Raw genomic sequence first — 72089 nt, forward strand, 5'->3', positions numbered from 1 at the left:
ATAGATAGAGGAACCAGGATGGAGCCTGTCTAAAACTTTCCACTTCAGTTTTCTTATTATATTTCTGATTAATAAATCTGCTTTATATTACTTCATCTGCTTAGTATTACGCTTCAATACAATATATCAAAATATTTCTATCATATTATTATGGAAGTTTCAGTCTACTAGATGACTGACTAACAGCCGAAACACGGCATCCATTTTAAAGAGCAAGTTTGGAGTTTGCAGCAAGTATAACTACATGAGCTCAAATTAAACTTTGAATCTGGTTTTTTTTGGAACACATTTGCTTAATTCTCATTGTTACATCAAAATCACAACTGAATCACTCATTCAAGAACGATAGATTTGTCATTGCATTTTATAGTAAATAATTGTCAAACGGGAAAAAAAGACTGAGGATTTTGGGTTTTAATTTGCAAGGCATGAGCCGAGGCAGCACAATCTCTGAGCCATTAGCCACAGACCTTGAACACTTTCATTTCGCCAGTGCAATGCCTCTCCTTTCACCCAACATTTGCAGACACCTGTGTGAAGCTCTCTTCTTAGAACTTATAAAACTTGGTTATGCTTAAAGGTTGACTTGCAACAAAATTCACATTACAGTTATTTGGTATCGAAAGATTCACCATGTCTTACTTTGCTGTGTTGTAGGTGCAAAATATGTGGAAATGTAATTACAACCTTTTAAAAGCTCAAAAACGAACAGTTAATTGTCACCATCACGAAACTGTCGTAGATTAGAATCTCTTTCCATAACGGCTCAAATAGGACGTAGTTGAACAAGATGGCTTCTGTTTACACTTTCACGCAACCTCATTCGTCGAAATATTTTCACAAATATACTTCAAGCATTCAATAAAACCATGTCTATTGTTCTTACGCGTCTGTTTTATTGTCATTGTAATGCTGTCACTTTTAGCAATGATATCTTATAACTTGCCGTAAAAATTCGTTTAATTTTTTAATCTTAGCTCGAAGGAGTACATATCCTTGTCTGATAATCATGACGAGCCTGTTGGTCACCTGTGATAATCGGTAAGTGCTGCAGAAGTTATTTGCGAAGTATTGGGTCTTATGATCAGATTGCGACTTGCCGATTAGACCGAGCCGAAACAAAACTGTAAAGTAGCGAGCATCTATATTTGATACGGGGTCTTTGGTAAAATCCGAAGTGTTTGTCATAAACTAGTGCTACGAGAAGTTTTGTATTGAACTTTTTATTGGCCTTTTAATTCATATGAGAACATCACGTGTCAAAACAATAACCAAATGGATTTACTATACCAGAGAAATAAACTGATTCCAATCTATGACGGTTTCGTGATGGCGGTGATTAACTGTTTGTTTTTGAGCTTTTAAGAGCTTGTAATCACATCTCCACACATTTTGCACCTACAGCACAGCAGAGTATGGTATGGTGAATGTAATGTGAATTTTGTTGCAAGTCAACTTTTAACAGCTACAAAGCAGCTTTCTAAAAGCACATCTATATTTTAGATAGTTCAACAAGCAGTGAGTACTTCCGTGAAAAATCACAATTCAATACAAAACAGCAGTTTCAAGTAAATATTTAACTGAATTTAGCAGAAGACTCCAAATTTAGCTGTCTGATATCATAGTTTAAACTTGTCGCACACTATTTCAAGTTTGAGTGCCTGCGGTGCCAGAGTGCCAGCATCCAAACAATCACAGCTTTGATCTGGTCCCAGCACAAAAAAGATCTCGTTCACACTGGTGTAAAATTTGCAAAAGATTCATTGTGAAGCCTGTTTCAAAATAGTATTAAATTTGAAACATTTTTTTAATGTTCCTAAAAAGCAAATACTATGATGTCCAAAATAGTATAGCATAATGTAGCATATCGTAGTGTAGCGTACTATAGCGTAGTATAGTGAACTATAGCGTAGCATAGCATAGACAATATATCATCTTTTAGGTTTCGATTGTTCCAAATTTTTTAAAAACACAATAGTAAGGCATAGTGAGCTTGTTTATGCTGAATGATATTAAGTCTATTTTACTAATATCGTAATTTTCAACTCTGCAGTTCATTACATTGTGAACTTTTTAAATGTTTTACACTACAAAAGATTTTCCCTAAACTATCAAAAAACTTGCAAACAAAAAATTTTGATTAATATTTTTTGTCACCAACCTTTTCCACGTGGTGAATAGATGATGCTTGAAAAATGTAAAAGTTTATATTATTTTTTACTGAGCTGATTTAATGAGCTGAAATAGACATCATAGCTTACTTAGGCAGTCCACCAAAGCAACATTTTAGTTTGGTCGTGTTTTTGATATTTTCATTAGTTAAATTTCATTTACCAAAAATGTAATGTTGTAGACATTGGTGTAGCAAAACAGCTTTTTTTTGGTTATTCCAAACCAATTTTAGAACAAGTCATAAAAACTAGTATCTTGGCAGTCTCAAATGCTGTGAGAAATTATCAGGTGTGATAACTTAATACATACGATTATTTCAATACCTGATAAGGTGGCCGATCGGCACAAGTGTTAGGGTGTTGGCCCACAAAGCTGAACTCTGTGAGTTCTAATCTTGCATGATGCAATCTTTTTTTCAACCTTCGACTGGAAAAAATTTAGACATGGTTTTTACTATAGTATAGATTGGTTTCTAAACATTGATGAAATAATATTCAAAAGATTAACACCGGAACCATTCAAATGATTGAGCAGGGAAACTTTTGTCCTAAACTCATAGTTTCTTGTGTATTTCAAGGTAAATTTTTTCACCGCGCTGTATATCAATATTTTAAACTTAGAAAAATCTTTCTACAATGACTATAACACTTTTTTCTGTCAGGCAACTAAAAACTGCTTACAATTTTCGTCTGCTCGTTCAGATGCAAAGTGCAATATTTGTCAATCAGCTAGTTGAAAATATTAGTTAGATAACTTATGTCTGCCAAGAACTTTCTAATTATGCTGCAGTAACGATACTAATCTAGAAATTTATGCATCGGAAATAGGCATTTAAAAATATTAAAAAAGCGTCAAATGAAAATTTAGCTAAACCACCTGAGATCAATTGATAGAGTTAAAACTTTTATAAAATTAAAAAATACAGAAGACTACTGTGAGACTGTTTAGATTATGCAAAAATAATAAAAAATTATTTGCTGACATATTTAAGGCTAATTAATCAATAATCAGAGTGCATAAAAAATACCTTGTGCACCCTTCTTTGGAGTTATGCTCTCTAGAGATTTCCTTTAGAACTAATTTATCGTGTAATTAAATATGGGCACTTGCAACTGTTGTTACCTTAAAATCTTTTTAAGCTGCTTGACTTTTAAAAACTTAAGGCTACAACATCCTGAGTGCGGTAATGAAAAAGTGTAGACCAAAAAATTTGCGCACTGAAAGTTACTGACCTACACCTAAACCTACATCTACACCTACATTTATTCCTACATTTACACCCAAAGATAAAAATGTTCCTAACACTAGTGATACACTTGCCGCTACCCAAACACTTACACTTTTATTTACACTCACATCTACACTCACACCTATGCTTATACCTACACTCAAACTTACACTCAAATCTGCATTTATACTCACACTTACACTTACACGTAGCAACAAAAAACTAATTGACTTGAGCTCGTTGATTTGGCTGCATGAATGAGAACTGCTGCAGCCTACGATAAAAATAACTTTTCAATTTTTCTAAGTATTTTTTGTGATTTGAATAACTTTTTACATCATAAACTATTTATTTTTTATACCTGTTTTGTAAGCTGACTTTAGAAATAAGTGCTCAAAAATTAAATGAAGCTGCAATGGAGGATTGCAATTTCATTGAAACTGCTTTAATGTCACAACCAGTCTCACAAAACAAATTCATGTTAGATGCCTCGTAAAACCCTTGCATAGTAACATTTCAAACGATTAATAAAAACTGTTGATTATACAGGCTGATAGCACAAATTCTCAATCAACACGTGTGTTGATAACACATTTGAAATTTTAATTCATTTATAGAAAGATTTCATGCTTTCAAATTTTAATGAAATAAGACGCGAATGAAATTACAGGGAGTCAAATCCTACATTCTATGTTCAAAGTTTAGATGGTGCAAGATTGCTGCCTTAATGAGAAATGCTATTTTGACCTTCTGCAAAGGGCGGTCACATATTATATAGTTAATTATTGTCATCCAATGGGAGAGGTCTGGGAATATTGTTGAGCGTACTTTCATTTAGGACTTGCAACTGAGGCCATCTTTGCAGAAATGTTGAGCCCTAGAATATACCGGTTATACTTGACCAAATTACTTGAATAGTTATAACGGTTTCTGATGTAGACAATTCAATAACTCAATTTAGTCTAATAATGCATTAAAGTAGAGTATTTACTCAATTAAAAACTTAAACAAAATACTAAAGTGGAGTAGCTAGTAAATTGAACAAATGAAAGGCATAAAATTGGAGAAGCTAGTAACCTGCAGATATAGATAAAGTACCGAAGTGGAGTAGCTAGTACACTAAACAACCAAAAAGTGCCAAAGTGGAGTAGCTATTAAACTCAACAAATAACAAAGTGCTAAAGTGAAGTAACTAATAAACTAAACAACTAATAAAGTGCCAAAGTGGAGTAGCTAGTGAATTAAACGCATGGTAAAAAGCTCTTGATGTATGACGACTCCAAGCATAAAACATACTTTGACAGTGTCTGCCATCTCATTTGTTTACAACTTGTTTAACACATGTTTACCAAGTACCTCAATTTGAACAATCAAGAACAACCTAAGAACAAAGTATCTTTATCTACAGTGGGTGCTGCTAAGGGAGCACAGGCTAAGAATAAGTGTTGACTTTGGAAAGTGGTTTATTTTTGCTCTTAAGCAAGGATGTAATTAACTCATCCTGCTAGAGTCAGCAGTCTACGGAGTATAATTCTGTTTAATGACTGCTACAGATCTTTCAAAGCATTTGTTTTGAAGTTTTAATAGTTCTAAGGCACTAATAGGTTTTACAAACACCCACCTGAAGGCTGTCGGATTGAAAATTAAAAAAATTTCAGGCATTACTGGCCTCAATGCTAGTGTTTTCTAAACTTTAGGCCAACTTTCAATCTATAATATTTACAAAGTTGTAGATGCTATATAGCCAGTCAGAACAACAATGGCTGCTTAGCAACATTTCTACAGTTGGCATCGCTTGTAATAAAACACTTTTAAATATTATGAAATCTATGGGCTATTTATCTAAAAGATATTTATTGACAACAAACGTATAAAATTTTTTTAGAATATGTTAGCTGCATTTAGAGTGGTTGTTAGGCATATAACCAAGCGGGTGGTGAATTATAAAAGGCTTATACACAATGTTTTTTGTTATAGAATAACTCAAAATCTGCTACAGTTCTTGATGCTTTGCATATATTTTCCAGTGCGTTCCTGCTATCATATATCATCATTATATCTTGTTATACATTGTTATATTACCATTATTCATCTACAGAAAAACCAACTATGAGCAAAAATCGTATCTCTTATACAAAACAATTTGCAGTAATGCAAATTGTAATGTAAATTTGCACAATGTAAATAACTGTTTCTGAGAATTTTTGCATTATGAGGATTTTGCGTTATGCGAGCAGTAAAATACATGTAATTGCCTTAATCTCTGTTCCAATACTTTTCTAAACTCTATACTTTAGTTTTTCAAAATAATAAAACTAAACTTGATTTTCTAATTTTATTGTATTTCTTCATAACCTTTTATAGGCATTGGTATTCATCCAAAAAACGATGTTTTTGTTACATTCTAAAACTAAAATGACAGTTCAGTAACTGCGGTAATATTGATTTGTATCGACAGCTTTTTATTGCTTACACTTGGTTTAAGGTTCGTGATTACAGTAAATTTTAATTGATTTCATTAACTTTTTTATTCACAGCAAGGTTTACACCGCAACAAAAAAATTAAAAATATTGCATATGTGTAAAATAATTTTAAAAGACTTGCTATAACAAGAGCTGTGTTCGCTTGTACTTAGTCACAATTGGATATTAGAAAAAGAAGTTGCTTTCTGCAAGATCTGTACCCACAGCATTCAGCTTAGTAAACTGAAACCTTCACACCTGCACTGAACAACAACCTATTTTAAGAATGACTAGTACACTGGCAGTTGTGTGCGACATAAAAGATCGTCATGAGTAATAACGATTAAAATTATTAGTCATCAATTACAATAACGATGAGTTCAATTATTTATCTGTGTGGAAAGATGGTAGCAGATGGTAGCATTCTCGGTTGGGAATCGAGATATCTGGGTTCAATTTTTGTGTAGCACACTCTTTTTTAATGCTCTTACTACTGCATTGGCCAGATGGACAGACAGACACTGCTCTTATTATAGTAAAGATACTCAGACACTGTGCAGATAGTTATTATCTGTGCTGTATTGCCATATCTGACTATTTCTCGCGGCACACTAGACTGTTAAAGTTCTAGTGTATATAATATATACTTCAGTTAGCGTTATACGCCATTTTTACGTCAAATTGAGGCCAAAAACAAAAAATATTTTAAAGTTTAACCATTAAACTCGCGTTATTCAAATCGAAAATGAAAACTTGCATCAATTTGACATTTTACATATAAAGAATTTTTCACATAATGGAAGGCTTACGTTATAGGGGCATTTACTGTATGGTTAGATAATGAAAAAAACATACTGACTTCAACTGAAGTAATCAAAAAATTATAAGTTTTAACTTGATTGAAATTTTGTTTAAAATTCTTGTTAAAATAGTAAATGTTATATTTAAAAGATTTATACGATTAATTTCCATCTTTATTAAGAATTTATCAGATGAAAGTTTTAGGTTTTTAGCAGTTTGAAGAAAATATGACTTTTTTCTCAAATTTTTGTCAAATAAGGGGAGCTCATTGAAAATTGCTGTTTAATTTTTCTCCTTTTTTATAAATTTGTCCCCAGTTGATGTTTGCTATATTGCATCTCTTTTCAAGTTTGCACTGCTGAAAATATTCTCTGCCTCTGCTTTGTTATCTGTCTTCATTGTTGATAGAAAACGCTTCGCTTAGCGGATTAACTCGTGATTACTGATTTGACATGCATCTTCTATTCAACACATCCCACCTGCTTGACCTGTCAACTTTTGACACTTGCACTACAGTCAACTACTCACTCGCTAAAGATGAAAGAATGTAGTAATCCATGCTCATTGAAGCGTAACACTTGGGTTGAGGCCTTCGCTGTAAAGCGTTATTGATTCTCAACGGCGCGGATATCAAGAGCCTCTTCAGTTTTGGTTATTAATGGGCTCTTGATTGGAACTATTGACTGTAACAGATACACGAGTAAGCGGTGTTTCAATATCACATTGTTAGTGCTCCGGTATTGACTAATTAGACAGATACGGACAGTTGAAGAACACACAAGTGCTAGTATACTAAGAGAGGAAAGGCGGCTAAAGTTAGAAAACCAACGAATCAACAGACAGATCAAAAGTGGGCAAGTATGTTATAAGTTCAATATAATTTAATTAGAAAAACTTGCTTCATCAAGCAAAAATTTTTTTAAATTAAGCGCTTGGTATGTTTCTAAAAATATTTTTTAAACAGGAAGTTTGCTTAGTTTTTATAATTTGAATGGAAGCCAAAACAAACACTGGATGCTGCTATTTTGGTGACTATGCAGTCTGTTCAATAACATCCTGTATTTATCTTATAGCCATAGCTTTTACCCGTACTTCTGGTGCCATTACCACAACAAAATATAACTCTCCACACGTAACTGTTCGCTGGTCTGTATGATGCCGGCAGCGGATGTGCATCAGGGCAGCAAAAATTTCTGTCTCTCACATATTTGGCAACAGATATCTGGTTACTTCTGCATGCCATCAAAACAGAAATTTGACACCATTAAGACCGGCATGACAAAACGTTCTGATGATCAGGTGTTTATGTTACAGAGAGGGGTGTGCACTGACTTGAAAGAATGCATATCATCACCATTATCATCGCTTTTCTTACAGTCTTGGAAACTTCCATGGGTAAGTTAGCTTCACGCTGCTGGCAGCTGTAAACTCAGCAACAAAAATATTTCCGATGTTTTAATGCTTTTTGTATTCTAAGGCCAAAAGTTCGGCAAAAACATCCAGGTGCTAAAAGTAAAACTGCTCAAGGATGTGCAGATTGTCAGGCAGCAAAAAATCGCTATAAGGCACTTTACAAGTAGATGGAAGACTAAAATAGCTTATTTTACGCTGTGGGAACATGAGTGACAAAATATTCACCTTCCTGACCTGCCTATATATGTGTACATGTACACACAGCAGTTTGAAAATGATAACAGTAGGATGAAGGTAGTATTGTATAAACATTACGATTGCGTAAAGCCTTTCCTCTATATGAAGAAAAGAAGGTTTCCCTGTGATCACGTTTTGCAGATTTCAATCCTTAAACATCACTGCAGTCAGATCGCGTAAAACAATCAACATCATCTCAAATGATGAAAACTATCTATAGTTTTAACACACTCTTTTAAAATTCTACGTGAATGGCCCTTTACCTGTGTCACATTGACTTAACGTGTCACTATATGAATGTCTTTAGCTGCATTAAAATGGCTTTTACATTTTTGTTATGTTTACTGAAGGAATTCTTATAAATCTTGGAAACAAATCTATTTTCATCTATGTATAACTTTTTTATTGACATGGGAAATTATCAAGAAAAAGAATGTTTTTTTATTTGGTTCTAAAAACTAAAATTAAAAACATAAATCAGGAATTATTGAGTTAATTGAACAAAAGTGTTTTTAAAAGTTGATAATCTAATAGTATTGTGGAGGCGTCAAGATAGTGAATAAAGGGTTGTAGTAGAAAAACTTCATAAAATGAAACATATTATGGTATAGATGTAGTATGTTGGTGTCACAGAGAATAATAGTTTTATAAATTTTGTCTTATCTGTCTTACTTCTATTTAAGTAAAATTCTTACTTAGCTTGCAAAACTGACAACAAATGAAACAACTTTCGTAATGAAGTCTCAACAACTGGTTTGACAAAAGATGATTTCATGTAGTTATGAAAGTTAGTTTAATTTATATTAGGACTTGATAAACGCTTCTAAACTTCCATGAACAAATTTGTGTATAGAATTGAAATGCAATCGCTCTCAAGTATTTAGTGTGGGTGTAATCTAGGGTAAATATAAATGAGATGAAGGATATATCATGCTTACAGAGGTGACTAATAGCTAGTAAGCTTAAAATCTTTAAATTAGATAAGCTCGTTTAAAAAATTTTAATTATAAGATTTGAAACTATAAGCCACTAAAAGTTTCAATTGATAAATCACAGATCTTCTTTTATGTACCAAAATAATGTGATCTTAATTCAATGTTACAGTTTTTATTGTTTTAATTTAGTTTAAGAAAGCTATAGTACTATATCAAAACCATTTATCTTCAGAGTTGAAGTTTTGGTTTTGCAGAAATAGTCACAGTAAGTTGATAGGGAGCTAAATTCAAGGTTATATTTGGGCTGATTCTATATCATTCCTGATACACCTTTTATAGCAATCCCAAATAAACTCACACCTATTTTCCCAACAGAGTTATTGAAAAAAGTTGTTCCCATTGCTCCATGTTAACTATTCTGCTGTAAATTTTTGTGCAAGAAACTGACAATAGAACCAACATTCTAAACATTCATTCATATTGATTTCAATAAAATTGTGAGCAGCTTCTGAAACCACCTGTCTGTGTGTGTCCCCTTGAGTAGGCAGCTGCTTAGAGATACGATTTTATTGCTGACACGAGAAGCATGTGCTTGTTATCTGCCAGCAACTTTGAGCTCAGCTGCCTCTGTTAGTACAATACCACAACAAAAGCCCTACGCATTCTGCCTGGTTTAATCCTTGATATAATGTCATGTTAGCTGTCTTCAATTGAACACGGCTAACTATCTTTAATGAGCTTAATTAGAATGGCACACTTTGGCACGCTTCCCTACTGTTAGCCCATGAACTTTACTTGTTCGAGCCTGCGTTATTGGGGAGAGCATAAGACAGCCCAGCGTTCTCACTCATCGCCGCACCAGCTAAGATGGCACCCGCAACATAATAAGCCCTTGCAATGAAGCCTTCGATATCGGCTTGATTTGTTAAGATATTATTGGATTACAAAGTGCTTCAGCTCTCCTAATAGCTTTAATGGCAGCGCCAAGTGGAAATGCTGCCTGCATTTCCGGCAATTGTTTGTTGGCTTGCAAGGAGTGATTTTGTAGAAAGATTTCCTAGTTATGTTGTAACTAGATAACTAAGGGATGTTCTACTCATGCAAAGCGTAGACAAAGAATGAGCGCTTGGTGAATGTATGGGTTTTCTCTTTTGCAAAACCATTATTAGTGTCTATTAGCATTTTTAATGCTTTAAAATGCTTAAAATTTGTTATTTAATTTGCAAAGGCTACTTTTTCTACAATACATATTGCTTGAAGAGGATGAGTCATTTAGAGCCCGGCGGAAAATGTGAACGTACCTCAAAGATCACAATGACTCAAGGGATTTCCTTGATGTTAGTTTGCTGTAATACAAAATTAGTTTAAAGGAGTTTTAATTTAATTTGGGATCAATTCAAAAAGAGCCAATGAATAAAGACGCTGAAAAATTAAATATCTTTGGTTCAACTACTTCACATCAGTTAACTTTTCCCACTTTTCATGGCCAAGATGCTTGCTAAGTTTAGCATTTAGCAATCTTTGTTTTGTTGTTTCCTTCTCAAAACACATGAGGTTTTTGACGGATTTTGTTTAGACAGGTTGTACTTTGAATATTTCTAGCCAATAATCATTTAAAAACATATTTTGATCTCTTAACCAAAACAATACTCAATATATTCTCATGTTTATAGCTTCAAAGATGAAGACAGCATCCCATTGCAATCACGAAACATTCATATACCTACGTTGCCCGACTGACTCTCTGATCAGAATATACAATGTAACATATGGGAGATCGGACAACAATGCGTGCTTCTTCAATCAGGGAGATTGTTCACTGACAGAACCGACAAGCCTCGGGTAGGTACTACCGCTGCCTAATTACCTATTCATGTACATTATTAGTGGCAGCTGACCACATCAAATGCTGTTGCTAACTTCATGCGGCTGTACCCTTTTGTTTACACAATACGTTAGCTAACGGTGCCAAGAGGGCTAAAGAAATCGGGCATGATGAAGAAGTAATGGCGTTATATCTGAAGAAATCAAAGGATTATTCATGTTTGTAAAATGTTTAACAGCTGCGCTATGGTTAAGGGGATCATCTCCTCATTATTGTGATTAATTCATTTTTAAAGAAGCTTATCGCTTACATATGTTCATAGCCTTAGAGTTATGCAAAGTCCGAGTTTAGTCAAGGGCTAGCTAAAGTTTTTTGATGAAAAATTTTACTGCGCACACCTGAGGCGGTTTTTGTTTTCACACTTTCTATGTCAGCATCTTTGATTTTGCATTTTTATTTATTGTTATGGGAGATTTACTGTCTTTATTGGGTGCAAATTGTTATAAACAACATTAATAGAGGAATTCACGCCATAAGCTATACACCGCATCGGTATAACCTTAGATTGACAGTGATACTGACCAGGTTAAAATATAAGATCGCATATCTTCCATTGTTGTTCTCATAGGATAACTTACAGTCGTATTGAAAACAAAACATCTGGCCAGCCTATTTGAAAGCCTTGAATCAGATATGCTCTAGCAGTAAGCGTTAAAATATCGAAGAGTAGTTAATTGCATCATGTTAAAAGCAGATAACTTTGAAAAGCTTTTCAATTAAATTATTCTAGAGGCTTACTAATAGATTACCAAAGCTAAGTTGAATGATGCAACATCTAGGAACTATTTTTAGAAGGTGAATGAAATCAAAACTTACTGTAGAGCCTATTTAGAACAAAAACTGACCGATTTTCCAATTTTATGAGCTGAACGAACTCATGCTTCTGCATATAAGTCACTATTTTTTAAAAACATTTTCTCAGTTTTCTCTACAAACGAAGTTTGTTTTCAATTATTTTGAGAAAATAGTAAGATATTATATACTACATACTACAATGCATATTTTAATAACAGGAGGACCATTTCGCACACTTTGAAAAGGTCGAAATTGCAGCACTCAATTTCAACAGAATTAGTCAATGAGAGTAATGCAAGCATTTTAATAGAAGCAACAGCACCTTGGACTTGTTTCCTACGCTGCTGTTTCCTTTACTGTTTCCTTTGCTCCTTCCTTTCCTGTTTCCTATGCTTTTTTCTAAATCATCAGAACCTGCATTGTAAAAAAATTGATAAACGCCCTTCTCCTCCAAGCTTATGTATGCACAAGGACTTTGAGTCAAACACACCATTTTTTATAATAGTTTATCACAGGAGATAAGATTGGCCAATATATCTTCCTGCTTTCTATTAATAGTGTGGTTGGCTCTCATGCTATCAAATACATCATACATACACCATATAGGCTCCACTGTGGTGTTTTTATATCTGATCAGATATTATTATATAATCTTTTACAGGAAAACCAACTATGAGCAACAATCTCATTTCTTACAAAAAAAAGTTATGTTGAAATGGAGAAAAAACTTCAGTTCATTAAATTATAATTCATGACTCTTTTAAAATTGTAATTGACAGAACTTTTGTTGGCATATACCATCATCCAACTTATTTAGGAAATTTACTTAAAAATAATAAATTATGAACATTTGAAGCTCAGAAGTAAATGGTTAAACACCATAAAGGTGCCATTACAATAGGAAACTTTATCGGAGTTGCTTCCACGCCAACAAAGTGTGTTCGGGGTAAAATGAAAACTGGTTGTGAAAATTCTTTTGTTCCAGTCATCGACACACAATCGTTGAAATGCTGCATACATACTATGTTCGTCCATTTTGTGGCAGTCATTGACGGAGTACAAGATAGGTCAGAACAATCATATCTCTCAGAGTTAACAGCGCCAAAAGTACAAGCAAATGGAATGATTATCGATGTTGTACTTCATTTACTATAAAAATTGACCCCTTTTGTATTGTTAGTGTTTAAGTTGGACCGGTTTAAATCTTTGCTAAAACGTATTTGAAATCGTAATAGACCAGAAACTTCTCCAATATCAACTCTCTCAGTGGAAGCACAACTTCTACAAATTGTGCTGATGTAAACAAACCTTAAAGGATAAGCTTACGCAAAATTTTAGGGTATTTTATCAGAAAGTATCAGTATTTTTATCATTTGTGATTGTTTTTGATGTTTGATGTGATTTGACTGCAAGATGTTTCAGAATTAAAATTGATAAAAGTTCATTGCGATTAAATTCATTGATTGAATTGATTCGATGCAATTAATGCGATTAATTCGATTGATACGATTAAATTCATTGATTGATTAAATTTATTCATTTATTGCTGCCTGTCTCTTCCGTGTTTGATATTGACTATCTTGTTGAAGTTGCAGCGTTATGTGCTTCTATTACGTCAGTCCCTTTGTGACTATAGACGCCATGATGACACTTTTGCTTGAATATAAGTCAGATCAGACAGACAGATCACATCAAACACCAAAAACAATACCAAATGATTGAAAAATACCAATACTTTCTGATAACATTAAAATTATGAAGAAGTTCATCTTTAAGACTTTCCTTGTAGTTAGCAATGTGGTAAAGTTTTTCCCGTCTGAATGCACTTCTGTAAGCCAACTTCAATGTTGGCAAGCCGTTATGTGATGACCTTGTCATTTTATTACCTCACACCAAATGAGGAAAATTAACGAACAGCTGGGCTGGCTAATAGGGAGTAATGAAGGCTTAGAGCTGATCAACTCTAATAAAACTCACATATTAGAAGTTTGTGGTTTGAATGCCCCTCAAGAATTTGTCGCAAAGCTTGTTTGCTTATTTGGCTAGTCACTTGAAGTGCTCAACAGAAAGACTGAGACAATCATGTTTTATTCTCAAACTTGAAAATGATCTCGTGCAAAGCTTTGTCATCAGACGAAAGTAAAGATCATTGCTTATCTCGCACCAGAATTGAGCTTTAAAATCCCGAAATACTTGAGAATCCATTTAAAATAAGATAAGTGTTTTTTATTGTTTGCAAACAGCAATTTTAACCTCTAGTTGCGAAATTTTTGGTGCTGTTGAAACGAACATATTAACAGTCTTATGAAAACATAGCATAGTGGAATCGGTATTTGGCAAACAGCCAACTTTTGTTGGTCTAATGTCAAAGCTTGATCAATATGAACCTGTAAAAGGAATCAAGTGAATCAATGAATCAAGAATCAGTGAATCAAGGATCAACGACTATGGTATTTGAAAACATTTGCCCGTGTCTAAAAGCCCTAACAAAACAAATACCTCGAAACCTTTATTTGATCACCATAGTGCTCTATTTTTCAACCTTTCCCTTAGAGTGGTGCTTAATTAGAGGCAGCGCTCAAATAAAGGTGTGTTCAAATGCAGGCTTTTTGATACGTTTACAGATGCAATGGACGCAGTAGCTGCGATATATCAATACGAGGAGATACACGATATTATATAACTCTGCCCAAATGTGGAGTCACCGGGAACTATATTGAAATAAAGTACGAGTGTGTCAAAGGTAAGTTGAATATTTTCTGTTGAGCGTTGTTAGTACGGATACTAGATGCCGACCACTTAAAAGTACGTCGAACCATTTCTGTTCAACGCTGTCTGTAACGGTACTAGATGATAGTCATCTGTTTGTCATAAAAAGTTTAGTGACAAACACCTTCACAATACCTGCAGTGCTAGATAGTGGCAGAGAGGTGAAACAGAAAAGAAAGCAATAAATTTATAAAATGTTCTGCATAACTATTAAACCTAGGAAAAGCAAAGCTTTTCGCAATAGGAATAATCATTTTCAAAAGGGGATTTGCTTGCTAAAACAGTTATGAGAATGATTCATCTGTGAGAAACAGGAACTGAGCTTAGGGAGTGATTCTCTTCTCGAAATAACTAAAAGTGATTCGTATGTCGGAAAGAGACCTCAAAGAATTTGAATCACAATTTTTAAAATTTTATTTTTTTACAGCGTAAAAATCTGTCATATTGTTTGATTTGACTCTATTTAGAAATAATTCTTAAAAATTTATTTAGTAGACCATATAAGTTCTGATAATTATTCATATATTTGATTCTTTTAACATTTCATCTTAGTCGAGCCTTGACATTGTAGTAACATAAGATGGCTGTTTGCCAAACACCTGCTCAAAATAGTAGTTGGAAGACAGTATGTTTCATAAAACTTTTAAATACACTCATTTAGCAGATTTCACAACTGGAAGTTAAAATTATTATTTGCAAGCAACGAGAAAAACACTTTTTTATCTTAAATTGGATGAAACCTCAAGTATTTTAAACTTTTGAAGTTCAACTTTGGTATGAAATGCAATGCTCTTTGCTTCAGTCTGCAAAAGATTATTTGAACCAGATTTTTTTTTCAGGTTTTGAGAATCGAAAACCTGAAAAATTTTTGGTGGGTGAATTTACAATTACAGTCAAACCTTTACTTGCAACTACAGTCAAACCTTTCCTTACAAATACAGTCAAATCTTTACTTACAACTACAGTCAAACCTCCATTTACAAATGCAGTCAAACTTCTATTTACAAATACAGCCAAACCTCTATTTACAATTACAGTCAAACCTTTCCTTACAACTACAGTCAAACCTCTACATAAAACTATAGTCAACCCTCCATTTGCAAATACAGTCAAACTTTTATTTACGAATACAGTCAAACCTTTATTTACAATTACAATCAAACCTCTACAAAAACTATGCATAAACAAACAATTATAGCATTCTTTGTAAGTATGGTGAAATCGGAGACTGATTCATGTGACTAACAAACAGATCACTATAAAATCATTATTTTGTTTAAACCTCCCTCAAAACAGTTTTCTACAGAGTAAGCTTGTTAGTCATGGCGGCTGCCTCTTAACACCAAGCGAGCTGCACAATATTAATTTGACATTGTCTAGCTACTCATTCTATTTGCAACATAAATTATTACCCTTCAAATGGTAATGAGCATCTCAAGACACTGTCAAACCCTTATATGTGAATTTAGTTAGTTCTGGGAACAAGTTTGTCTGCCAAAACAATCAGATATTGTCTCAAGTATCATTCTATGTTTTTCTCTCATATACTATATAAAGTGGATGCAAACAAAATAAATTAACAAAATCATAATTAATTCAAAAAGTTTTAAAATATAACCCTATGTTTAATCCTAGGCACTGCCCACATTGGCAGGTAGCAATAGTGATGCCTAAGATGGCCAGCAGAATAGAGAGAGGCAGCATAACTGAACCTTATTTAGTTGATCATGATATAAACTCTTGTTCGTACATTACTTTGTATGTTGCATCGGTGGATTTGATTGTTTTAGAAGTCATTTTAATTAGTTTGTTTGCTTCAAAAAATTCAACACTTTGTACTCTAAATTATATTTTGTATTTGTAGTTTTACGTTAAAAATTCATACATAATCATTACATTTATTTTTTTATTGAAAAGCTGCATAATATTACTGTTGTGCCCTAATAGCACAGTTGAAATAATAAATTAATATTAATTTAATAATAAAATAATAGCCTATTATAGAAATAAATAATAACAAATAGTATAATAACTAGATAGTAATTTAAGAGAAGTAAACAAAATGCGGTCTAGACATAACTTTCCGCTTATCAATACGGTAACTAAATGGTGTTCTAGCTCGAGGCTTTTATCATCTCAAACAGATATAAAACATACCAACACCTTGGCGCTTAGTCTTGTATCTACAATCAAGTCCCCTGATCCTAGATTGTATTAACAACTTTCAAATGACTGTGAAAGTACTTAAAACAGCACAATTCCATTAGAACTAAAGATCATTTCGAAGCTACAAACTTGTAAACCCAATGAAAAAACAGTAATCAAATACACAAAAAGGGTTTTTTTCTACACTCTTTCAAAGAAGTGATGTTTTAGAGATAGCAGAAGAAACATAATGGTTGCAGTACACTGAGTCTGAAAGAGTCTGTATATTTCTTATTAATAGAAAAACAAGTTTTAGTGTAAAGATTTTGGTGCTGAGGAGAAGAACTTCCTAGCTTTGTCTACTTTTGAGCCTTGATTACCAAGAATTTAAATTAGTGTGTCATTAAAACCTTATATTTTGTCAGCAGCCATTTTTCATTTCTCACTTCAGTAAGAAGTGCCTACGGTATTCTGGTGACGGCTCAAAAACAAATTGTTTATTTGACTTGAGACTTCGGAATCAAGCTAAGAACATGTTGCGCACAAACTTCCTATTTTTACACTTAAAAGAGACACAAAAAATGATCCTACAGATGATCATAATCAGACTGAAAAACAGCTGTCTAAGTTATCTCAAGCCTGGGGTTCTAAGTGTTAAACGTTTTTTTTTTGTGTTCAACTAGTAATGACAGCTCAAAAGGACTTTTTAAAGAAGCAAAAAAGTTGTTCTTTTCTGTTCCCTCTGGTAGTTAATAGTCAAAGAGGAGTAAAACCAGGCACACTTCTACACGTGTTATACCTCTTCCTCAGCCAATAGGAGTCCAGCTACAATAAGATAAGAACCACCCATATATGAGTAGCAGCTGTCTTCTTAAGATAACAATACTCGTCAGAGATTTCAAAATTCAGTACAATTATCAAGGCATTTGTAATGAATGAGTGCATTTGCATATTCATATGAAGGCAATATTGTTTAAATATGCGGCACACGCTGCTGCGGGATGATGATAAAAATCCTTGAGTTACGGCAGAATGCTGCTGAAGTTATCGAGCATGTGTTAAACTAATTAATAAGTTGCTTCAGAGGTGATTAAAATTGCTTTGCTAATCAGGAATTATGGAAATCTACAAGGAATTGGAGTCTAGCCTGATTTGAATGCTAGCAATAAAGCGGTATTCAGTTTGTCAAGGAGATCATTCATAGCTAATTGTAAACCTCAAATTGCATTCTGCTCTACATTACCAGAGAGACAAGTTGCTAACACTAGTGGTGTCAGCTTACAATATACTATATAATACATTACATAGGTTATAAATATTATATAATATATTATATATCTAATATATTGTTTGTGTATTATATTTTAAATGATATATTATAGATTAATAACATATTATAGACTTTATATCATATATTGTATAATATATACCTTGTAGTAGTATATGTATATTATATATATTATGTATTACATTGTTATATAAATTTTCATTGCAAAACTGCAAATACATAACACAATCATGAATAGAATATTAGAAACGAAAAGCTACAAAAGACATATTTAAATGACTTATAACAGAATAACTTCAATAATGCATCTTTTTTTTCTTGAATGATAAATTTTCCCACATGTGATTTATGTTTGCATTTTCTATCTGCTCGGACATGGTTTTTATAGCTTTTTGAATAAGGTTAACTAAAATTATATGAAATATAAATAATAACACTGATATATATAATATATAAATATATATGATAAATCTTTACTTAAACTGACAAAACATGAGATAGTTAGTTTAGTCCCACATTTTTTCATCTGAATTAGCATTATTTTCATGCCCAACCCCTAAAAAATAATTTAGCCCTTGTTTTTGAAAACAAATCAACGTTTCATGTCTCTTCTTCCTTACAACTAAAACACAATAAAAAACCTATTGTAGACTTTGACCAAATCGCTTTTATTTCTTTTAGTGGATGAGATCGCAGACATATGCGCTGAAGAACGTAATGATAGGTCATCATTGAGAGGGTACGCAGCCATACCGACTATATCTACTGGGGAATATTCGGCGAACCTTGATTGTCAGTACCGAATAGTTGGCACCAACATTCGAATGCAGTTGATCACCGTGAATCTGACAGACTCAAATGATTGCATACAAATTCATAACATGCTCAGGTAAACCAGAGAATAGCTCTCATTCAATCATTGATTTTTCTCATCGTCTCGCTCGCAAGAGCAATGTTTAAAATGGCTTAGCACCGTGAATAGCCAAACTTTTCCCAAAGGTATCACATTTTCATGAAACACTTCATTGTGGCTGCAGAGTTAATCACATTGCGTTGGCTAGCCTTCGATCGGTCTAGTTTTGTGAAAAGACTCTTTGCCATACTGTTTTATTAAAATTTTTTGTATTAGAAAGATTTCAATCGTTAAAAAAGTTACTAGCTTTACTAATCTGTATTGAGTTCCCTTTTTATATAACTTGGCTTTGACTCAATTACACACCATTGACCATATTCCTCTGTCAATGTGATTTTCATTGTTAAATCAAGTTTTGTGATCGCTAGTAAATGCTGCTCGTGTCCACATTTTTTGACTGATTTTGGCCAAACTTCAGCATATATTTTGAGATTTTTTCAAGGTTGTCTAAAATATCTGGCATCGAAATTCTTTTTAAATTTTGAAAACCAGCCCTTTCAACATCTGATTAGAAAATTAAAAATCTGGCTATTGAACTTGAAGCGGTGTAGCAATTTGATAATCCACACGTAATCTGTGGATTATCTGATTAAAAATAAAAAAATTCTCTAGCAAGGTCGAACTAAAATAGCAGAGGTCTCACCTACAGTTTAATTTAAGATGATGTTGCGTCATCTCTACCACCCTACCGATTGACCTTCAGCTAGGTTAACAGAATAATAAAACAAAGCACCTGCAGGGTGATCATAAGCCCTGTTTCAGACATCGTCATGTAAAGAGTGACTTTTTATGGGTAGTTTAACATTCCATATTGACACTGTGTTGTGCCTGTTTTTAATAGTTTCAGTGTCAAGTCTAATACATTACACTCCACGCATCACTAAAGGCTTGTTTAATGCAAAAAAACAGGCCCACTTCAAGCGATACCGAGCTCAATTGGGAATCTTAGAACTTTAATTTTTTATAAGTGTGCTGCAAACTATCTGGTTAAAAACTCAAAAATATGCCTTTGCAAGCATTAAGGACAATTGACTTGCATTATAAGCACACTTTTAGCGTTGTTGTGAAGCAATGTGCATTGAAAATGTACACATATGCTGCAGGCTATCCAATGCAAAATAAAAAAAATTATGGGCAATGCTGAGCTTGATGCTAGCGTTGAATATGTTTCGGAATAATTTCCCAAAAACCAGTTTTACTTTTTTGTTACAACATCTAGGGATTGTTGCTGAATTATACAAATAAATAGCTTTTGAATGTAGTTGGTGAGAAAAGTGCAACACTTACAAATAAACATAGAGATAGAGTTCTGTCTGCATTTTTGATTGGTTTATTGTGTTAGCAGCATTTTGACCACCTGATTGGCATTGCTACACATTTCCAGGCATCCATTTCTGATGACTCGAGTATGATCAATTTTCTATAAAACCATCTCACTAAAATGAAAACTACCGGTAATTTGTGGTTGGTTTACGACGTTTAGCAGAATTCAAATCATGACATTTAAGTTCATGCATCTATAACATTAAACATTAAAATAAAAACTGCATCACCCACACCAATAGTACATATTTCAATTTTTTATTATATTATGCTTCTTTATTGTTTTCATTTTGTTATAAACCTAGATAAATGGCTCGCACTGCACAAGTAATAAAAAACAGCTTCTGAATAGTGGCAGGTAATGAAGTCGCCATTGGAAAAGTTCCTTCACCAAATAAATTTGAGTAGTTTAAGCTAGGAACTTATGCTAGCTTAGTTTACTATAATTTAGTAATCAAATATTCACTATAATAAGAGCCGTGCTTATAATTGTGCTTACAATCGTTACATTATGCGTCATGATCTTTCATCCAATCATGATCTTCAAATGTTCTAATAGTAACCAATGGTATTTTCGCAAGAACTTTGAAGGTGCGTATTTTATTCGGTGTACTAAGTGTATGTTCAATCATTCTTTAATAAGCCCAGTTGGATGAGGGATGTAAGAGATAGTATGCCTGTTTGCAGAACTGGAGGTTTCTGTTCTGTTCAGTTCAGTTCCAGTCTGAAGCAGATTTTTTGCTCCTAAAATTTTATCACTATAACTAGGCATATACGAACTGCAGACAGACACTCACATATATATGAGTGTCTATATATATATATATATATATATTTTTTTTTTGTTGCTAAAAATAAATTTTGTATATTCAGATACTTTCCATAATATTTACCACCAGTGAAGTGATAACCAGCTTTTTGGCGCAGCCTGAAAAACCTTCTTGCAATAGCAATGTCTATTTGACAAGCTAAATCTTTCAAATTGAGTTGTAGCAATTCCACCGTACCATTTTTCATGGTTTCCTAGTGTCACTAGGTAACGGCTATCTTTCTAATAATCTTCCAATGTATTAACCATTTTTCAATCAAATATGTGTAGCGGGCTATTATATTGTGTTCGTGATAATTGCAGAGCTAAAAATTACTGTGGTGGTGGAGAAGTGGTGGTGGAAAACACAAACATAGCACCAGCTCCAACAAACCAAGTTACTATTACCTTTGTGAGTGGGGATGTTGGACATCATGGCTCCGTATGGATCTATTATGAGTGTAAGTATGAAAATTGAGTATTTGATAATGCTGCGGAGAGTAGCTGGGTTCTATGCAACACCTTTAAAACTTTTTGCATGATACACTGTAAAATTTAAGTAAGACAAACTAATATTTGGTAGACTTAATGTGTCGGCTAAAGAACAATAGTTATTATCTCGCTCAATTTGCAATGAAAAACTATTAGAGACAGCAAAATGATTGTTCATGCTGAAAGGTAAATCTAGCACAAGGCTTTGTTGCTCTTGAATAAGTTAATAATTAGTTTGTTTAGAAAAAGCTTGTTGTTAAAAGATGAACTATGAAAATAGGTATATCAAGTTTTTAGAAATGAGAAGACAATTTCTTTTTAACTTGATAATTTCAGACAGTTGTGTAGCGCTGTATGAGCTTTCTCAGTTGATATTAAAGATGAACATGCACAAAATTTTAGTGAATTTTATCAAAAAGTATCGGTATTTTTTCTGTCATTTATGGTTTTTTTTATGTTTGAGGTCATCTGACTGACAGGTTGTTTCAGGATTAACAATGAACAAGCTTGAACGATGTTAAAACTTAGAAAAAAAGATGGAAGAAAAAGATTTTACACATTTCGCGCATATCGTTCAGAAGAAAAAGTTGCCATAGCTGATATCGACTATTGTGTTCAGGCTGCAGCATAGGTCTCTATTCTGTCGGTCGCTGCAACTATAGACATCATAATCGCACTTCCGCTTGAGCTGAGCATTTTAACCGTGATCAGATTTTGTTGATTTTAGTCTTGAAATATCTTGGCAGTCAGACAATCTCAACCATACAAAAGCAATCACAAATGCTAACACAATACTGATACTTTCTGATAAAATCTACTAAGACTTTGAGTAAGTTCATCAATAAGCTAGTCCGCTGTCAACTTTGTAGACATAAATATTTTTGCTGACTTGACAGCCTTTGAGGGTTGAGTATAAAACCGCTTGAAAAGGGATTATTGATTTAGGCAAGGCTGAAAAGTCAGCAACGTTGAGCTGTCACGCAACGTCATCAATTATTAATAACATTGTCTTCAAATGAATGCATTGCACACATCTTCAGCATCGTAATTGTCTTTATCACCCTAGGCATAAGAAATGCCATTTGTGATGAACAGGATTCACTTCTATTATTCAAAGTCGGCGTAAGGTAACTTCTATTATCCCAGTCATCATAGAAAGGAAGTGCAAAAGCGTAACAACATTGATTAAAGCAAAAACCTTGCAGCTCAGCCAAGGAGCTGTTCTTAGTAGGTACGATATGAAACAGATATATCCTTTTTTAACAAATTTACCAAAGGCAGCTATGGCTGACTATTAAAAATCTGGCTAGGGCAGATGTACATTGATGACAGCTAATACATCATATAGTGATTGTAATTCTAAGGCCAACCAAAGATTCTCCACTACTTAAGACCACACACGCTATACGTGTTTGAGAGATAAATATTGTAGAGACACCGTCATCAAAAGCATTCTCAATTATGAGAAATGCATGATGAGTCATGCGGTGGTCCCGTACAGATCATAATCAAATAAACTATACAGTAGACATAGCAAACCATGCTATATATCCACAAACAACACAAAGTGTTAGCCACAAAGCGAAATTATTAGAAACAAAAGCAAAAGTGAGTAGCCATAGAGCCACACACAAACATCTATAGGCCTATGCACCAGCCATGTACAGCTAGGCCCAGAGTTTGTGTTAGTTTACTTTAATTATAAAAATGGTAATTTGATGGCAGCACAAATGTTGGTAAAAGCTGCTAAAGGTTTGTCTAAAAGTTTTTCTTTGCTTCTTCAAAGAATACTTTTCAGGAGAACTTTTTTCAAGGCTTTGGTGCCATTTTGGCACAAATCAGCATACAACTACGAGCTATCAGCAGATACCTTAGGAGTTTGACTGATTTGCAGCATCAGTAAATGAACAATAAATCTACATCAGCAGTGGTTGAAGGCGAACCTTTACTGTCATGTTATACATGTAGATTGGATGCAGCTGCAAGTCTAAGCTATCATGCATACAGTAATTATTAAAAGATTGCGATTTATTTGTAATGAAGACAGAAAACTAGTTATATCACAGGTCGAGAGATAAAGGTTAACCACATATGCAGGATTACAGCAAATACTGAAGGGATCCATCAAAGTTATCTCTCTGACAACACTGCTGCGTACTGATTACAACAGAAATCGTTTTTTATTGCTCTTTCGATTATATTGCAATTTTCTACTGAAGTTGTCAAACCACTTGATTTTATTGTAATGTATTGTAATGTACAGTAAAAACTTACACTACATGTAATAACTAACTGCACAAATATTCCGACATATGGCAGAGCAGTTGATTGATGCTGGTGGTGTGTCGATCTACCAACCTTAAATTTGAGGGTGTGAATCATTTTTTCCTAATCTCCAAGTAATGTTTCGGACAGATGAACGCTGCTCATTCTAGAGAAAAACTGTAATAAAATAGTAATACTGATCTAGTCAAAGTTATCTCCCCCGATAATGCTCTGAGTACCAATTTAATCAGTAATAGTTCTATAATTTTATTCGGTTGTATTAAAAATTTCTACTCAAATTTCAAACCTTTTGATTTAATCATGACCTATTATAGTATAAACCTGCATGGAAACGTAAAGCCTTTACCATGCCCTCTGGTATTAAATTGACATTCCAAAAATTCCCACATTATCTTGTGATAACCTTTCAACAAGCTTTTGGTTTTTTTTTCGTTTTTTTTACTCTCCAGCAAAAAAAGTGGTTTTTTACAAATTTCTTTGCCAATTAAGACTATTTATTCGTATAAAAAGTATAAAATATAAAAAAATGTTATCACACAGCAGAAAACCACAGACCTCATGCGATGTTTAGTATCGTCAAAAGGTTTCACTAACAACTTGCTGTGGGGAGGTAACTTTAGCCAGATTCCAATCGCTGCCTCAGCCAGCTTTTTTTTAGAAAACTCTTAAAAAGCCGAATATTGATAATACAGTAACAATAGAGTTATGAAAGTAGAGTAAAGGCATAAATAGATCATCTGAAGGTGACCTTGTTGGTGAAGATGACTGCATTGCTATAAATACTTCATAAGTTCTATTTAAACTTGCCTCTTGGCTTATTAATAAATTAAAAATGCTGTAATAAGTAAGAAGTTTTTTACTAAAATTATGACATTTAAACTTACAATAACTTTTTTGAATGAGAGACACAAAAATGAAATAAAATGAAAACTAAGAAGCTCAAATTAATTATTTTTGTGTAATATAATAATATTATACTTTAACTCAAAATATTTGTTTGAAAAAGAGGTGCAAAACTAACCAAAATAGAAAGTTAAAAAGCCAAAATTAATTATGTATATCGTAAAAATTTAATTCAAAAAGTATCACTTCTATTGATTAGTTGATTAAGCTAATTGACACCTGAACAGCACTAATATCGATTTCATCTCGTTCATCGAATGCAATGATGTATATGAGAAACTTTGTTTCATGCTTTACTTCTCTTTACCCCTCGACAAACAATCATTGATTTCATACGCTTCGCTTCAGCTAGTCGTTAACGACATAAATGTTTGAAGTGATCACCAAATGTGTGGGCATCAATGAACATAATGCATTACAAGAAGTTGCCTTACCATGAAAATATTTAGTTACTTTAAAGGTGATGAGCTGTCTTACAAAATTTTTCTGCCATCTAAGATGTGATGCTCTGCTCAAATTAACCAAGCGTTCTAAGCAAGCTTCAAAAACACTCCTAGCTAAAGAATATGATTGTGATATTTGGACAGCGTACTTTTTCTGTTAGAATTTCAGTTGGGTTATCATTCCTTGTCAGACTACAGCATCTGTTTGATACAGAGAAGTTTAAGGTTAAATGCTTTTTTATAAACGCAGTGATATCTTTAGGAATTGACTTTTGACCTGTCAATCAAAGGGCTGGCACTAAACCGAGAGGTCAACAAATTGTTATAATAACATGTTTGTTCATGCAACTATTAATTTGAGGTTTTAGCAAATTGGTAGCATATTTTTGCCTGGAAAATTTTAAACAAATAGTCATTATATGTTATAAATTCTAATGAAGTATGCAAATTACAAACAATAAAATAAATAAATAATAAGTGCAAAGGTGTATATTCATAAAATACTTACTGATGTAATAATATTCTTTACAACAGTAAATCTGATTCCAACATCAGCACCACTACCAAGACAGACAGCCCCGCCACCTTTGCTGCCAACTACTTTACCCGATGTTGTCATAAGCCAAGTAGGGACACCCACGAAAAGGACAATATACCCTAAACCAACTTCATCTATGCCCAAATCTCTCACAAGTCATCTTGGCAGGCTTCAAGTACTGGAAGGAACCACCACAGTTGCAGACTCTTCTACTATACCCTCTTCTACGTTAGGTAATATCATAGCCACAGAAGTTATATCTTAGACATAGAGATTAAATCATAGACATAAAGGTACAATCATAAAGAGGTAAGATAGACATATTATATGTCATATTATAATAGATTATATCATAGTCATAAAGATGTGATCATAGACCTAAGCAAACCATTATAAAGATAGAAGAACGATCATAAACATAGAGGTACATTAATAGCATAGAGCAATGATCATAGAAATAGAGGTAAGATAGACATAGGGATTATATCATAGCCATACAGTTACAATCATAGACATAGAAATACCATTATAAACATAGAGGTAAGATCATAAACATAGAGGTACAATAATAGCCATAGAGGTACAATAATTGTCATAGAGGTAAGATCATAGACATAGAAGTGAAACTATAAACATGGTAATCAGATCGTAAACATAGAGGCAAGATCTTGGACATAGAACCTTCTGAGTTCACTTTCGCCTCTATAGAGGTCTTAGCAGTTTACAACGCTGCAAGTAAATCGGGTCAGGAGTCCTGAAGCGACTCTAGGTCTTTTTTTAAACCTCTGCTTAAATATTTTCAAGTTAAAAATAATCTGTGTGGTAAATTTTACTTGCTTGTTTCTACGACAACGTCTAACAATGCGCTGAACTGTAGCCTTGGAGTTTGCTAGAACTTTTATGTCACACATAAGAATGCTTTGGTTCCAATCGAATCTAGATCGAACACCGTAGAACTTTATCAAGACCGTCAAAAAAAAGAAAACCTTTAATTGAGCTAAGCATTTCTATTGATGACAGGCATCATTTGTGTCAATGTTCATGCACCCATACTTCATCAGTTTCCTGCCAGTTTTTGCCCACACACAGTGACTATTGTGAACCAGGTTTAAATCCAAAAATGACACTAGTGGCTGATCATTTGTAGCATTTTTTCTATTGTGGGTTTGAGTTCAAGGTTATTGATCCAGTAGGAGAGCAAATAGTATCAACTTTCAATTGTATAAGTAGAACTGTGCGTAGTTGCATAGCAACCGCGTTGCTGGAAATCATGTCTTGGTTTGTTTTGACAGCCATCTTAGGACTGGTCTTTGGACTATTCGCCCTCATTCTCATGATGCTCTTTGGCGTTTACTGCTACAAGAGGTAAAAATCCAAAACTTACTGCCTATCATGTTGGTTGTAGAACAGCTTCTATGGGGTTGCAGTTAAAATTTTCTATTTGTCAATTTTAGATACAAGGATTGCAACAAAAAGCGAGTGAGACTTCGAACAAGCAGTGGATTAGCCAGCAACCAAGTTGCGTGGCATAATTTGACCAATGAGTGTCTTGCCGACATCACAAAATCTGAAACTATGGACACAAACGTGCAAAACAATAACATTATTCCAAAAGTGCACAACTCCTGCGCTACGACAAAAAACTGTCCAGTGATTGAACAGAGTCTTTGCTAAAAAGTTCATTCCTTCCAACACGCAGAGAAGGGTTACAGTCACATTAGTAGGACAACTCCTACTTTAATACCACTTGTTACCGTCTCACGGTTAAAAAGCTATTTGGACTAGCAAGGTCTCTAATTAAAAGGAATTCTGATTAAATAGATGGATTTTCAACCTTGTAACAAGAATAACCAAACAACTCCAGATAATGGTGACGCCCCAACATGATTACAGGTGGACGTTACCTAAATATCAGGAGCAGATAACTCAATCACTTCTCATTTTGGTGGCCACGTTATACTTGCCATGTGCCAAGACGCTATTTTTCTATAAGTATATCTAATATGTATTTATTGATTGTATATTTATTTCACAATTATGGTTGTATTATAATATAACTGAACTATCTCAAGATATTGCATTCTCATTCAGAAGTCTGAAATGCTAAGAGAAATAATAAAATTTAAAACTTGCTTTCAAACACTTGGCCAAAATGGTAAATTATAAATCGTATATATTTGCAGAAGGACTCTGCAATTAAATTAAGCAACTCGGTTGCAAACGAGTCATTGGCTGCTTGTTCAGAACTGACATGCCACATTTCTCTTTTCATAGAGCCGCATACAAATGTTTAAGTGATTTTTGGCTTTCGCTAGACTAGAGTCACTCTATCGACAAACAAGAAATGGTAACCAGCTGGCAAGATGAGGTTGGTATTTTCATCCTCTTGCAGCGGCTGGTGGATGGATACGTTTGTTTATCATCCTTTAAATGTTGCTACGATGCATCGATGAAGTAGCCCAGTGCTTTTACAGATCTTGTTTTTGATTCTATAAGGGTGTTCAGTTCACCCTCCCAATTTGTACGGAGGTTTGATGGTTTAATCACCATTGGGCTGACCTATATACAAGTAATACCGGATTACATGTGTAACTGGTAGCAGGGTTGTATAGCCTGACACGGCCTGACACACGATTTGCATTCTAATGAATTTCTATATACTTCAACTAGTTCAAGGGCATAAACGAGTATAAACTAGTGCACTTGGAATAAATCCGTATAGCTACTCACCAAAACTAACACTCTGATATTTAAACAGAATGCATCAATATCACTCAAATCTCTGTTAGTGCTGCTAAAGTTAAAACATGCCAGAAGATGTTTTCTTTACTTGACTCATAGAGCAACCAGGTTGCAGTAGTCACCAATCACAGACTTAGCAAAAACCAATAATAGAGTACAAGACGGTCTATTGACCATAGTAATAAAGTTACACATATAGATACCAGCCTAGCTCTTTGATATTTATATCCGACAACTGATTACATATGACTTTGGTGTTGGGAACAAGTATTAACGCTCAGTTTATGTCAAGAGAGAAACCAAGTATCACCACTATCAAATGTTTTAATATATGATTTCTCTAATAATAGAGGTAACCAAATACCTAAACCAATGAGAGTCAAGCAGTGATGCAATGATCAACTTAATTTATAGTGTATGCATTCGATCCCTCAAAAATAGAATATGCTTCTGCTTAGCGTACTGCAAGCAAAAGCTAGAAGCAAAAAAACCCAATAATGGCTTTGTGATCTTGGCTAGACATTTCTGAGCTCAGTGGCAAAGGAACCTCGACAACTGGAGACACGCCCAGTTACAGAGAGCAATGTGAAACTACATGTCTTGTTTGTCACCATCAGTGGTCTTTTGAGAGTTGAACCACAACCTGTTGTTTGCAAATCAGACATTCCAAACCACTGGGCCAAAACCCCTGTTAGTTTTTAGCTGTATTTTAGTCAAAGATTTACACGCTTTTGGATCACTTTTAAACACACTTAACTTGTTTTGATATGTTAATATTATTTTTTTAGCCTCAACTTCACTTCACGGTGTTTTACTGAATGAGAATGAGAGCAATGATGCCTTTTTACAACCCAAACATTTACCTCGTCTAACCGCACCTTTGTTATGGGAGAAGACAACTCATATTATCAGCAATTTTGGTAGTTGCTGACTATCTATTGCATCTAATAAGAAATGAACAGGGTGTTTTAGTCATCCTGTTTCAAAATTCCGTCTGCTCTGATTACTGATTGCATATTCATGACAGCCCCGACTGCCTTCTTGCAGTGAGCAGACAACTTTAAGTTAGCCACCTTCTATATAATAAGTTTCTTGTGTCTTACTAATCTAAGGGTTTAACAATTCACTTATTGAGAAAACTTAATCAATCAATTCATGTAGTATGAGGCACAAATGATTGCAGTACAGGAAAAAACAAGTCCAAAATACAGGAGCACACAAATCCAAAGCCGAAATCCGCAGGCCTGAAATCCAAGCCATCATAATCAGATCAGAAAAAGCAGGTCAAAAGCAGTGAAGCAGCTCTTCAGGAGTACATAGCCATCACAGTGTGACATCTCTTGTAATCATCAAAAACCTGAGAAACATAACATTTAACTAAAATCTTACCAATCACTTCAAGATTGTTTCTTTTAATAGAAGTTGTCTGTTCCTAGGTGTAAAACTAATAAAGCTAAACACTTGTTTAGTAGAAGCTGTTGAAGTGAGAGAAAGAAAATGTTCTTAGTAGCAATGATGAATGCTTTATATATAGTGTCTAACAGTTTTCTGGCAGCCTACTGATCTGAATTTATATAAAATGCCTATTTCTGTACAATAATTCTAGATACAATACAAACCTTTAAATAGAAGTTACAGTAAAAGTTTTATGCATAATGAAAAGTGACCAACAATGGCAAAAAGCTGGCTAGCAGATTCACAATTAAGTAAGAGAAACTAATTTGCTCATATTATGGTTAAACTATTACTGATCTCAAAACTGAAGAATAAAGCTAGAAGTGTAAAAACTTCTAACCAATAAAAACATTATTAATCTATATAGAGATGTCAATGTTTGTCATTCGTCTGTCTAGTTATGGTGATAAAGTTTTAGAAGCAAAAAATCCACTTCACACTCAGTTTGAATTTAGGACCTCCAGGTCTGCAGACCAACGAGCTAATTCGATACAATTACATCATTAAGCAAAACATCAAGCTGGCTTTATGGCTATTAATACAGTAAAGATTTAGACTATATATAATATATATATTTATTTATATATATTTATTTATATATATTATTTATATTTATTTATATATATATACCAAATATTAAATGTAAAATGAGGAAAAAGGCAAGTGCTCAACTAGGCAATGCATAATTTTCACTGTGATGAGAACCGTGTTTGTTTATCTGTCAATCTATCTATCTATCGATCTACCAATCTATCTATGTATCTATCAATATCTCTCTATCTATCTACCTATCTATATATCTGTCTATCGGTCTGTCTTTCAATCTATCTATCAATCTATCTATCTATCAATCTATCTATCTGTCTATCTATCTGTCTATCTATCTGTTTATCCTTCCGAAGCAGGGTTGGAGGTTGGTATGAAAGATTGCTCTCAAAGAGACTCAAACTCATGAAATGCCACTTGGTAGACCAACACTCTAAAACCTGACCCAATTGGCCACCTTCCTGTGGCTATGAATAATTGTGCAGTTAATTATTTTCTTAACCCTTTCACTGCCAACTATGTACAAATTCGAGTATCTGCCAAGTGCCAACCAATTTACCGAAAATTGCCGATACTGCTTCGTGATATGTAAACAGTATTTTTTCTAATTTCAGTCTTTACCTAGAACATTTTTGTTACATATTTTAATTTGCCAACATTTTAACCAACATTGCTATGCAAAAATTCAATGGATCTATAATTTGTGCGATGATAAAGCTATGTGAAGCTATGATCGATGCAAAGCTAAAGCGATCCTCCATAATGTTCCTTACTCTTACAAATTTATTACTTTCACCACTATCAGAGACAGTGCTGCTGCTTTAATTATCTGTATAATAACAAAAATATGAATCTGAATTGGCTATAATGTAATGAACATAAATAATTACCTGTTTTCTGACTCGCGGGCGGTAATTAATGAACTCACACAAAAAACACGTTCGTTTTAAAACTGAAAATTCTAAAACAAAAGTTTAAAAATGCTTCGTTATTTTAGGCTAATTTTATAGACAAATCTTCGGACAACACTGTCAAGTTCATAAAAGTCTTAAAGACTGTGGGTTATGTTGTCAACGAATAATATAATTAGGTAACTACGCAATTGCTGGGAAAGTCGCAATAATGCGTCTACGGCAGTCGTCCCACGAAAACCCATTTATGCGTCTACGGCAGTGAAAGGGTTAATGTTATTGGCACTCCTGATAGTTTCTCACAGCACACTATGCATGTAAGCTAAATATTTTTGTCAAAGTTACTTACCAGAGATTCGCTGAACTCATAGTCAAATTCGAGGCCAGTTATCCGTGCCAGTTTCATCTGCATCGTCTTCACAGCCTGCAAATCAATTAATAGTTTTAGCATGAGAAAGGCAATGCTAAATGTTGAGCGACAAAAGTGATAAAGTGATAAAACTTTAGCATCAGAACTGCCATCAATGATAGTTTCAAATTATTATGTTTTTATAATCTTGCAAAATTCTTTAATAAATCTTTACAGTCGGAGAAAGAGTGTTATGTGTGTTATAGGTATATGTAATGTATATACTGTATGTATTACATATACTATAAGTATATGTAATATATGTAATGTATGTATTCCATATATTATAAGTATGTGTAATTTTTATACTTTAGGCATTACATACAATTCAAGTATATGCAATATATACTCTATGTATTGCATATATTAAAATTATATGTAATATATACTGTATGTATTGCATATATTACAAGTATATGTAATATATACTTTATGTATTGCATATATTATAAGTATATGTAATATATACTCTATGTATTGCATATATTACAAGTATATATAATATATACTTTATGTATTGCATATATTACAAGTATATGTAATATATACTTTATGTATTGCATATATTATAAGTATATGTAATATATACTCTATGTATTGCATATATTATAAGTATATGTAATATATATATACTCTATGTATTGCATATATTCAAGCTTAAGAGGTGTTCTACAGCTCAAGTAATTGCTGGCTTGAAATTGTTATCCATCCTCAAAACCATTTTATTATATATTTTATTATATATATAATTTGTATATATAACTCATATACATGTATAATATATATATGTATATAAATCTATATATATAATTTATATCGATATATATAATTTATATCTATATATATACAATTTATATCTATATATATATAATTTATATCTATATATATATATAATTTATATTTATATATATAATTTATATTTATATATATATATATATATGTATTTATCAAAGTATATCTGTGGATCTGTTATCCGTGGATCTGTCATTCCAGCTATAGGTATAGCGCACGCTGATTATTTTACCGATCCGGCTCCGCTTTACGATGCCCCTGTTAAAAAATATTTTCCGTACGATTCGAGTACTATATCTGAGGTCAAAGTCAATTATTCTCGCGCAGATAATTATTTTGTCTCCGTATCGTCGTATTTAAAGTTTTAATGGATAGCTTCTGGTTGAACAGTAACCTTTTTTTTACACACACGCACGCGCACGCACGCACACACACATATTCTACATATTCAGAACTTTTATTTTGTTTTTTTTTCAGTTCATATTAATTGTATCATTACCGAATCATCTTCTATTATAATCGTTGCAAAACAGACTTAATTTAGCTATTACTTGCTAATTATTTCCTATTTACATTTAAACCTTTTTATAGTCGTTTTATTTTTTTAATTTATTTGACCAGCACAAAACATTTTCCTCATGATAAAATATTTAAAAGTTGTTTGACAAAGTTTGAAAACCTTGACAGTTGTTTTTATTTTTTCTAAATTTATTTCAATTACACGAAAATACTTTTCTCGTGATATGTAATTTGAAAGTTAGGATGGAAAATTTTGCTATATGTTAAATACAAATCAATTTTCTGACCAAATACTTTTTTATTACCCAAGCAGCATCGGGTAGCACAGCTAGTGTATATATATATTTATATATATACTTCCATTATCACAGACATAGAGAAAAGAAAAACAACACTAATTGGAAGTAAGTCACAATCCTAGAGAGAAGATAACCCTTACAAAGATCACAAAGCATGCACTCAGTAACGCAACAATAAATACCACGTTTTCTGTTTTTCATTCATTCATATCCTTGCACAACATGTCTAATTGCCTAACATCTTGCGATCAAGTCAACAAGTTCGCAAGTACGAATGTCTTTAATATTTAGTATTACCAAGGGAAGTCAACTTTTTTATTTGAAGATATCATCTGATATACCATGAATTTTGGTTTCCTACCTCTTTAGCAAACTCGCAGTCAAGTGTTTGTCCATAGTGAGCCTTGTGGCCAACAGTGGCTATTATTGTAAGAGGAATTCTGGCAATTTTAAATAGTTGCACAATTGTGTTTAGCATTGGGTCCTTGATCAGTGTATCACCAGGAAGGCTTGGATATGTAGTAACTGAAACAGATAAAACGTAATTCTATAAAATGGAGTGTACAAGAAAATTGTGTGCTACAGATTAAAAAAATTCACACTTTGTTTTTAGGTGCAAATAAACATAAAACACCGTTATAGTTGCATGATTTAAAAAATTAGTTAAAATGTTTTGGTTTTTGATAAATATTTAATACCAGCAAATTTCTTTATCATTTCCATGCTTTTGTCCAACTCTAACTTCTGATATATTTTGTGTATGTTACATTTTGTTTTTGCAGCGTCAGGGGTACTAAAAATTTGCAAGAGTATTGATCTTATAAAAAACTATATTCAATCATAAACTTATAAAATGAATGATATCAAATCCTGAGCTCTCATAAAAAGAATGCATCCAAAAACAAACTCTAAAACAAGTGGCATCCAATCATAAACGCTAATACAATTACTCGCATCCAATCATAATCTCTTATTAAAGGTATGGCAACCAATCATAAACTCTAATGAAGGGACTAGTATCCAATCATAAGCTTAAAATGGCACATTTATTTAAAACCAAAACCACCCAACTAAACATTAGTACAAACTGTTTAATTTAAATGTACTAATAGTGCGAGTCACATTCTATAATAAAAGTTAAACAAGATTATGCCAGTTGATCACACCCCACTACTTCTAACAGCACATTATTGTTAAAATTGACATAACCACTAGATTCACACGAATAACCTTTCAGAGCATGACTTTCTCACTGTCAGCAGTGGCAGCACTCAGCCCTACAATTATACCAGCAATCTTTACTATAATAAGAGCTGTATGCCTCTCCATAGCCACACTTTAAGTGTAAAAAAAACTTTATTCTCTAAGATTTGAACTCGGGCATTCGATATTTGCCACCACTCGCAATACGAACTGCACTGCTGGACCGCCTTGCAGCTTTATGGAATAATTTTGCACAACATGATAACAAATGATGATCTTTCACGGCGCATGCGGCTACCTGCGTGTACTAGTAATTTTTTTTCCGAAATTGTTAACTGAGTATTATCATGGATGTCAAAGAAAGAGATGCATTGAGGTTCTCTCTCTCGCTATAAGTAACATGTCCTGTGTGAACGTAGGCGATCATGGTTCTTCCCCACTTCCTATAAACATGACTTATCTTAGCAGGCTTCAACAGTGGTTTGCTTTCTGTTGGGTGTTTTTATTGAAACACCATCTCTAGCTAACTGACCTTTGGCTCACAGAAGAGCTCCCCACCCTTTGTCAGGTTTTGCTTTTAGTCCTGCGGTGTTGTTAGCCACCATTCCCATCTGCGCTGGAGTGCAGATGAGGAGGGTTGTTAGCCACCCTCCTCATCCGTGCTGGAGTGCAGATAGGAAGCCGGTTTATTCACTGACGACTCGAGCAGATTTGGTCCAAGAGCACCTGCGGTTGGATGCCCTTCCTAACACAGCCAATGGTTCTTATGTGACTCTAATTACTGGCCTACTGATCTAAGTCAGCAACCTGACCACTGAAAATTCGTCAAGATTGCATTATCTAGATCCTTCTAGAAGCAGAATATATGATTGTTCAATTGAATGAGCCAAAAGGCTTGTAAATGAATAATATTTTAAGACTGTATTTATTACAGGAATAATAGGAATCGTTTGTTAAGAAGGACTGATCTATACACTCCAAAAAATTAAACCAAGGTGCTTTTATTAAAAACACAACCACAAAATATCTGGCAACTGTTGTCAGTGAATGTTCATTAATTTTATGAATTTTTTTCAATAAAAATGCATTCAGAGCAGTTTCATATTTATAACGAAGCTACTACCGTAATCATGCATTTTTGAATTCACAGGTTATCTGTAATTTCTAGATGCAGTGATGCAACTATTTACAAAGCAACACTGCCAAGAACTTACCTTTAGTAGTATTAAAGTTGTTCTCAAACTGCTTGTGGTAGTTCAGATACGCACTCTCCAGTTCAACTCTCACACAAGATAGCACTATAAATTTCTCTACTTTACTTTGCTGGCACAGGGATAGCAGGTGATTGACTATGTAGTGACACTTGCTGGCAGGTGTCTCAGTGTTCACTACTACAATGGTGAACTACAACAAATATTTTGAAATCCCATAGTAGAAGCTTGAAAGTTTTTTTTTGGTAAAAAGTTAATTTTTGAAGATTTTCTGTCCACATTATATAACTGACTACGGAAATTCATCTTAATGAGAAAATTTCACAAAATTTCAGTAGATTTTATTAGAAAGTATCAGTATTTTTTTTGTTTGTGACTGTTTTCGATGTCTGAGTTGATCTGACTGCCAATATGTTTCAAGATTAGTCGACAATACTTGATCGCGGTTAAAAAGCTTAGATCAAGCAAATGTGTGATTATGACATCTATAGTTGTAAAAAGACTGACAGAATAGTGACATGCAACACTGAAGCTTGAACACAATAACCGATATCAACTTTAGCAATGATAAGTTATCATTACAATTATTTGCGTGTTATTTTGATTTTGTTTCGCACAGATATTTTTTTCTGATTGTTTTAATTGTGGTCAAGATTTATTGATTTTAAGCTAGAAACACCTTGACAGTCAGATCACCTCAAACATCAGAAGCGATTGAAAATAATAGAAAATATTGATACTTTATGATAAAATCAACAAAAAAATGTTGTAAGCTCATCGTTAATTTTAAAATAAATACAGATTTTCTCTAGCATTACATTTCTTTGTTGTTGTCAATTTATTTAAAAAATATATTGATTTAAAGCCAAACTATGTAAAAGTTGTATTAGTGATGAAACAATTCCTCATCATAAGAATGATAAACGATACAGGTCAGGTACCAGAGGACCATCAAAGACAAAGACATACGCGTGTTCAGGTTATTACTTAATGACTAAACAGTGTTTCTTGCATTGATGAAATTCGAAAGCTAGAATTTCTAGTTTCATTTAGATGATAAAGGCGTAAACTATTTGAATCATAATATAAAATATAACAGTAATATAATTGGAATGATAAAAGTATAAGATTTAAAGGATTGAACGATAAGTTTCATTTAGTAGCCTATGCAATACAGTGAACCAGGCGTGATTCCGTAACGAGGTGACGACAAAAACATTAAGTCTAACCTTATTTCCTATCTCACTAGCGCCTTTTGTAAATTAGAGGTAATTAATAAATCTCAAGAACAAGTGGGCAGTGATTTTGTAGACGACGTTTGCAGGATTTAAAAGATCTATAAATCTATTATGTAGTTAAATGCCTTTACAGTTCAAAGCTTGCTTATGTCTAAGGTGGTCCTTTTTGCATAACTTCAAAGGTGAAGGCCATCAGTAAAAAGTAATGCAACACACGAACTGACAGTCATTACAGAAACCCATAGCTACGAAGGCTGTTAAAATTCTGACTGACCGAATGACGACCAATTTTTTTTTCAATTCAGCTCAGAAAATTAACCTTTAACCTGTTCTGCAATTATACAAACACTACTTCTACCTCTAGAAAAGCAAAAACTATGAACTGTCTTTTAATTCATTCCTCGACAAGACCAGACAACTCCTTATGAGATAGTTGTTTTGTAATAGTTCAGCTTTTTGAGTTGTCTGCTCTTATACCTCAACTTGTAAGACTTTGATTGGCTCTGAACTTCTTTTTACTGGCCAATGCAAACAGAAAGCAATCAAGCTGTATGGAAAAAATAATTTAAAAATAAAATAATAACATGAGAATTTCATAGTATTTAAAAAAAGGTTTGTAACATTAATTATTTTCTAACAATACTAGTAACACACTTCTTCAAACTTGCAGTCTAGGATTTGAAAAGGCTCGAAGTATCTCTGGTTGGCCTTGGGGGTGTGAGGCCTCTGGCACTTGACAGATTGCTTGGTAGAAAATTCTGGAAGAGACATAGATTGGTAATTGTAACCTATGCTCAGTCCCAGCAGAGTTCGGCTGCAAAAATGACATGTAGTACATACATACGTATATACATTTACTAGGTGAATACACAGCATTGCACGAGTAATAGAAAATGTTTTGCCCAAAACAATATTTTTATTAGTATGGTAACTATGTTAGAACAAGAATGTGATTGATGTAACTTTGTGTATATGTAAAACAAATGATGTAGCAATTCATATAAATTAATATTAATAAAGCAGTTTGAACTAAGGAATCTAAAAAATATAACTGTTTAGTTAGCAGTAACGAATCAGAGACTTTAAAAATAAAGGGAGATTAACTACCACACAAAAATTTACTTCGTATAGCCAAGACGTAAGGTCAAGTGCACCAACTATTAAGCCACGTAGCCACTTAAAAAATTTGTAGAATAATTTTGGGTATAATTGTTACGCGTAATGATCTTTCTAATCATTATGATTTTCAAGCAGGCTAGTAGTAACTAATAGTATTTTTGCAAGTACTTCAATCATGAAAATTTTAACCAATGTCAGAAGTATAACCACAATTATTTCATTGTATAGCAATATAGCTGCTTGATGTAATAGATTGCCTGTCTTCAAAACTGGTGGTTCCGAGTTCAATTTCATTGCAAAGAGGATTTGTCATTCCTAGATTTTAATCGCGATAACTGGACCCATGAATGACAGACAGACAAACAAGCTCTGAGATATATATATACACATGCATATATATACATGCATATGTGTATATATGCATGTACTGCATGCGTGTTCATATACATATATAAAAAAATAAAAAAAATTGTTTCCTCACCCCGGATACCCCGTATGGGTGGTAAATTCTGCTCTAACTCGGGTCTCCTACCAGAGACCTGGGAGTTTGAGCACTCGTCTCAAGATCTTAGCTGTTCCCAATAGCGCACTTTTCTGCAACTCACCTGAGTTGATTGTTGTTGGTATTTGGGCAAGCCACATTTTATGCGCCGGTGTTATTGCGCCCAGTGCCCCAATCACTACTGGGATTACGGTTGTTCTCACATTCCAGCATTTTTCAATTTCTTCTCCAAGAGGGAGATATTTTTCTACCTTTTCTTTTTCTTTGCTGGCTATATTGTAGTCATTGGGTACTGCTATATCTATTATAGTAGCCCTCTTGTTCTCCTTGTCTACCACCACTATATCTGGTTGGTTTGCTAGGACATGCTTGTCAGTTTGGATGTAGAAGTCCCAGAGGATCTTAGCGCGGTCATTTTCATTGACCTTACCAGGAGCTTCCCACCAGTGTTGTGGTTTATTAAGGCCATACTCATCACATAGACTTCTATACACAATACCTGCGACATGATTATGCCGCTAAGTGTATGCGTTCCCTGCTAGCTGTCTGCATCCACTGATGATGTGTTGGATGGTCTCAGGTGCATCTTTGCACAGTCTGCATCTAGGATCGTCTCTAGTGTGATAGATTTTCGTTTGGAGTTGCCTTGTTGGGAGCACTTGCTCCTGGGCTGCCATGATTAGCGACTCTGTATTGGCCGTTAGGTTTCTTTTGTTCAGCCACATATATGTCTGGTGAAGATCGCCAACCTTAGATATTTGTTGGTGGTAAGCACCATGAAGAGGTTTCGTATGCCAGTCAATTTCCTCATCATCAGGGCATAGGTCCGTTGTGAGAGCAGCCGATTGAAATTCAGCTAGCAAATTATCTGAGATGGCCATGGAGGCTGCATATGCTTTGATGCTTCGCTCCTCCTCTTTCACTGTCTGCTGTACACTTTTGAGTCCCCTACCGCCATCTTTCCTATCAAGATACAATCTAATAGTATCAGATTTTGGGTGGAGTGCTCCATGCATGGTCAGCAGTTTACGAGTTGCTATATCTGTTTCTTTGATGGCTTCCTCAGTCCACTTTATTATGCCTGCTGGATATCTTATTACTGGCAGTGCGTAGGTATTTATTGCCATGATTTGGTTCTTGGCATTGAGCTGGCTCCGTAAGACCTGCCGAAGGCGTTTCTTGTATTCGGAAATGGCTTTGTGACGTACCTCGGCTTCGTGGTTGATGTTGCTTTGCATAATCCCCAAGTACTTGTACCCTTCTTCTATATCTTTGATGGTACCATTTGGCATTCTTAGGCCATCTGTGAGCATAGAATGGCCTTTCTTAAGAATTAGCCTTCCACATTTCTCAATACCGAAGGTCATTCCGATGTCCTTGCTGTATACCTGAGTGAGGTGTATTAGCGAATCAATGTCCCTTTCTTTGTTAGCGTACAGCTTGATGTCATCCATGTAGAAGAGGTGGTTTATCTTGGTGCCACTCTTAAACTGGTACCCATATTGAGTCTCCTCCAGCATATTGCTTAGAGGGTTTAAGCATATGCAGAAGAGCAGCGGTGATAAGGAGTCACCTTGATAGATGCCTCGCTTAATTTGTACACTCGCCAGCTTTTTGCCATTAGCCTCCAGTTCCGTCTTCCATTTGGTCATTGACATCTTGATGAATGCCACAAGAGCAGGGTGAACATTGTACATACTGAGGCACTCAAGTATCCAACTATGGGGAATTGAGTCATAGGCCTTTCTGTAGTCAATCCAAGCCATGGCAAGATTGGTTTGCCTTCTCCTGCTGTCTTGACAGACCGTCCGATCCACCAGTAACTGATGTTTAGCTCCTCGGGTGTTGCGCCCAATTCCTTTCTGAGCACTGGTCATATAGTGACTCATGTGCTCTTCCAGTTTGTCTGCAACTATTCCTGAGAGCAATTTCCAAGTGGTGGGCAAGCACGTTATTGGTCGATAGTTTTTGGGAATCGGCCCCTGCTTTGGATCTTTTATCAGAAGCACAGTTCGTCCTTTGGTCAGCCATTCTGGATGGTCACCTTGTTCTATTAGGTATTCCATCTGCTTAGCCATTCTAGTGTGAAGTGATGTCAATTTCTTTAACCAGAAGGCTTGAATCATGTCATGGCCAGATGCTGCCCAGTTTTTCATACGCTGCACTCTGCACTTAATGTCGTCTTTGCTGATGGTGAGTCCTTGTCTACCACAGTGTGTTGATGGTGAGTCCTTGCTGAGCCACAGTGTGTTGTTGGTTCTCTTTAAGCCTCTTCAGCCAATTTGCAGTGGTGTTATGAGTGGTCTCTTTCTCCCAGATGTCCTTCCAGAACTTTGAAGTGCTAGATCGGGGAGGCTCAGACATTGGCCTCTGCAGTTCACCTTTGAACTGGGAATACACTCTAGATGGATTATTGATGAACAGTTTGTTCATTCTCTTGTTATCTCGCTCTTTGGTGTACCGCTTCAGTCGTGCCGAGAGTGCTACTAGCCGCTGTTTGGCAGATTCTAGCGCTTCTATTGTGGCTTCCCTTATTGGACGCTCCAAACTGTGGTCTCACTGAGCCTACTAATTTTCTTGCGCAAGTCCTTGATCTTATTTTGTAGCCTCAGCTGCCAGGATGGAATGGCTTGAAGCCTTTTTGGCATTGGCTTAATATCCATCTCCTCCAAGATGACGGTTGCTGTACTGTAGATTAAGGCATTAGTCTCACTGATTGATCCAGTTGAGATCGACTCCTGTGTCGTAATGTCTTCTAACAGCTTCTTAGGTATGGTTACTCTTACCTATGGTAGCTTCTAACTCATCGTAGTGGTACCCTGCTTCCATAATCATTAGCAGCTGACATCTTGTTGATGATATTTTCCGCAAGCTCTTTCACCCTTGGGTCAAGGTCCAAGTGCATGTCCTCTTCAGCCCGTGAGTCAACACATGATCGTGTATCCATGAGTGTGTTGATATGATATGGTTACTCTTACCTATGGTAGCTTCTAACTCTTCGTAGTGGTACCCTGCTTCCATAATCATTAGCAGCTGACATCTTGTTGATGATATTTTCCGCAAGCTCTTTCACCCATGGGTCAAGGTCCAAGTGCATGTCCTCTTCAGCCCGTGAGTCAACACATGATCGTGTATCCATGAGTGTGTTGATATGCACTCCTCGTTGGTTGATGTTACTTGGGTGAACTTTTCCCTAATTTCATCTACCTCAAGTTGTGATATGAGGTGCCGCTTGATTATGTTACTCCTCTGAGCTACAAGTTGCTTAGCGGTTAGTGGCAATTCAGGGCGCATGTTTATCCACAGTTGACGCATCCTTCCCATGTAGCCCCACTTTTGAGGTTCACTCATAAAGTAGCACTGCATGAGGTCCGTGTTATCAGTCCGAGTCCATTTCATCCGTTTTGAACCAGTAGCCCATTTTTCACTGCCTTGTCCTGGTTCAGCTACAGGCAGCGCGGACCTTGTTTGACCGGGCGACGTCCGAGCCGGCATGGCTTTGGTTATTGCACTCATCATAGAGGTTGTAGACGTTATACAAGCAAAGGTCTTGTCTAAGGACCACCAGAAAAGTGCAGTTGTTGGGGTTTGAACCGAGGACCTAATGATCACGGTCCCGATACCTTACCAACTGCGCTATCTGTCCTATATATATATATATATATATATATATATATATATATATATATATATATATAGATATATATATATACTAGCTGGGCTACCCGGCGTTGCCCGGGTAATAAAAAAGCCTTTGAACAGAAAATTGATTTGTATTTAACATATAACAACATTTGCCATTTTAACTTTCAAACTACATATTATGAAAAAAGTGTTTTGTCTTATAAACAATGAGAAGTAGTGAGAGTTGCTCGCTATTAGCCAGTTTAATAATGTGAGCGAACAGCTTTTCATGACGTTATGCTATGACTCCGCCGTCATGCGCAAAGCAGTTAGGTATTTGCTCTCATATAATGAACTATATTGGCAAGGTAGACTTTTGATTTCTGTAGTCTAGTGTGTAAGGCGTCAGACTGGCCAAGGGCAGGGTCTGAGATCGAATCTTCTTCGGTACAGAATATTTATTCCAAGATTTTAAGATCTATAGCCGGACAATCAATCCTACAAACCTACATACGACAAACTTTGAGAAATGTATATATACATGTATATACATGTATATGTACATGAACACGCATGCACTACATGCATATATACATGTAGTGCATACATACATATGTATATAAAGGCGAGGTCCAATAAATGTGGTGAGGAGCATATTAGCCAAGAGCTAGGAACAAGACTTTACCAACACAATAGGATTATTGAGTGGTCAGAGATAATTTTAATTAGACAAAGACACCTACCCTAGGACACTTAAGTATTCGCGGCATCTAACTTTCGCGTTTTCGCGGAGTCATCATCATGCGAAAAATTCATGCGCGAAACTAAACTATCATAACGAACTAGCGAAAATTCGAAATTAAATAGCTATGTTCTACGCAGGCCTGTATTCACTGGTTGCAAGTTGGGGGGCTAATGTTAGACGACTAGTTATGAACATCTGGGGTGTGGAGAAGGGGGGGGTGCTGTAAGCTCCCAACAGGTTTCTCTTATGTAGGGCCTTAGCCGGGCCTCTCACGTCTAGGTCTAGGTCTAGGTAAAACTCGAGCCTTTAGACCCCGCTCGCGGGTAAAAGAAGGCCTTCAAAATGTCTGTCAAAAATTCGATAAAATTTCATGGCTTTCCTCGCAGGTTGCGGGAAGTCCTGGGCATAAAACTATATTGATAAAAACTCGAATTTGACTCAATGGCGGGGGGTTCCCCGTTAGTTGTTGACCTTGTATTATGATCATGAATTGTATCTTGTAAATGCTTAAAACTATCAACAAAAGAACTGTGCTTGCTATTTGTCAAAATTTCTAGCATCAATGTCATGCGAGCATTCTTACGCCTTGCCTCCAACAGCTCCAGATCTAAAAACTGCCTTGCCTCCGTAACACTCTGTTTTCCCCTCAAATCTGAAATAAAACGCACAGCCCTTCGCTGCACATTCTCCAACGATGTTATCTGCCTAACTAAATGAGGGTCCCATACCTCACCTGCATATTCCATTATAGGTCTACACAAGGTGAGGTATGCAACCCTCTTCACCTTTCTGGGGGCCTTAAAAAGCACATGCCTCATCATACCCAACCTCTGAGAAGCCTTTGCCGTCACCGAATCAATCTGCAAGTCCCAACTAAAATCACTAGTAATTTCAACTCCAAGATATTTAAAAGCTGATACATTCTCTAACGCTATTCCTCCTAAAAAATAATCCACAGAACTATCAAGACCGTTCTTACCAAACCTGACTATTTGACACTTACCAGTGTTAAACACCATACCCCAATGCTCAGCCCACCTTTCCAACAAAAACAAATCTTCCTGGAATTTTTGGGAACTATCTAAGCTGTTAACCGGGCAATAAAGAAGGGCATCGTCCGCAAAAAGTCTTATTGTCGATGTCTTTATAATGCTACAAATGTCATTAATGTAAACTAGAAAAAGAGAGGGCCCCAGCACGGAACCCTGAGGAACACCAGAAGTTACTGCAAGAGAACCTGAAGTTTTAAAAAATCACGTAAAGTTTTAAAAAATTTTATTGACAAGTATCAACATTTTTCTATTTTTTGAGATTTACTTTGTTTTAGCTGATGTGACTGACAAAACGTTTTAAAATTAAAACAGGCAAAACTTGTATGCAGTTAAAAAGCTCAGAAAGAAGACATCTTTTTTAAGCGTTTTAACAAAGATCATTTTTGCCGATTTTATTTCAAGTTCATTAAGTAGGATATGGGCAAGCAGATGTTTGCTAAAACTTGATATTTTGCAAACCTTTATAAAAGTCGTTAACAAGAATATTTTGCCGCTGATGAAGATAATAATGACGCCTAAGAACTACTAAAAGTTGACGTTTGTATCTATGGCTTCGAATAAAGTGATATTCTACAGCGATAAAAACCTTTCTATAGCCGTTGGACTATGAAATTCCTAAAAAGTTGGGGCGTCTTAGCCGGCCAGCTGTCCAAGGGAATACGGCCCTGTAGTTCATTGATATCCACAACAAAATCGTGATATTAGAAATGCAGATAATTTTGTGTGTGATTGAGCTCATTGGGAAATTTCTAGTAAATTCGTTAATACACCGAATGAGCAGCATGGCAAAGCAAATTAAGATAACAAGTTTTTTTGGAAAAGCCAAGACAAACGAAGAAGATGATGATATCAGTTTAGTCACCGAATTTGTAACTGATGAGGATGAAAGTCTGGTAGGTGAAGTCATACAATTAAATAATACTTATTGTAGTGATGAATTTTACTGCCAACCAAAAACGATAACAACCCTCACCAGGTCCAACCATGTTATACAGTTCTGGTTGTGATGTTGGTTGTTATCTATTTTCTTTTTTATGAGACATGTACTGTATTTGATTTTTTTTAAATTTGAAATATTGTGAACTCAAAACGTGCCATGGCCATCGCTTGCTATAAATACTTGAGATCTAATATTGGTACCATATCGGTCACGACGGAAAGGACCGAGACGTCATTGATAGTCCAAGAAACAAATGGCAGCAAGCGATCACGTTGAATTATCGATTTTTGCCATACATTTATACCTGCGGGTTACAAATACAAACTAGTCGCAAATATAACAACTTTTTTTTACTAGAGGACCGGACCTGAGGAATCTAATTTGTTTGTTCCACTGTATTTATTTTCACATCACTATATTTTCGCACTCATCAGAGCTGCGAAATTAAGTTGCAGCGAAATTTTACTCTGTGTGCTACTCACGAAACTAAATACTAGCGAAATATAAGTGTCCTAGGGTAATATAACAAGTTGATAGTTGCAGGAAGCTGTGTGATGGGAGCCAGCGCGTACAGCGTTTGGGCCAACATTCGGCAAAGCTACGGTCATCTCGACTCAGGCTGAATAGACAGACTTCGAAGAAAACCGAAAGGCTCAGGAGAGGGGAGGCAAAAGTATATAAGGAAGAGCACGGGAGAAAAGGTAGAGCACCCTTGCATCTTACTTATATGTGTACAGCTATATTTCGTGCAAATGTACATATATTGATATTGAACATCTGTGTTGTTGAATGAGATTTGGTGTGGTGAAAAGTAAAGAAGGATTTCCACCTTCCTTTGCAGCTGGTACCGTGCCTCGCTGTGGTGTTATGTTTTTTCATTGCTGCCAGATAATAAAAGGATATGGATTATAAAAAATAATCTAAAATTTTTTGAGGCAGCACACACTCAAAATATATTTGTCTCTGGTAGCGGCTGGCTCTTTAACAACCGTCAGCCGATCAAAGAAAATTCTTTTCATATATCTTTGAAAACAAGAGGCTTATGCCAAGCAATGGCCTAGCTAATAACTAGAATGGTATTTCTATGCGATCGTTGTTTTGTTTGCTGTAGACGGCCCTAAAGCATAAATAGTTAATTTTTAGAACGTTTATGTTAGGGAATTTTATGGGAATTTTACACGATACAGAGCATAAAATACATGTAAACAGCTTAATCCATTCCAAGGTACTCCCAAAATTAGCCCTTTGGCCAAAAAGAAACTGAACTTAACTTTTTAATTTAATTATTGTGCAGTAACTGTAGTAGTATTGTTTTATATTTACACCTTTTCTTATCACTTTTAGTTGGTTTTGTGTCTATGATTCTGGTAATTTTACATTAAGCAGCGCGCACATTTTCAATTTTAATGTCAATTTTTTTTTTCTTTTTTTTCTACAACAGGAGCAAATGCTGCAAGGGAAAAAGAAATTGTATTTCACAAAAATAAAGTTAAAAACATATAATTAACTCGTAACATCGTTTTCTCTCCCAAATGTGACACGAGGGAAAATACTATTTTCAAGAGTAACTATGAGACTCTCAGTATTCAAATTGAATTTGAGAACTTGCAAAGACTTGCCAATTTACGTTCTTCAAAGTTTATAACACATACAAAGCAAAAACTTACATAAATCTTTAGCGTTTTATGGAATTTATGTAACAGGAGGTTTACGTATCTAGGTGTCTACTATAACAATAAGGGTGTCTACTATAACAATAAGGGTGTCTACTGTAACAATAAGGGTGTCTACTGTAACTATAAGAGTGTCAACTGTAACTACAACAGTGTCTACTGTAACAATAAGGGTGTCTACTATAACAATAGCGGTGTCTACTATAACAATAAGGGTGTCTACTGTAACTATAAGAGTGTCAACTGTAACTACAACAGTGTCTACTGTAACAATAAGGGTGTCTACTATAACAATAAGGGTGTCTACTGTAACTATAAGAATTTCTACTGCAACTATAACGGTGTCTACTGGGACTATAACAGTGTCTACTATAACAATAAGGGTGTCTACTATAACAATAAGGGTGTCTCCTATAACAATAAGGGTGTCTACTATAACAATAAGGGTGTCTACTATAACAATAAGGGTGTCTACTACAACTATAAGGGTGTCAACGGTAACTATAAGGGTGTCTACTGTAACTATAAGAGTGTCTACTGTAACTATAAGGGTGTCTGCTGTAACTATAAAGGTGTCTACTGTGTAAGGGTGTCTACTGTGTAAGGGTGTCTACTGTGTAAGGGTGTCTACCGTATAAAAGTACGGTCACAAGTAACGAATTTTTCATTGATTCTGATCGAAATCACGAAATGAACAAAAAACACAGAATTATTTGGCCGAAATTCACAGAATTGTCTGAGCTGTGCATGCACATCCAAATCCTCAACAAAACGCTTTTCATTGGCTAAACAAATCATTAGTGAGTACGATTCTAGCAGCTTTTGCAATTTATATAGTCCGAGGCACATAACGATGCAACTGACTTGATTGTGCTAAAAATGGCAACTCTTTCTACAACAGAAATTTTGCTGCTAAAAATAACTTGTTATTGTTAAAAAAGAAACGACTTGTAGCCATAGTGTCCGATCGATAAAGAATCAACAATAGTGCCATCTAGGCAGTTGCATCGTATGTACTATGTTGAATTGCGCTGGTACATTTTTTGTGTGGCGTAATACGTTTCTTTAACTATATAAATTGTAAAAGCTGCTAGAATCGTGCTCGCTAAAAAATTGTTTAGCCAATTAAAAGCATTTCGTCGACGATTTCGGTACAGATGCACAGCTCAGACAATTCTGTGAAATTTGGCCAAATAATTCTGTGTTTTTCGTTTATTTCGTGATTTCGGTCAAAATGAACGGAAAGAAAAAATTGTTACATATGGCTGTACCTTAAGGATGTCTACTGTATAAGGGTGTCTACTGTAACTAATACCAACTTGCTAAGGAACAAAAGCAGCAGTAAAAACTCACCATCCTACTGCTAAAAGGTCAGCGTATCCAAAGAGAACAGTTTTCTTTAAATGAATAGATCCGCTGGCACCGTCAGCAGAGATACTGAGCCTCTGATTGGTCAAAGCTCCAGCCATTCTATAACACAAGAAAGCTTTGTATCAGTATGTGACTGTAAGACTGACAATGCTCAAAGCCTACTTATTTTCATATTAATTTCATGAATTGCAAATTAATGTATTTCACAAAAAGGAAAAGCTGTCAGCTATCTATTAGAAGGCATTGGCCATACGTTTCACGTGAGAAGAGACCAATCATGAGTGACTTGTGTGGCATATGGAGACAGCTCGTCTGCTTAAAAATGAACTTGTACAAACGTTAGTAGATTTTATCAAAAGCTATCGGTGTTTTACTATCATTTATGATTATTTTTGATGTATGAGGTGGTCTGACTGCCAGAGGGTTTCAAGATCAAAATCGACAAAACTTGATCGTGATTAAAATGCTCAGGAGAAAAAATGACATCACTAGTTGCTATCATTGCAATAGTTGATATCGGCTAAGGCATTCAATTAGCAGCGTTACATGTCTCTATTATGTTCGTCCCTTTCCATTTATAGATGCCATAATCACACTTTCACTGAATCCGAGCATTTTAACCACGATCAGGTTTTGTTGATTTTATTCTTGGCCCACCCTTGCAGTCAGATTATATCAAACTTTAAAAACAACCATAAATCATAAAAATCTGATAATTCTGATAAATCTACTAAAATTTGTGCGAGTTTATCTTTAACGTTACATTAGGTTGTCTCAACCTAATGTAATGTTAAAGATTCTATCCTCAACTCACCAGAGATAAATAATGGAAATTGTTGACTTGATTAACGACCACTGCATCTCTGTAACCAAATTTATCGCTATTATCAACTAAGGTCGTAATTCAACTCTTATATTTTTTATCACTGTTATTTAAATTTTTGTCGTATCGGATATGTTTGCATGTGGTCAACAGACTCCTTTCTATACCACTTCATTGAAATAAGCCGGTGAAATCGATTGAGCAAATGCAACCACCTAAATCAGAGTTGTATTTCCTCACAAAATCAGCCAGAGAATTTTTTATACATGTATCCAACTGTTAGGTTAGCAATTCAGCAAATGTTTTTTTACACAATGACATAATTTTATTACTGATAATTTTATTTTATGTAAAAATAAAGCTATTTTATACCAAGTTTATCAAATGTCTCATAAAACAGTAAATTACAGAGTAATAATTGCTTGCGGAGATCATTATGTTTCAATTAGTTAGCCATGTATACAGGAAGCTACATAGGATAAGACAGGCACACACTAGGCTGGTACACATGAGGCTGGTACACATGAGGCTGGTACACACGAGGCTAGTACACACGAGGCTAGTACACACAAGGCTGGTACACACGAGGCTGGTACACACGAGGCTAGTACACACGAGGCTGGTACACACGAGGCTGGTAAACACGAGGCTGGTACACACGAGGCTGGTACACACGGGGCTGGTACACACGAGGCTGGAACACACGGGGCTGGTACACACGAGGCTGGTACACACGAGGCTGGAACACACGAGACTGGTACACACGAGGCTGGTACACATGAGGCTGGTACGCACGAGACTGGTACGCACGAGGCTGGTACGCACGAGGCTGGTACGCATGAGGCTAGTACACACGAGGCTGGTACACACGAGGCTGGTACCCACGAGGCTGGTACACACGAGGCTGGTACACACGAGGCTGGTACTCACGAGGCTGGTACACACGAGGCTGGTACACACGAGGCTGGTACACACGAGGCTGGTACACACGAGGCTGGTACACACGAGGCTGGTACACATTATATCACGGAATGCCTTCGTTAATTGCTTACTACGTCGGTCATCATCTGTGAGAAAATTATTCACACCATCACAAACCCATTTGGGTTTATATGAGCGAATAATCTGCAATACAGCATTCTCATTACACAATGCTGTCGCTAAAACAGCAAAATACTCATCCCGCAGCAACTACCATGAAGGGAAATATAATCAGGCAAGCTGCAGCAACCACTCACCATCGCAGAAGGGGTACACACTGCATACCCTGGGGAGGGGCACTGCGAAATATCTGGATATTTTAGAGCAGCAATGTTTCCTTACATATCTGCTTGCTTCCATAATTTTACGCTTATGATGTGCATAATTTTGCAAAGAGGACAACTCCACATACTGTGATGCAGTGTGTACCAGTATTTAGTGTTTGCAACCGTCCCGTGTCGCTGCTCAGACACAATCCTGCCGAGCGATTGTAAATTGTTTAATTCATGATTAAACTGCCGCTGTCTGCTCTGAACAATTCTTGTAACATCTATAGACTTTGCCGCCGTCATATGACTGTCTTAAAGGATTCTGGATATTGATCAACTAATGAGATACCATTGTATGATCTCTGTCTGTAAATTCAAGTGGACTAGAGCTTTTAGTTAAATGAACAAAGATGTTTTGAGGAGTAAAATAGCTTTCGATATGCGAGTAAACATAATTTCATTTAAATGCTCCTTGAAGCTTCTCAATGTATATTTGTAATCATATAAAAAGATTGTCCAAGCATTAATGTACATCTTGGCACTAAAAGGCAATAGAAGACAAGTAGCAACGTTTCATTATTGTGAAAATCCTATATTTGGATTATAAACAGAGCTTCCAAGATTCAAGAATTGTTATTTTCATGTTTAAGAAAATTATGAAACCATTGAAGCTGGTTTGAAAAATAGATTTTGATTCAGATTACCAAACCAAACATAATGCCCCGCTAAAAAATAACCAGAGTACGCAACTTCTATGAAGTATTTCACTATAGAAACGTAATCGAGCGTCACATTTTTAAAACAATGGCAGTTGTCGAGATCTGACATATCATTTAGGAGAATAGAAATGTCATACACACCAAATATTTAGGACAACAATATTCTGATTATAATATTCAGATGATATCAGATCAGATAAACGTATTCATATAAAATGTTCAAAGACACAATAGCTAACATTGAATATGTAAAACCCTGTCCACTTTAATAACACTGGCTGATGGAAATAGATCAAAAGTTGTAGGAGTTTTCACAAAGCTGACGGCCCATATTTAACAAAAGTGGATAACCAATACTCATTTGACCTTCTCTATATAAGTGTACTAATGGAATGCCCAGCATTGCACTGGTATTAAATATCAGTTTATAAACAATGAGAGGTAATGTAGTTGCGTGCACCTTGCTATTAGCCTGGCACATTGCCAATGGCTAATTTGAGTAAGCTGACTAATAAGAGCTAAATAATTGCGCTTACAATTGGGCACACATAAAATTACGCTACCGCTATCTATGACATTGCGCCGTAACGGAAAGCGATAAAATATTTGCACTCATATAACGACATATATCACCTAACCAATATACCAAGCTTGTGTGGCTTCACTGAAAAGGGATTGGACTAGTGAACAGGAGGGTCCAAGATCAAATCTTCTGCAATTTAGCTTTTTCATTCTAAGATTTTAATAGCTATAGCTGGACATACACAAACACAGATACAAACTTCGAGAAATATAAATTACCACTGCTTTTCCTTACACAAGAATAATAGTCTTTTCATCTTCAAACAGATAGCCCGCAGGTAAGTGCTTGTTTAAAAGCAGCCAAATGAAGTATTGAAACTAAATACTTCTTTCAACCATACAAAAAAGCATGGAGCATATGCGTGTGAAGTTTGAATGAAACCGGCTAAAAATATGTGGAACTCATAGCATTATGATGTAATAACAGACAGACACACACCATGACAAAGGGAACCTATGAATATCTATATATATATATAAATCTCAAACTTCGACGTTTGGTCTGTCCAGCTATCGCTATTGAAATCTAAGAATAAAAGATCTGCCTCATGCTTGATTTGATCTCGAAACCTCCCGTTTACCAGGAGATAACCTAACCAATTAAGCAGTGCATAGCATTCTGCAACATCACTAAAGCTTGCTATCACGGCTCCTATTAGTAAGTTTAGCAAACCATATTACTTGCCATTTATATGCTGTTTTTAATACCCGTGCAACGCAGGGCTTTCGGCTAGTAGTTATAGAGTAAACCAAATAGAAGAGAGCTTATTAATTTGCTTACCTATACCAAAAGCTTTTAATAATCAGCTTTTAGCGTGTCGAAGGCTGTCAACTTGTCTGATCAAAATTTTCTGGTCAATTTGAAGTTACACTGAAAGAATTTTCAAGTTCCAAAGATTTTCTTTAAAAAAACCATTGATACTACTGTTTATATTACGGAGGCTCAAATCTCGGCAGTTAAAGATCATTTTATAAACATAAAATTCAAGTAGATTTATCCGAAAGTACAGATATTTTTCCATCATTTGAGATTCTGTTTGATGATTTAGGGGATCTGACTGCCAGGCTGTTTCAAGATTAAAATTGACAAAACTTGACCGCAGTTGAAACGCTCAGAAAAAAAGACATGCCCAAACTTCTAACAAAATGACATCAACAGTCAATGAGAGAGCTGCCTCTCCCTATCGCTATTGATATCGGCTATTGCGCTCAAGTTTGTGTGTTAAATGTCTCTATTGGCATTTATTTTATTTTGTGTTTACTCATAGTTGTTTGAATAAAAGGTCAAAGTTAGCCTCAGACATATCGCTATTATAGATTTCTCAATGATTTAAAAATAGGTTGGTTGAAATTTGTCCCGCCGTTTTTATCTAAGTACTGTATAAACATGTGAGTACCGGATGCCAATGAGACCATATTTATCACTTGTACACAAAAAGAACAATTATTGACATCATTTTTGGACGGCTCTTTCTCTTCTGAGGGTTTTAATTTTTAAAAGTCATCAAGTTTTTTTGATTTTAATCTTGAAACATCCTGGTGGTCAGGTCATCTAAAACAACAAACAGAATCTCAAATGATAAACAATATCTATAGTGTGAGCAATCGCTTGAAAATGAGTAGAATGCCTGCTTAGCTTACTACAAGCAGAAGCTATGTGTGTTTTTAAGAGAATTTTCGCATAAACAAAGGCTTTGTGATCTTGATAGGACATTTTTGGGTCAAGTGGAAAGGGAGCCTCGACGACCGGAGACATGCCCAGTTACAGAGAGAAAAAAGGCTGTCCACCACCAGCAGCCTTTTTTGGGAATTGAACCACAAACAGATGTTTGCAGGACTTTCTGATGAAAATATGCAACAATTTGATGTGATCACATCTTTAAGAAGATGCAACCTATGATTCTCAACTAAAGAAGCTAACATAAAACTTCCCTGGTTGAACATAATTACTTAGCAAACATTTAATAACCGATCCTCCGCAGACTCTGATCTCAAACTCTAAGACTTACCAATAAAATACTTACCTTATACACGTACATTCATAGATTTGATAAAAAGTTCCAATACTACACTCATGTCCGAACTAGCTCCAAGAAATCGCACTGAGGGGAGTACGTAGCTAGAGTATAATCTATCTGTGTTTGAGCAGTGCTTAGCACAAAAGAAAACAAATATACGAGGTAATAACAATAACCAGTGATAGGAGAAGTGTAAATAGCTCAGCTCATAACTGGCCCTTATGAACTATTGATTACTCAAGGTAACACCATGCAAAGATGCTAATCAATATATCCAAGAACTACATTGAAGACAATCAGTACAGCCATTCCTCGACATACAAGAATTTTGAGATACGGAAAAAATTTCGATCACGCGTTTGCAATGAGATATGAGACAAATTTGAGATATGAGCAGACGAGACGGTTCTTGATGGTTCTTCATTGTATTGCAGATAATAACCACTACATAGATATTTGTTATTTTGCTGTCGTAGGTAGTGAATTATAACAATTCAAAACACATTTTTTCGTTGTAATATCCTAAATCTTGTTAGGTGTTTTTTTCTAGAGGATGGGAACGAAATAATTTATATTTAGCCCATTTTATATAGGAAAAATTGATTTGAGGTATGAAGGCTATGCATTTAGCTCCTTATGTCGAGGTAAGACTGTACTGTACTTCTTGTTGAGACCGCCTCAAACCTTGTTTAGTACCATGACTCAATTTTTAGTTATCTAAATTACAGTTCATTAAAATGGCTATTAGCAAATCCATTGTAATTGTGTGTGTGTCGGTCTGTTTGCAAAAATGTTATGCGTTTTAAAATTTCACACGCATAAAATACTTGGCTTTAAAACTCTGTCTGGTTCCTGAGCACTAACCTCTTAACATCATCTGATTAGAAATCCAAGAATGTGCTTTCACGTGCATTAAAGAAAATGGCCTTCAATGAACTCGTTCATTGATTGTCGTCATGAAAGCAGTGTAGCAGTTTGCATGAAAAATCTACACGCGCGCTGGGGGCTGTCTGATTGGAAATAAAAGAAGTCCTGGGCAATTCAAAGCTAAATTCTTGTTACACATGAATTTTCTTCAAAAAGTCTTATTATATGACCTTATTAGTCTTATTATGTATAAAGACTGTTGAAAATACATTAAACCTTTTTAGCTAACACTGTTGAGATTCAGACTCTTACCTGTTGATGCCTGAATTGAAAGACATCCCTGTACACATGTAAACATGAATATTCATCGATTAACAACAAAATTAATATTTTCGATTCACAACTTGTTGAGTATTCAATATTCAAATCTAAAACAGATGGAATCAGCAGAGCCGCAATGATGTAATACCACCTAGACTGGTACAAGTCCACAGCCTCTTGTACGCTGCATGTCTGTGTGTCAAAGAGTATCATTGCCAGAAAGGAATAACTGCAGGCAAGAACACATGGCCTCTAAAACCGGAGGTAACCATTTTTCGTACATTTATGTTGACGGTCATAGTTAAACCAAAGCGGATTTAAAAACTGACAATCTGATCACCAACCTATTCTGGTTTCAAACCTATCCCAATTTTCAGGTTGTATAGATTTCAAAGTTTTTTGCTGGTCAGATTTTTATAATTTGTGTTATTTCAAATTATGTTAATTTATAGATAACAGATTAACGTAAAAGACTCAGGTAAAATTACCAAATACTTATTTTGAAGCAACTTAATATTATTTACAGCTGTGCAAGTCTCTAAAGATAGCCAGTTATATTTTTCAAAGGATTTGCTCTTCAATGGACAAACATCTCGGGGAAATCATCCAATCTTAGAAACATAGAAAAACTGTGATATAGCCCTCTCCAGAAGATCGAAAATAAACTTTATGCACATTCATTTTCAAGAATCTTGTCTATCTGCAGATGCATCATGGTATATAACCTTAGTTTGTGACCTCGCCATATATTCATGTCATTGATCAGATGCCATATTATGCATTATCATCCGATCAATGTTCAATCATCCAATCCAATCTCTCTTCCGTCACACCATACCAACAGCAAAAAAGATATTCCTTTTACAGAATCTATGGTGTAGTAAGACTTGTGTACTATCGATCATTTATTCCGGTGCAACACACTTCCACCAATCACATCACCAAATACTTGAACACACTGCCTTATCCTAAACTTGCCCATTTCTGCATTTGTGTTCTAGGTTTCAAACTCCTTTGTATACTATGCCCAGAGTATTTATTCTCCTACACACATGACAATCATCGTTCTCTATTTTGTGACACCAACATATTACATCTACCGTCACATGTTTCAGTTTAGTAATTTTTTGTTACTACAACCTTCAAATCACTATCACTGACTTTTCTGTAATACTATCAGATTACCAATTTTTTAAACATTTTTGTTCAATTCACACAATGATTCCTGTCTTTCCATTTTATTTTGTATTTTTATTTTGTGTTACTAGTGCCACTAAAAGGTTACACATACCTCATTGATAAATTGTTTGGATTTCCTATTTTATTGTCGATTTGATGTTCAATTTAAATAAAAAAAAGTTTTCGCTTGTATAAATTGTTCTACCATATACACAATAGAGTTACACTCTTGTAGTTGATTTCATCTACTGATTCACAAAGAGGCATAGTTGACTACTCATAGTCGGCTACTCATTTCCACCATCTATCTACTTTTGTCTTATAATATCGATTCCAAGCATAAAACTTCCACATGTTGTCTTTTAATAGAGCAATACCTACATTGAGAATAATTACTTTGTTGTGATTGCAATGACATCAAATGATTGCATTATCATAATCATACAGTAAGTATAGGATATGTCTAAAGCTATAAAACAATATTTATTTTTAGCTTGCATGTACCATGTACATCAGCATTGATGGCAGTGACTTGTTTCTATTGATCTGTTTACTCAAATAGCCAGCAGTTTCTAACATCCATTATTGAATGGTATTTTTATGAAAATTTTATTATTTTGATAAGATGGAGTTGCTTGCACTATAAAACTGTGAGCCTGGAAATCCATCTACAGCCTAACCAATACCTATAATTAATCAACTCAACATACAAATTGTTTGGACACACAACATAAACATTGAGAAAATGGAAATTCTGACATACAATGTAAGTTCCAACATACCCTGGACGAAAGTTTTTTCAGAGCAGTTTTGTACATCAATACATACCGTATATACTCATGTATACGTTGATCCCATGTACGAGTCAATAGGTATTTTTAGACAACAAAAAATTGGATAATTATAAGTATTGCTTATGTATAAATCGACAGCGTTAATCCAGAATATTCTGGAAAAATTTTCGAATCTGAATCTAACTTTGTTATCCGTAATATACGCATAGCTTTCAAAACTTAAAGCTTTTTCTACTCAATATGATGATTCACCAGCATGTTTTAAAATAAGTTTGGAATGACTTGCTTATGGTATCATTGGTGAAATGTCTGCATGCTAAAACGCAATCATTAAAACGCATGCCAAGAACATTGCCCACTCTCAACATGTGCTTGCTACTCCATGGATAGTACAGTAAATGAAATGAATATTTATAAAACACGGTCTATTTAAATGTTCAAATATTAGATTAATTTGGAATTTAAAAATTGTGCTTACCGTTTTTCCAAACAAATTAGTTGTTCAATTTAAAACTCGCCGGTTGCGGTACGGTACAACAATGGCGGTTGCCATGTTATACTGAAATGTGCCATCATAAGCTTGTTTACAGGTAGTATATACCATATTTTCACTGATATTTGATACCAATAAATCTGTAAAGTAACTTTAACTTGTGTGATGAAGCACCATTATTTTGAGCGTTTGTTAAAGGTTGACTTGCAACAAAATTCACATTACAGTTATTTGATATGAAAAGATTCACCGTGTCTTACTCTGTTGTGTTGTAGGTGCAGAACATGTGGAAATGTGATTAAAAGCTTTTAAAAGCTCAAAAACAAAAAGCCGCCGTAGATTGTAATCTCTTTAATTCTCTGACGTAGTCATGAAATTTATTTATTGTCTTGTCACGCGATGTTCTCACGTGAATTGAAAGGTCAATAAAAAGCTCAATATAAAACTTATCGTAGCACTAGTTTATGACAAACGCTTCGGGTTTTACCGAAGACCCCGTATCAAATAAAGATGAGCGCTACTTTACAGTTTTGTTACGGTTTGGTCTAATCGGCAAGTCGTAATGTGATCATGTAACCCAATACTTCACAAATAATTTCTGCAGCACTTTTCGATTATTACAAGTGACCAACAGGCTCGTCATGATTATCAGACAATGATATGTACACCTTCAAGCTAAGGCTAAAAAATTAAATGATTTTTGACAGTAAGTTATAAGATATCACTGCTAAATGTGACAGCATTACAATGACGATAAAACAGACGCGTAAGAACAATAGACATGGTTTTATTGAATGCGTGAAGTATATTTGTGAAAATATTTCGACGAATAAGGTTGCATGAAAGTGTAAACAGAAACCATCTCCCACAGCTACATCACATTTGAGCTGTTTTGGAAAGAGAATCCAAACTACAGCGGTCTCGTGTGGCTGCGATTAACTGTTCGTTTTTGAGCTTTTAAGAGCTTGTAATCACATTTCCACATGTTTTGCACCTACAACACAACAGAGTAAGACATGGTTAATATTTTCATATCAAATAACTGTAATGTGAATTTTGTTGCAAGTCAACCTTTAAAGCATAACTGCCACACACAGCTTTCATTGTTTGTTCATAGGTAATCAGACAAGCTGATTCTGAATTGGTACTAACAATAAGGATTGGTCCCTCCATTTTTTGTTTTTGAAGGCTTTTTCAGAGCGATTCAATATCGGTGTCGCAAATGACACAATCGACACAACAAGCGCCGCTCATAAATATGTGACGCAGCCTAGCTTTTTAGGGATGGAAGTTGGAGATGTTTAGTCCGATCTAGAATTATAGACATGGGTGTCTTAATATTCATTATTCTCTAAATTCAGCATTCAAAATAATCTCAGTCTTTTCTGAAAGATAAATAAGCTATTTAACATTGCTCGTAGCTTGTTATAGGATGTTTAATAGGCTGAATGCCGAGAAAAATGAGCTCAAAAAAGTGTGAATTTATCGCAAGCTAGCGTTGTTATTGCTCTTTTTTGAGCTCATTTTTCTCGGCGTTCAGCCTATTAAATATCCTGTAACAAGCTACAAGCAATATTAAATAGCTTATCTACCTTTCAGAAAAGGTTGAGATTATTTTGAAGGTTGAATTTAGCGAATAATGGGTTTTAAGACACCCATCTCTATAATTCTAGATCGGACTAAACATCTCCAACTTTCGTCCCTAAAAAGCTTGGCTACGCCACATATTTATGGGCGGGGTTTGTTGCGTCGATTATGTCGTTTGCGACACCGATATTGAATCGCTGTAAAAAAGCCTTCAAAAACAAAAATGACTTTGAAAGTTAGTGGACCGATCTTTATTGTGAGTATTAAATCGGAATCACCGTGTCTGATTTACCTATGAACAAACAATGAAAACTGTTAGTGGCAGTTAATCTTTAAAGTTTCATATCGAGATGGGTATATTGCACGTATAATAAAATTTTCTTTTCATATTTACATACTTTTCGACAAGGCTGCAACATGTCCATATAAACATTACTCATGTATAAGTCAACTCCCAAAAGTTTTACCTTATAATTGTCTCCCAAAAACTTGACTTATGCATGAGTGTGAGGTATGTATGCAGTTCTCCTTCACATAGTTTGGTTCTATGTTGCTCGGCTAATATTATAAAGTGTTTCCCAAATTTGTTTTTTTAGTTTTTAGTTTAAAAGTATGGATTCTCAGACGAATGGTGCGTGTAGCAAGAAAATGGATGCCGGTAATGTTTTTAATAAATAAAACAGCAAGCAACAAAAAAACATGAACAAACGTGTTTGGATAAATTCTTTCAAAAATTCCCAAAATCGTATAGTAGTTAGCGTGACGCAGAAAGTGAAAGCAACGTAAAAAGAAAACCTAAAACCCATAAAAGTGGAGAAGCTAAAAATGGTAATTATAAAAGTAAAATGTAGAAAACATCAAGTATAACAAATATATAGGATATATTAAATTAAAGTTTGCATAGTGTAAGTTAGACTAGGTCTGTGTTTTAAGTGCCTTTGTTTACGTACTGACCGCTGGATTATACAACAGCGACTAATAACTTGATCTCTTCAAATGATGTAAGGTTTCTGTTTCAATTACAAATAAAAAGTTTTTGACCAATGAACTTGAAAAATGTATCAAATAGGGACAATGCTGACAGACATCAAAATGAGCAGAACGGGCGCATCAAAAAGTGATAAGTGAAACTATTTATTTAAAGCATTAAAATTGTTAAAAGGTCGAAGGTATAACAGATTCATAACCAATTAAGCCATGCATAAAATAACTAAATAAAATTAAACAGTTGTTCATTGATATGTATTAGACGTAAAGTGAATGCGTAGCAATTCTAACCTACATTGCATTAAGTCCGCCAAACCTTAAAATTATAGTCGACTATAGAACATACATGTACGTCAAATATACAGACAGCAGTGATCGCTCAGAAAATCTTCGTGTACCAATGAATCCAGATACAATACCTCCCACTAAGCTAGTCGATCATGATAAATAAATATATATGCGAATCTCTGTTATTGCCTTGATTACTCACATATAGCGTCCGATTAATCTCTACATCTCATTGGTCAACGCCATCCTATCGTAGAGACGGCCATCTTCTAACTTGACGACCGTATAAAAGCAGGAGAGCTTTAAAACAACGATAGAATGATAGAAAAAAGCAAGCGGAGAGGGATGAAAAAACTAAAATGGCTGCTAACTGGTGCTATCAATCGATTTAGTCCTTGGTTTAAAACCGTTGCTCGAAGTGTTTGGCGGAAGTGGCTGCCTGGAGACAACGGGTTCCCTTCTTTCTGTTGTTACATGCATCCTGAAATAGTAAAGTTGTAAAACGTCACTCATTAATTGCGACATATCAAAGCGATGGTGAACACTAAATTTTACCCTAAATCATGGCATAAAAGGGTCAGACATTTTATGAACAAAAAACCTCAAAGTTAATGAAATCATGTCAGACATAACTCAACATGATACAGCGTGTTTACATGTTTGTTATGGACAACTCCAACTTCCAACCAGATTGCAATTTCTGAGGAGAACCCTGGTTTACATGTTTGTTTAATGTTAATACCGGAAACAGCAAGAGTACAAAGGCCTATTCAGGTTCCACCGCAAATGCAAACTAATCAAGAAAATGAATCAATTGAGTTTAATTAGCAAATTTTGAATTTATATAAACTTTATAAATAAACACGAGAAGACAATTGCCCGTGCTCCATGCAGTATCCTAAACCTGTTTGCTTAGTCAAATATTGTCTGACCAAGCATTAGGGAAATTCATGAGCTGCTAGAAATAAATCTGTTGCTAGTTTAGATAGCAATTACCGTATACAACTCAAAATTAAGAGTTGTCTTGTCTTTCAGCCCAATCAACAAGAAAAAAAGAGCAGACAAATCTTTCCATTTTACAGCTTTTATGCAGGTGTCATTTGTTCAAACCTATTTTTGAAGAACCATTCAGTTTCACTTTTTGATTAAGCCAAAAATTTCCACATTGCTGTTCATAAATGAGCCCATAAAGGAAGATCCCGGCAAACATGTCAGGGAACAAACAATATTTAGAAAACTTAAAAAGTGCCCCAATTAGCAACCATACCTCAGATGAAATAACTCTTTGAATGATGAAAAAAAACTTGACCAAAACACTGAAAGTTTATATTGAAAATAGACTGCAGTAGGTTGCGACAAACAAACCAATGGAATTATCAATGTTGAGGAGAAGCATTACACACATATCAACTGACACAAGTAATAGATAACGATAGGCTGACCATGGGATAGATGTATATTTTTTTAAAGCGAAGAAAATATATGACGATTTCCTGATGGATGGAAAACTATGTTAGATTACTATTTTATAGACAGACCGTATTTAAAAAAGAAATGAAAAAAATATAAAAAATCCACATTCAGCTTCGCAAAGAGGGTTATAGACCTATCCAAGGCCAAGTGAAAATGTTAATTATCGGCCTGAGAACAACTAATAGGCTATAAGCCTAACCCTAGCTCCAAGGAATTGTATGCACCTGTTTCACCAAAATTACAGTAGACAATCAACTACTTTTAGCTCAAACTATGAAGTTTCCACAAAACCCAACCATAAATCATCTTTTAATTTTCATCTGATCAAACAACATTGTTGGTGGTGGGTGGGTCAACCTCAAACCTTTCAGTTTAACTCCAATGCACAGATTTGTCTTAGTAATATAGGAAATGACAAATAGCTGTCTGATTATACAGCACCGAGATTGCATAATTGGCTGGATACATGGCTTGAATTTGTCGTGGTGCTCCTCACATGTAGTCTAATTTCTACTTATTCTTCTGTTAAACCTTGATGATTCCTCCACAAAAATGTGACATAGAGTGAATGGCCAACAGCGAACTGAGATACACTTTGGTAGTAACGAGCATCATTCCACTACCCTTTCACCGTGATAGTGACAACAGAAATGGCTATTACTAAGCTGTACAATGACCCTTCATTGACCTTGCGATGTATTTTTTCGTGTTTGTCTTACTGGATGACAAGATAAAACTCAATTCAGTCCTTCACAGAAAAGCCAATAAATGTGAAAACAACAAACATAAGACAACTCCTCATTACACATTATTGACATACTCTGAGAGGCCTTACTGCCCGCGGAAGCCTGTCACAAGCTCAGGAGAGAACTATGTCCAAAGCTAGAGCCGCCCAAGGGCACAACAAGATTTAGAGACAGCAAGCTACAATTAATCGACTTTGAACCAGTATAAGTGATGCAAAAAAGAATCACGAATATCTAGGGGCAGAATTATCTAAAACAGTGGTTTTTAACGTCGTTGGATATGTACTGAACCCCACAATTTTTGTATGCACTTTCAACTGACTAATCTTAATTGAAAAATAAAATATGATTTTGTCACATTTAATACATAGCTATATGTTTTACTGGTGCACAAAATGAACTGTGCATTGGCATCACTGTGTTCAATGAACAAAACCGATACAATGCATGACCTTACAAATTACAAATCTTTTCATAAAGACATGACCTTGCAAATCAATGTGACTTCTGCTGTTGTCTTTGAGAGACATCCACCGAACCCCTGAGACCAACTCACTGAACACCTAGAGTTCGATCGAACAACATCTGAAATTATCTGGAAAACTAAAAACTGATCGGGTGCAAACTTACATAATCCAACAGTAACCAGTTTTTCAACACTAATGAGAAATTCCCATAAAGCCAACCAGTTTAGACACATCTACAAAGCCTCCTACAAATTCTGAAAACTGCATCAACAGCAATTTTAAGCTCAGACAAGAAACACCGACCCTGAACCAGTCGCAAATTGCTAGGAGTATATGCGTGACCCCCACCTTGGAGCTAGAGTCGGTGAGGTGTCTGAGCTTGACAGTATTTCCACAGGATCACTTGTAGAGTCACTATGATCTCCCAAAATTCGTTTTCTAGCTTCAGCATATTCTGCCTCGCGCTGTTTCAATGTTTTATAGCTGGGCTTGCGGTCACCCATACCTTCTTGACTGACGGTATTGTTTTTTGGATCTCTTTTTAAGAGTTTTATAGTCGGGACATACGGAGTTCTGTGTGGCTCATTGTTCTGCATAATCGTTACTTTTCCAAACTGTAATGGATCCATTTCCTCTGTTGCAACCTTTACCGTCGTTTTTCTATTGAGTGCATTGATTTGTCTGTCGAGTTCCTACAACAATCACTCATAAATGAGAATATTTACATCTCACTCCATCTTGTTTCACCCGCTATCAGTGTTATACATACACACCTATTTGGCTTAAACTGTCATCAGCATAAGAGAATGATTCGAAATCCGCCGACTTTCTGCTCCAGTCTGATGACTGGCTAAACTTCTACACACCTGTTATAACCTGACACTACCCTCCATACAGCTAGCTGTCGTAAATGTTAAAACCAATAACTGATTTAGACGAAAATAGATATATCACTGCATGTAAAATCGGTTCTAACCCAATTATGACTAATCGCCTGCTAATAAAACTTCAATGATTGGCTAAAGTTTTTTCAAAGATTACAGTTTTGTAAACAATTATACAAGTACTCAGTTCTCCTTCACATATTTAGTTTCATCGCGACTGAATAATAGCAAAGAGCACTTCCTTTTTTCCCAGTTTCAAGATTGGGGTGATGAAAAGTTGTTTCAGCTGGATTTTAATAAGTGATAAAAAGAAAAATTTTCCTCAAAATTAAAGCGAAGCAGATCTCTTTGGAACAATTTTTTTAATTAAATTTAAAAAGTTCTCTAGAAGTTATAATGAAGAAGAATGTAAAAGTGGCGTGCAGAGCGATTGAAATGAGTGAAAGTGGATAAATTGGATTTGATAACCTATATTAATAAATCCCACTTTGCCATTGCGTGTGTCTGTCTGTTAGCCTGCGTTTCCACATTTTTGGCCCATTTCATCCAAACTCCACACAATTAGCCTATGCTCCATGCCTTCCATCCGGTAACTAAAATATTTGGTTTAAAACTCCATCTGGTTCCTGGGAACCAGCATTTTAAACATCCACCTGCAGGCTACATGATTGAAAATCCCGGGCAACACTGGGCTTATAGCTAAACATGAATAGCTAAACCATGAAATATGATAACAAAAAGATATAATAGTGTACGTTAATTTGAAGTCAACACAAACAAATTTACGCTAGCTATGTGCCTCTGTCAGAATTTCTACCCATGCACATGTCACCTGTATCGCCAAGACAATACCTCCATTTGTTGTCTCTCCAATGTAGAGTAAATGAGATAATACAAAACTTTTTGTAATTGATTATAACCTTGAACTATAACCTAATACTTTAGTATTATACATACGATGCAACCTAAAAAAAATTTTTAATAGTTTTTACGTAATTCAATGCTAAAAAGAGTGCTTAATGTCAAGGACTCCAGCAGTAGAACAAATCAAATGAAATATAGTGAATACTAATAAAAGCATTACCACAAACATATGGTAGTTTGAAGCATGAATAAAATCCTGCTACATATGCCTCCTCATGTTGAAGTTCGACTGCAGTGTAATAACTATAACGTTAAACAATAATCACACTAAATTTCAATACACTCATGATTTTTATACGTAAATTATGATATTAAACAATTGAAGAAAAAAATTGCAAAATTTTAGTAGATTTTATCAGAATGTATCAGTATTTGTCTATCATTTGTGATTGCTTTTGATGTTTGAGGTGATCTGACTGCCTCGATGTGTCAAGATTAAAATCGAAAACTCTTGATTGTGGTTGAAAGGCTCAAAAGAAAATTGCATGCGAAATGGCACCACTAGTTAATATAGTTGATATCAATCATTTCATTCAAGTTGTAGCGTTACACGTCTGTTCTGTTGATCTCTTTGAACTATAGATGTAACAATCACAGATTCGCTTGATCAGAGCATTTTAACCGCGATCAAATTTTGTCGATTTTAATCTTGAAACATTCTGGCAGTCAGATCATTTCAAACATAAAAACATTTCCAAATGATAAAAAAAGAACAACAATTTCTGATAAAATTTACTAAAATTTTGTGCAAGCTCAGATCTAAATGAAATGAGAAGCAAATTATTCCCAAATGCATTAAATTATCTTCCAATTCAAAGAAGACATCCAGTTAAATCTCATCTTACAATCACCTATAAATTTTTATGAATATTTTTGAATGAAACCTATAGATGAAGTTTTTTTACATATGAACTGAATTCTGTGCAAATATTTGCTTTGATATTTGATGTAATTTTGAATACGATGACTAAATTTTTTTCTCAAAACATTACAGTTATGTAAATACAATTTTAAAAACATGTAGCCTACACCAAACAAAAAATGACATAAATTAAGTTAATTTAAACTGCAAAGCATAGATACTAAAATAATATGAAAATTTGATACCAAACTTGTATTGCAAAGTATTAAAAAACCTAACCCATAATGCGTTATTCCAGTAGTACACTGGAATAATGCATTATTGATTGGGCACTAAATTCAGTTTTTATCATAATAAATAAAACTTAGAGGAGTGTTGACTATCTTGCTCAAATAAATTTCACATTATAGGAAGATGTAACAATATGTTAACAACTTGAATTACATTTTAAAATAGTAGCCCCTATCACAAAAAAAGAAAAAACATCTCAAAGAGGAATAAAACTGGTTGTCACACCATGGCGCCAGGCTAAAGGATTGAAAAAGTTGAATATGAGCAAAACCCATTCGAATCTAAAACATAAAAGTAAAAACATACTGAATGCTGTTTGTTTTCTCCAGAGCCGAAAACAACAATACTCACTTCATGTAATTAGAAATATCCTTAAAAAATAAATATATAGAATTATGTACATTAACTGAATTTTCCAAAGATATTCGGCAAAAAGCATAGGACAAAAGCAGGCCAGTTTAGAAAATATTTTCAGTAAAATTCTATAATGTGCGGCAACCCATTATTGTGTCTAATATATAAATGTATGCTCCAGCATCTTATATAAGTAGTGCTTGCTCATTGCAGCATATTACTAAAAAATCACATTTAGTTTATGCAAACGTCTGCATTTAACTTCAGATTGGCGAACACATATTTTCATAGTTTTGTATAATAATAAAAAAAGAAATAAAATGTCAATTTTGATGGAATGTTAAACAAGTCCATCTATTTTGCATAATATTTTTCATTTTCAAATCCAAAAAGAGTATCGAACTTTTCAAGTCTTCTTTTAGCCAATAAAACATTGCGTTAGCTCAAAGTCGAAAAAAAAACCATTAGGCTTTACGTATGATCTAGTTGCCTAGAAGTAATATTGAAGATTCAAACCAACCTTGATCCAAGTTAATAACCCCATTTGTTAGATATGGAGCCTAAGTATGACATTGATTTAGAGAGTTCTTCAAATATAATTTCCGAACACTACTTTCTAGTTATATATCTTATGTATATATATTGAGTTTTTGTTACATTCTAAGAAACCTCGAACTTTTAACCTAGTGTTATAAGCATGACTGCCTCATTTGAGACTATCACTTAATTAAATACCAATATAAAACGATAATCTATATTAGGGAGCTTTATACTACTACAAACAAAAGCATCCATCTGAATTTGTGGTTCCTACTGTAAAGACTGAACAATTTTAACATAGTGAAGGTTGCTACTTTTAGTTTCATAGCAACACGATATCCTCATCTCGATTATGTCAGAGCAAAGAAACTTCTGCACAAAAACCAAATCAGTTAGAAAATATCGTTAGCGTAGAACATATTTTGAGTTACTCACGATTTAGCGATCGATTTATCAATCAAGCCTACAGTGGTGTAGTCTCCGATCATACCTGCCAACTCTCACGCATTGGGCGTGAGACTCACGCAATCACCTCAAAGAAAAAATGAAAATGCGTGAGATTTTTGCCTCAATTTCCACAATTTTATATATACTATCATTGATACATAAATTGCCCCAAAACCAAATCTCACGCATTGCCCCACTCTTGGGTTGGCAGGTCTGTCTCCGATAGTGTTACAATATCGCTATAAACAGTTCTCATATAGATACTAGGACATAAGTGTTGATTTTAATTCTAGTTGCGAACAATGAGTTTTTAAACTTCACTTTTCCTTAAAAGATACTGCAGCGTTCTAACAAACAGGGATTCGGAAGATCGCTGTTTGCAGTTTCATTTTTTGTCTCTAGAAAAAATCTAAAGTAGCGGCTAGAATTGTAGAACACTTTTCCAAAATCTATTATACGCATAGAGAACACAGTAGTACCAACTACACTAGAGATTACCCCAGTTTCGTCCAATGTTTCCCAATCATCGTCGCTTTCACAGTTTGCCATGTTCAATGACACACGAAGGTTAAAAATAGAACAATTCTCCGCCACTTAAATTTTCCGTAAACCCTTTTTATATTGCCGATTAATATCACGGCCTCTCAAGAGAAAAAAGTTTTCCTCGGCGAACTGTTAGCAGTTGCTCCTGACGCTCGCGAAGGGGTTGCAAAGCCACCCTATTTTAATACAAGTATTACGTGACTTTTGCCCCCTTCTACTAGTTACTGTCCTGAGCCACACAAACCCCTTAAAAAGCAAGAAATGAACAGGGACTTATCTTACAGTACATAAACTCTGATGTTGCGCCATTGGTATTTTACAGTTATCTTGTTAATTTAATACCTTGTAGTTTTAAGACTACTATTTTGAAAGTAACTTCCTAAAGAAATGAACCCAATTTCATGAGTACCACGGGTGTACCACGGGTGTACCACGGGTGTACCACTAGCAGATCTGCCAACCCAAGAGTGGGGCAATGCGTGAGATTTGGTTTTGGGGCAATTGATGTATCAATGATAGTATATATAAAATTATGGAAATTGGGGCAAAAATCTCACGCATTTTCATTTTTTCTTTGGGGTGATTGCGTGAGTCTTACGCCCAATGCGTGAGAGTTGGCAGGTATGACCACTAGCTAGTACACTCTCAAGTAGTTGATCTGGTACATATAGATATTCATCAGATACCCATACTCGATAGATCATAGGGACCAATATGGATGGAATCCATAAACCGCTGTGTCCTACAATTTCAATAACATTTGCATCAATGAAGTTTGTTATCTAGCTGAAACACAGCATATCAGACGAGCCAGAAGATGTCTAATCTCAACTGAACAGTAAAGGGGAAAGGCTCTGTATCTCACTATAATAGTAGTTTAACAGGGGCAGTCAGGCCGGAGCTAAACAAACGAAGGGCGTTTTTTGCGAGTGTAATTTAATCTAATTTCCTATAACTTTCTGAGTTATTGGAAATTAGACTAAATTCAATGTAAGCATCAACATAAGTTTTTTGAAGCCCATTTTATTAGGGCAGTAGGTAGTCAAAGAAAGAACGTGGGTGTTGTAAAGAAACTCGACTAAACAGCTGGAGCTGAATGATTTCACTACAAATGGTATCTACACCGCCTTCTCAAGTTTTCTGAAATTAGGCCAAGTTTGATGAGAGCATAAGACTAAGTTTTCCAAAGGGTGTGAGGCTTTAGCCCTCACATCATATGCTCACATTGCAACCTTGACCAAAGAGTTATTGACAGATTAGCGATAGGATTATAAATTGCTATTTTTGGCGGGCGGTGGTCAAAAATAGACTACATAATTTTCCCCTATGTTCTTTAATGGTTTTGACATATTAAAGTGTTGATCAACCAATCTCTACTGTGACCTTGACCCATGTATTTTTGGTAGGTTAGCTTTAAAGAAATTGGCCTAAAGCAGCCCAATCATCAGTTTACTGAAGACCAGATGCTTTCATCCTGTAAGAACCTGCTTTACCTACTCAGCGAGTCCTAAGGCTCACTCTGTTTTCTTTGACACCAAATTATTTCTTTTGAGAGAGTACATTTGTTGTAGTTATCCTTCCTACACCTAATAAGAATTAGGATAGCTTTATTAGCCAGTAAATTTTGGTCCCAAGGTTTTAACGTTCACATCACTTGATCTTACTATGGCTTTGACCCAAAGATTTTTGATAAATCAACCTTGGAAACTATCCTAAAAGACGCAGTGAGTCTACTAGCTTGTTTATGACAGAACTTGGGTACTCACCTGCTCGTGACTGAGAAACTCGCTAAAGTTTTGTGAATCTCTCTTCGCGGGTATTGAAACAGAACTCTCTAATAAATGAGTGCTAGCTGAGCTCAGATCACACAAAACTGACCGAAGGTACAACACCAGTGCAGATTATGTGACAAAACATGATAGCGCATCATTTGGCTACTTTTACCACAACTATTCTGGAAAGTGAGTGGAATGCGATGACTTCTGTCCTTCCGCAGCTGTGTCGAAGTATAACTTACACCCACTGCGATCCGATATGTTCACGACTACAGCGAATTGCAAAAGAACAGGTTGGGTCAAACAGAGCCATGAGTTTTCCTGTTTGGCTGAAGTTCTCTGATCCTTACAGAAATGAAAATATGTTGGAGATGGCAACCGCATATGTATGACATACGAGGATCCCGTCGCCCGATATTATAATTCTATACCTAATCTTAGAGTGTTGCCCCTTTTCCTAAGTAAAAAATGACCTGATGCTGAGAGAAAAATGATAGCTATTTTTGTTACTATTACAAGCATTCAGAAAGGGCATAAAGGGTGTTCTTGTTGTTTATACTATTATGATTATTACGATCTAAAATACACAGGTAGTACGCACACACCGAAAGAGAACAGTAGTTACATTAAAAGATTTAGGAGGACGGCTGACAAGTTTTTGAAGGATGGGAAAGGAATGCCCTGGCAGGCCCGAACAGGCTTTTTGTCATAGCCAAAGGGATGAAGACTATGCTAACCCAAGGCTAACTATTATCGATGGATTGATCACCATCGCCGTAAGAAGTGTTCAGCATTGCTGGTCACTTTATGCACTCTCAATGATATATCGTTTGGGTAGACACTGTGCAACTTTTGGTCTTTAAAGACTGGGCGACGAAAGACTATTAGTCACTCTATAAATTTAACCAATATACATAATTTGAGATCTTGCTGGTAAACATGACAAAGCTCAGACTCTTGAAATGTACAGGAGTATTCTCAAACAAACAAAAAAGTCACATTAGTAGAACGACAGCATAATTTCTATTCGCATCCTCTAGTACTCGGATAAAATGACCATCAACTGCACAATACAAAAAGTGAAGAGATGACTGCGGCTGTCCTGACAGATGAAACAACTTGAAAGAGAAAAACGATCAGTTTCAGTGAAAAAACTACAAATAGGAAAAGACAAGACCAGTTACGCTTCATAAAATCATGTCTGTGAATGTAGAGACACCTTTTTTCTCCATCATCAGAAATACTTGTAAAGAGTCAATGAGTCCGTACTTAGCTAATTCGGTTAGCGTCAATCCTTTGGGGAAAACAAGAGAACGTGTAAGTGAGGCATCTAACCATGCACCCAAGAAGAAGAAAAGAGGCACAAAGTCTTCTTTGCTATTACCAAGTGTCAACGCTGATGGTCAATGTGCTAAAAAAGTACTTGAAAGTTTGAGGGAAATGCTAGTTGTTGATGAAAATGCAACAATTCCCAAAGGAATGGCTGCAAACACTGTGTGACTTGATGTCTTTGGCAGATGTAGACGCTGACAGAGTGTGGGAGGTACACAGTGTGGACGTTTGAGATTCTGCCTTTTGAAAGATGGCCCCGTTCAATTGCCCATGTGAAAATAATGTGAAAATGGTGTAATGACTCCTAAGAGGTTTGCTGATCTAAATCAATAGCTTTATGTAATGATATATTTGGGGAAAAGCAAAAAGATGGCTAAGAATAAACGGAAACAGGCGATACACCTACTCAAATGTTTGGGTGATTTTCTGATATTTCAGCAAACTCTTTCAGGAGGTTTCGGCAAACTCTCTGATAGTTTTGAAGACCTGGGTGATATGAGTAAAAGAGCAGAAAAACTGCAAAAGCTTACACTAGGAGAACCCAAAACACGTTTTGACATTACGAGTTTCCAAGACTTCAGTATTTCATCTGTACTGGCATATTGTTGCCTACGCGAGATTGCTATGACCATGACTGATGAAACATTATACTGCTGGATGGTTTCTTATGAAATTAATGAAAGAAGTGGAGAAGTCTTTGTTTCGAAACGCTTCCGTGCTAACCTGAGCGAAAATCTAACTGAAATCATTGTGTTCAAGAGCCTCAATCAGACTGAGTTTTAAACCTGGTCAAGTGCCTAGATAGGTTTATGTCCGAGAGTTTGTTGGCAGCTTGATAAAGTAAAATTTGTAGAGCTCGGCGAAAAACAGGAACAAAGGGATTGCTAGTGGACAGTATAACAAACATCAAGCTAGACCGTGTTATTATTACTGCCATTTTTTACTTTAATTAGTAAAGCTTGTCAAAGAGTAAGAATGGGAGAATGATTGGTGAATATTTTTAAAATAGTGGAACTGAGCTGTATTGTTATAACTATCATGATTTTTTGTACACTGTTATTTAAAGTACCCCTGTGGTTGAAATATAAAATTGAAAACGCAACACTAGATGCACTTCTTGCAATTGTTGTTGTTGTTGCTCTGTCATGTCCATGTGTACAACGAGAATGCAAACTTCTTTTACAAACACTTTACTCTCATTTACCAACTAACAACACAGGGTGTAATAAAAAAACAGAGATAGAGAGAGCTAAAAATAAAATATTAAAAATAAGCAAGTTTTAAATTCATGGCAAACGAAGGATTGCTGCCAGGGTGGCAAGAGGGTTTAGCCTTATAAAGGTTCTCTTGCCTTG

At 35.1% G+C, this 72089-nt stretch overlaps 4 protein-coding genes across 4 annotated transcripts; 2 read left to right on the forward strand and 2 right to left on the reverse strand.

Moving 5' to 3' along the window:
* The first annotated feature begins 7509 nt into the window (after positions 1-7509).
* On the forward strand, positions 7510-27811 carry LOC137408020 (uncharacterized). Its single transcript, XM_068094411.1, has 9 exons — positions 7510-7522; positions 7979-8059; positions 10923-11091; positions 14554-14672; positions 18813-19020; positions 21500-21636; positions 25834-26070; positions 27130-27202; positions 27292-27811. Exons 2-9 carry the CDS (start codon positions 8005-8007, stop codon positions 27509-27511), a joined length of 1218 nt encoding a protein of 405 aa, XP_067950512.1. The 5' UTR covers positions 7510-7522; positions 7979-8004; the 3' UTR covers positions 27512-27811.
* Positions 27812-29761: 1950 nt separating this feature from the next.
* On the reverse strand, positions 29762-48286 carry LOC137408021 (uncharacterized). Its single transcript, XM_068094412.1, has 6 exons — positions 48171-48286; positions 37817-37976; positions 35928-36117; positions 33872-34035; positions 31841-31915; positions 29762-29936 (listed from the first exon to the last, which is right to left on the reverse strand). The coding sequence occupies exons 1-6, from the start codon at positions 48284-48286 to the stop codon at positions 29886-29888; spliced, it is 756 nt and encodes a 251-aa protein (XP_067950513.1). The 3' UTR covers positions 29762-29885.
* Positions 48287-48465: 179 nt separating this feature from the next.
* On the forward strand, positions 48466-50055 carry LOC137408022 (spermidine/spermine N(1)-acetyltransferase-like protein 1). Its single transcript, XM_068094413.1, has 2 exons — positions 48466-48498; positions 49510-50055. Exons 1-2 carry the CDS (start codon positions 48466-48468, stop codon positions 50053-50055), a joined length of 579 nt encoding a protein of 192 aa, XP_067950514.1.
* A 9884-nt stretch (positions 50056-59939) lies between these two features.
* LOC137408420 (SUZ RNA-binding domain-containing-like) lies at positions 59940-67639 on the reverse strand. Its single transcript, XM_068094947.1, has 3 exons — positions 67583-67639; positions 63131-63474; positions 59940-60577 (listed from the first exon to the last, which is right to left on the reverse strand). Exons 1-3 carry the CDS (start codon positions 67631-67633, stop codon positions 60463-60465), a joined length of 510 nt encoding a protein of 169 aa, XP_067951048.1. The 5' UTR covers positions 67634-67639; the 3' UTR covers positions 59940-60462.
* Between the last annotated feature and the right edge of the window lie 4450 nt (positions 67640-72089).

This window comes from Watersipora subatra, chromosome 11 (assembly GCF_963576615.1).
Source record: "Watersipora subatra chromosome 11, tzWatSuba1.1, whole genome shotgun sequence".
In the NCBI taxonomy this organism is placed as follows: Eukaryota; Metazoa; Bryozoa; class Gymnolaemata; order Cheilostomatida; family Watersiporidae; genus Watersipora; species Watersipora subatra.

What these genes read in the sequence shown, in the direction of transcription:
- LOC137408020 (XM_068094411.1), top strand. Translation starts at nt 8,005, where the DNA reads ATGCATATCATCACCATTATCATCGCTTTTCTTACAGTCTTGGAAACT. An exon ending in CAAATTCATAACATGCTCAG is followed by an intron (nt 19,021 to 21,499) that starts GTAAACCAGAGA and finishes TGATAATTGCAG; the next exon opens with AGCTAAAAATTACTGTGGTG. An exon ending in CGTATGGATCTATTATGAGT is followed by an intron (nt 21,637 to 25,833) that starts GTAAGTATGAAA and finishes TCTTTACAACAG; the next exon opens with TAAATCTGATTCCAACATCA.
- LOC137408021 (XM_068094412.1), bottom strand. Translation starts at nt 48,286, where the DNA reads ATGGCTGGAGCTTTGACCAATCAGAGGCTCAGTATCTCTGCTGACGGT. An exon ending in GACCTTTTAGCAGTAGGATG is followed by an intron (nt 37,977 to 48,170) that starts GTGAGTTTTTAC and finishes TCATTTTTGCAG; the next exon opens with CCGAACTCTGCTGGGACTGA. An exon ending in ATGAGTTCAGCGAATCTCTG is followed by an intron (nt 29,937 to 31,840) that starts GTAAGTAACTTT and finishes TATGTTTCTCAG; the next exon opens with GTTTTTGATGATTACAAGAG.
- LOC137408022 (XM_068094413.1), top strand. Translation starts at nt 48,466, where the DNA reads ATGAGTGACTTGTGTGGCATATGGAGACAGCTC. An exon ending in GTGGCATATGGAGACAGCTC is followed by an intron (nt 48,499 to 49,509) that starts GTCTGCTTAAAA and finishes GGCACACACTAG; the next exon opens with GCTGGTACACATGAGGCTGG.
- LOC137408420 (XM_068094947.1), bottom strand. Translation starts at nt 67,633, where the DNA reads ATGGCAAACTGTGAAAGCGACGATGATTGGGAAACATTGGACGAAACT. An exon ending in AAACATTGGACGAAACTGGG is followed by an intron (nt 63,475 to 67,582) that starts GTAATCTCTAGT and finishes TGATTGTTGTAG; the next exon opens with GAACTCGACAGACAAATCAA. An exon ending in TCACCGACTCTAGCTCCAAG is followed by an intron (nt 60,578 to 63,130) that starts GTGGGGGTCACG and finishes TTACTATTTCAG; the next exon opens with GATGCATGTAACAACAGAAA.